This window comes from Bos grunniens, chromosome 21, assembly GCF_055505025.1.
Source record: "Bos grunniens cultivar Pamir isolate PY7600 chromosome 21, Bosgru_T2T1.0, whole genome shotgun sequence".
In the NCBI taxonomy this organism is placed as follows: domain Eukaryota; kingdom Metazoa; phylum Chordata; class Mammalia; order Artiodactyla; family Bovidae; genus Bos; species Bos grunniens.
Genome location: NC_141185.1, coordinates 36,743,311 through 36,804,258, shown reverse-complemented (window position 1 = coordinate 36,804,258; position 60,948 = coordinate 36,743,311). Strand labels below are relative to the sequence as shown.

Sequence of the window (60,948 nt, the reverse complement as noted above, 5' to 3'; positions counted from 1 at the left end):
GAAGACTGGCCCCGGTGCCCGAACCCTCACCCCCATCCCAGGCAAGCACCTGACATAGCAGAATTCTACCCTGGAGTTTCAGAACCTTCACTGTGGTACTTGAGGAGGCCTAGAGCTGATGGCTTTCCATCCTGCTTCCTCTTCCTCCTGTAGATGGTCTAGTGCCATGATTAAGAAGAGACTCTGGGGGCTTTCCTGGTGGCTCAGTAGGAAAGAAACCACCTGCCGATGCAGGAGACACAGGTTTGATCCCTGATCCAGGAAGATCCCGCATGCTGTGGAGCATCTAAGACCACGTGTCACAACTATTGAGTCTGTGCTCTGGAGCCTGGGAACTGCAACTACTTAAGACTACATGCCCTAGAGCCTGTGCTCTGAAACAAGAGATGCCACCGTGATGAGAAGCCCTCACACTGCATCTAGAAAGGAGTCCTCACTCGCCACAACTAGAGAAAAGCCCATGCTGCAGTGAAGACCGAGCACAACCAAAATTAATCAATTAAATAATTAAAAAAAGAAAAAACAGACTCTGGAGCCAGACTGACTATCGACCTGGCTCTACCTCACTTATGAAATGGGTAGTGGCTTCACTGTTGATACATGTGTCTGGCATCTAGTAAGTGGCTAAGTAAACATTAGCTATAATTGATAACTATTTCCAAGCCTTATCAGCTCTATACCTTCCTCCTATGCCAAGGTTCTCAAATATCCTGACTCTTATTTTTTTTTAATCAATCCCCACTTTGAAATTAGGAGTATAACCTTATTTTCAGAAGGCAAAACTGATCTAAAGGTGGAAGCAATAATGGGGGTGGGGGGAGCGGTTTCAGGCATCCCAGCAGGGTCTTGGGAAGACGTTTGGGGACAAGAACTCCTGGGAACCTAACTTTGCCCAGGTAGGTGCCTTTTACTATACAGAATCTGGAACAAAGATGGAGGACCGACTTAGTGGTGGCACCCACTCCTGGAGAGAGAAAGAAGAAACTCCAGTGGTTTTAACAATTCTAAGTCCCACATATCCCCTTTCGCCTCTCCCTTCCAGGACTTAGGTGACTTGGCCTGTTGGCTAGAAAAGCAATTGAATTGCATGCAAGGTTAATGGCTCTTGTCTCCAAGGGAATCCCTCACTGGATCGGCAAGGCAAACTCTTTATTCCCTATCCATGGGATCAGAGCCAACACAGCAGGAGTGGGCTGCAGGCGGACACTTTGCAGTGTTGGGACTCCTGGGTCCTATCCTGGCTGGCCCAAGGGAAAAAGCAATGATGAAGGTGAAACATGGTAAGGAGGCTGGACTAGGGTGGAAAGAGAGACAGGGAGCTAGAATCAGACCACTGCCCCAGGCCCCAGGACGCAGTCTAAGGGAAGGGCACCTGGCCTGGGTAGGGACTCTGATATAGCAGAGCTCTCTCCCAGACTACATTCACCTCCAGGCATCATTGCCTAGCAGTGTTAAATTTACAAAGAGCTCTGACAGCCATAATCTTACAGAGCCTCCAGGAGAGCCCTGTAAAGTGGTGACTGCTCTTACACCCATGACCAAAGACTTGAAAACAGCCTTAGAAAAGTTGCCCCTCTTACATCCATTTCAGTTCAGTTCAGTTGCTCAGTCATGTCTGACTCTTTGCAACCCCATGGACTGCAGCACGGCAGACCTCCCTGTCCATCACCAACTCCCGGAGCTTGCTCAAACTCATGTCCATCAAGTCAGTGACGCCATCTAACCATCTCATCCTCTGTTGTCCCCATCTCCTTCTGCCTTCAATCTTTCCCAGCATCAGAGTCTTTTCCAATGAGTCAGTTCTTCACATCAGGTGGCCAAAGTATTAGAGTTTCAGCTTCAGCATCAGTCCCTCCAATGAATAATTCAGGACTGATTTCCTTTAGAAGGCCTGGTTGGATCTCCTTGCAGACCAAGGGACTCTCAAGAGTCTTCTCCAACACCACAGTTCAAAAGCATCAATTCTTTGGTGCTCAGCTTTCTTTATAGTCCAACTCTCACATCCATACATGACTACTGGAAAAACCATAGCCTTGACTAGATGGACCATTGTTGGCAAAGTAATGTCTCTGCTTTTTAATATACTGTCTAGGTTGGTCACCTTTTCTTTCAAGGAGCAAGTGTCTTTTAATTTCATGGTGGCAGTCACCATCTGCAGTGATTTTGTAGCCCAAGAAAATAAAAAAAATATTTACAGATAGTCTGTTTCCCCATCTATTTCCCATGAAGTGATGGGACCAGTTGAGCTATTTCAAATCCTGGAAGATGATGCTGTGAAAGTGCTGCACTCAATATGCCAGCAAATTTGGAAAACTCAGCAGTGGCCACAGGACTGGAAAAGGTCAGTTTTCATTCCAATCCCAAAGAAAGGCAATGACAAAGAATGCTCAAACTACCGCACAGTTGCACTCATCTCACACGCTAGTAAAGTAATGCTCAAAATTCTCCAAGCCAGGCTTCAGTAATACGTGAACCGTGAACTTCCTGATGTTCAAGCTGGTTTTAGAAAAGGCAGAGGAACCAGAGATCAAATTGCCAACATCTGCTGGATCATGGAAAAAGCAAGAGAGTTCCAGAAAAACATCTATTTCTGCTTTATTGACTATGCCAAAGCATTTGACTGTGTGGATCACAATAAACTGTGGAAAATTCTTCAAGAGATGGGAATACCAGACCACCTGACCTGCCTCTTGAGAAACCTATATGCAGGCCAGGAAGCAACAGAACTGGACATGGAAAAACAGACTGGTTCCAAATAGGAAAAGGAGTATGTCAAGACTGTATATTGTCACCCTGCTTATTTAACTTATATGCAGAGTATATCATGAGAAACGCTGGGCACAAGCTGGAATCAAGATTGCTGGGAGAAATATCAATAACCTCAGATATGCAGATGACACCACCCTTATGGCAGAAAGTGAAGAGGAACTCAAAAGCCTCTTGATGAAGGTGAAAGTGGAGAGTGAAAAAGTTGGCTTAAAGCTCAACATTCAGAAAACGAAGATCAGGACATCTGGTCCCATCACTTCATGGAAAATAGATGGGGAAACAGTGTCAGACTTTATTTTTGGGGGCTCCAAAATCACTGCAGATGGTGATTGCAGCCATGAAATTAAAAGACGCTTACTCCTTGGAAGGCAAGTTATGACCAACCTAGATAGCATATTCAAAAGCAGAGATATTACTTTGCCAACAAAGGTCCGTCTAGTCAAGGCTATGGTTTTTCCAGTGGTCATGTATGGATGTGAGAGTTGGACTGTGAAGAAAGCTGAGCGCCAAAGAATTTATGTTTTTGAACTGTGGTGTTGGAGAAGACTCTTGAGAGTCCCTTGGACTGCAAGGAGATCCATCCAGTCCATTCTGAAGGAGATCAGCCCTGGGATTTCTTTGGAAGGAATGATGCTAAAGCTGAAACTCCAGTACTTTGGCCACCTCATGTGAAGAGTTGACTCATTGGAAAAGACTCTGATGCTGGGAGGGATTGGGGGCAGGAGGAGAAGGGGACGACAGAGGATGAGATGGCTGGATGGCATCATCGACTCGATGGACATGAGTTTAGGTGAACTCTGGGAGCTGGTAATGGACAGGGAGGCCTGGCGTGCTGAAGTTCATGGGGTTGCGGAGAGTTGGACATGACTGAGTGACTGAACTGAACTGAACTGAACTGATGGGACCAGATGCCATGATCTTAGTTTTCTGAATGTTGAGTTTTAAGGCAACTTTTTCACTCTCCTCTTTCAATTTCTTTTTTTTTCCTCGCCCCATCAGGCCGGCCTCCCGGCGAGGCCCCGCCCACCAGACCCTCCTCCCACGGGGCCCCGCCCCGTCAGTCCTCTTTCAATTTCATCAAAAGGTTCTTCTTAGCTTTCTGCCATAAGGGTGGTGTCATCTGAGGTTATTGATATTTCTCCTGGCACTCTTGATTCCAGCTTGTGCTTCATCCAGCCTGGTATTTCTCATGATGTACTCTGCATATAAGTTAAATAAGCTGGGTGACAATATACAGCCTTGACATACTCCTTTCCCAATTTGGAACCAGTCTGTTGTTACATGTCTGGTTCTAACTGTTGCTTCTTGACCTGCATACAGAGTTCTCGGAGGCAGGTAAGGTGGTCTGGTATTCCCACCTCTTTCAGAATTTTCCACAGTTTGTTGTGATCCACACAGTCAAAGGCTTTGGTGTAGTCAATGAAGCAGAAGTAGATGTTTTTCTGAAACTCTCTTGCTTTCTCTATGATCCGTCAGATGTTGGCAATTTGATCTTTGGTTCCTCTGCCTTTTCTAAATCCAGCTTGAACATCTGGAAGTTCTCGGTTCACATACTGTTGAAACCTGGCTTTGAGAATTTTGAGCATTACTTTGCTAGTGTGTGAGATGAGTGCAACTGTGCGGTAGTTTGAGCATTCTTTGTCATTGCCTTTCTTTGGGATTGGAATGAAAACTGACCTTTTCCAGTCCTGTGGCCACTGCTGAGTTTTCCAAATTTGCTGGCATATTGAGTGGAGCACTTTCACAGTATCATCTTTTAGGATGATGCATCAACTTAACAACAAACAAATAAATCCAGCTCTTCTGATCCAAAGTCTTTCAACCTATGTCTTCAATATATTGAGTCCTGTTCTCTTGCATTTGCCTCCCAAACACACCCCTTCTGCTATGGTTTTGAAATGCCTATGCATTCTTTGATACTACTCACTTCAAGAAATTGAACCACCCCTATAAGCTGCTCTTGGATTTCTAACCCTAAGAAACTGGGTAAGATAATGAATGTTTTCAAGTTACTGAGTTTTGGGGTGATTTTTTATGCAGCAATAGATAACCAGCACCTCTTCCCCATTGTAGGAATTGCCTTTCTTCCCCACACCAACTCACACCTTTACTGGAGAGCTCAAATCATTGGGAAGTTTCCTTTTCTCTTATACTCAGGTGAAGTTGGCTCAAACTGTAAAGAATCTGCCTGCAATGCAGGAGACGTGGGTTTGATCCCTGGGTGGGAAAATCCTCTGGAGAAGGCAATGGCTACCCACTCCAGTATTCTTGCCTGGAGAATCCCATGGACAGAGAAATGTGGCAGACTACAGTCCATGGGGTCACAAAGAGTTAGACAAGACTGAGGGACTAATGCTCACAGCACACAGATGAGATAGAACACCTGTGTTGAAATACCTGTGGTTGCTGCTTTCTAGCTGGTATTAAATATATTGGGCTGGTTACTTAATCTCTCTGTGCCTCAGTTTCCACATCTGTCAAACAATGATAAAAAGGAAGATTTTAAAGATTAAATCAGGGAATAGATGTGAGAGTGCCTGGCCCAGTACTGGGCACTTGGTGGGTGCCTGATAAATGTGACCTTCCTCTGGCTCTGGCTTTCTAGTTCCTGTCTCCCAATCCCCTGCCTGAACACACTGGGACTAGGACCAGGGATTTTAGGGGCCCCACATCCTCTTTCTGCCACTGGAGACAGAGGAGGAAGAGATCTGCCCTGAATAAGGGTTTTCTTCCTCCCACTATTGGGTAAGAAGTAACTTGTCCATGAGAGGCAGATGTACTGCTACAAAGGTCCCCTTGCAGATGAGGGACTGGAGCTGCACTGGCAAGGCTTAGGCTCCAGCCTGGTCACCCCTCCAACTCCTTGGAAGGTGAAAAGAATCTACTTTGCCACTCACTAATCCTCTACATATAAGGAAAAACGCTATTTCCAAGGCTTTGCCCATTTCTTTCCCTTTCTTCCTCCCCTCTCCCTTTATAAATTTTTAATTTTTATTTTAATCACAAATAATATGTGAAAAATAACATCAGCCAACATTTCCTGAGAACTTACCAGCCAAGGTTCTAAGACTGTTAGGTGTCTCACAACTGCTTTATGAGGCAGGTTCCTGTATTTACCCCATTTTACAGCTGAGAAAACCAAGGCACAGGGGCTAATGGCCCAAGGTCACACAGAGGCAAAAAGAAGCTAATGAAGCTCAGACTTCAAGGTCAGGACTTCATTACACAGTCTGTTCCAAACCTCCAGGCTTAAACTTTGTATTCTGAAGGCACAAATTGAGGCTTCAGAGAGTGTGTACTAGAAAACAGCACACACTACAAAAAAAATAAAAATAATTTTTAAATGTATTTATATCTATAAACATGCACACACTTAAAAAAAAAAAACTTGTGGTCCTATTGTGAGGTTTTTTTGACAGAAAGTCTTGACTCTCTTTCCACGTTTCTGTCGTGGAGTGTGCACCACAGATGCTCAACTTAGGCACCTTCCCAAGAGTTGAGCCCTCTACTCTCCTCCCAGCTGCGTCTGCCGGGTCCCCCTGTCCCCCTCCCCCGTTCCTCCCTGCCTCCCCCGGCGTGTCCTTCCTGGGCCTCGCTTCTCACCCCGTTTTCTCTCTCACAGCGCGTCTCTCCTCTGCTATCCTTGCTCCTTCTCCTTCGTCTCTCTTGCTAACTGTCTAATGCATTTCTGCCTCTCCCTGCCCCACCCCAGCACTTGGCCATCCAGCGCACAGGCCCCTCTCCCGCCCTCGGTTGCCCTCTGCCAACCTCGCTACCCTCATTCACAGTGCCCCGCCCCGCTTTAAATCTTTCCGCTCCCCTCCCCGTCCTCGTTCCCCGCTAAGCCCTGCCACTCCGCGGCCCGGCAGGAGCTCACAGCAGGCGGGCTGCGACGCGCGCTGACAGGGTAATGAATGGCTTCAGCGGTAATTAGCGACCCGGCGGCTAATCATGATGTACATTTACATTTTAAGTGCTGCAGAGGGAGCTGGAGAAGAGGAGGAGAGAGACGGGAGGGGACGCGGGCCTTTTCCGCAGCCTCCCTTCACTGACAGGGGAGCGAAGTGAACCGAGTCTTCTCCAGCTGGCGGCAGCGGAGGGGGATGGCGGTGCGAGGCTTTCCAGGGCCAACCCGGGCGAATGCAGAACTGCCTCATCCTCAACAGACGTGAACTCGGAGCTCCCAGGCCCCTTCCTCCAAACTGCAGACCACTGATTAATCCCCTCCAAGTGAACGTTCAGCCTAGGCTTACATACCCCCGTGGATGGAGAGCTCTCTTCTTCCGTAACCAACCGGTTCGGACTTAGATTTCAGCGGTTTGGGGACTTTTTCTTAGGAGAAGGCAATGGCACCCCACTCCAATACTCTCGCCTGGAAAATCCCATGGACGGAGGAGCCTGGTGGGCTGCAGTCCATGGGGTCGCTAAGAGTTGGACACGACTGAGCGACTTCCCTTTCACTTTTCCTTTCATGCATTGGAGAAGGCAACGGCAAGCCTGGAGGGACGGGGGAGCCTGGTGGGCTGCCGTCTACGGGGTCGCACAGAGTCGGACACGACTGAAGCGACTTAGCAGCAGCAGCAGCAACGAAACTGATGCCCGTTAAGGCCCACAACTGCCCCAGTTTTACAGAACCTGAGTACCCCTGAGCCTCGTCAAGGGCTGCAAACTCTTTTGCCTTCACCAGACTGCTGCCCTTCGACTCCTACGGCTGTTCCTCGGGGCGGGGGTGGGGCCGCGGGAGCTGGGACTGGCCAGAAACACAGGTTCCGAGCCGACAGCGTCCTCCAGAGCCTCTCTCCCCAGCGTGCGAGCAGGAGATCCGAGAAGAGGATGGTCATTCACGTACTGGGGCTCAAAAGTCCACCTGCTCTCCAGTCACTCCCAAAGGGCCGTATTGGAGTCAGTCCTGGGTCCCAAATAGCAGGGCCGAGCGCTAGGAGATACGAGATACTGAGAAGGCGAAAGCAGCCTGGAGGAGAGGAGAGGGACCCCAGCAGCCCCGTCTCGAGACTGAGCACCAGCTCGCCCGGGCACTGGGGTGACCCCAGCACTTCAACGGCTTCCTGTCCGCCGCAGCTATCAGGGCTCCACCCGGCCACGCCCCGTCGTAGTCATCCCTACCCGGATCAGGTCTGGCCCGCCTTCAGTTCTTTGTGTGCGCGAGGGGTGGAAGGATGAAGGACGAGGCCCTAGGGCAATTCTAGGAGGAATACAGCTCCTTCACAAACCCTCTCTCTCTCATCAGCAATCCTTTAAAGCCCAATCTCGTCTCTCCCTTCACTGTTCATCTCTCCTGGAAAGAGATCCCGGGCCACTCCCTCGGTCTTGCGGAGTTCCCGGGGAAGGGCACCCAGTAACACCATAAGGTCCCAGAGATCCGTTTCCCAGCTACCTCCCTTCTCCCTCAAAACCTGCTTTTACCCAGTCTCTTTTCTGAAAAAGGACCCCACTGTGTCCCAGGGGGCCCGATTGACTAACAGCAAATTCCACCTGAGAAGAAGGGGGATCCACGCGAGCTGAGGACAATGTCTGGCTTACTGTAGGGCATGCAGCTCTAATACTTGACTTTCAGGCATGGACGGAGGGAGCTTAACTCCTCTTGAGAGGCGGGTCTCATCGTTCTCGTCCCATTCATTCCAGGGGACAGCCTGGCCCAGAGCCTCAGTTCGCACACCCCAGCGGGTGTGCGGGGGTGTCTGGGAGCCTTCAGCTCCGGTCAGGCGCGGCGAGGCTGAGACCTCAGTTCTCAGGCTGCCCTGCGAGGACCATGCCGAGACATAGTCGTCGAGGGCAGGCGCGGAGCGGAGACGGAGCCAGCGCCTACTACACTCAGCTGACAGCGCGCAGGCTGTCATTCAGGCGAGAAGAGCGGCTCGGGAGCGAAGGGACGGGGTCGGGGTGGGGGTGTCATTCCTCTAGGAGTGGGAGAAAGAGGTCCCAGTCCCCAGAAGGCCGCTTTGAAATCTCTCATTGGGAGCGGGCAAGGGGTGGGTGGACTTCAGCTAAACCGCGAAAGGGCTCGGGGACCCGGCTTGAAGCGGCGTTTGCCCAGCAAACGCAGTTTTTATTTAGGTTGTAGGTTTATGAAGGTAGGCTCAGGTAGGGCTGATGGTGATTACAGGGAAACTTCAGCTGGCAGGTCACCCCTGGCACTGCCATGGCACCCCGCGGTGCGCGCACCTCCCAAACCCGGGTATCCGAGGACCGCAGTGGATGCAGGCGAAAGGCTGGGGAGGCTGGGGCGGCTGGGGCGCGAGCCGGCAGGGCTGGGTAAGGGGCGGGGCCCGGCGGCAGGGGCGGGGCTCCCAGGCTCTGAGGCGGGGCACAGCTAAAGGCGCGTAGCACAGGGCGCCGAGATAGCCGAGTAGAGCAGCGCCCAGTGGAGAGAAGAGGAAGGCTAGGATCGCACCGTCCCAATCCGCCAGCCAGCGTCCACGCCGCTCCCGCACCCTTACCCCTGCCGGCCCTTGCCGGACGCGACCCACCGACATGCAGCCCCGGGGCTGAGGCGGCCCGATGGCGAAGCCCACGTCCCCGCAACGACGGCTCATGGAGAACTTCCGTAAGGTGCGCTCCGAGGAGGCGCCGGTGGGGAGCGGGGATGAGGAGGGCGGCCCGGGCTCAGGCCCCTTCGCCGACCTGGCGCCGGGCGCCGTGCATATGCGGGTCAAGGAGGGCAGCAAGATCCGGAACCTGCTGGCCTTCGCCACTGCCAGCATGGCGCAGCCAGCCACGCGCGCCATCGTCTTCAGCGGCTGCGGTCGAGCCACCACCAAAACCGTCACGTGTGCCGAGATCCTTAAGCGCCGCCTGGCGGGTCTGCATCAGGTCACGCGGCTGCGCTACCAGAGCGTGCGCGAGCTGTGGCAGAGCCTCCCTCCGGAGCCCACGCCGGGGCAGAAGCCTGGCGAGCCAGCCGCCAGTCTCAGTGTACTTAAGAACGTGCCCAGCCTCGCCATCCTACTTTCCAAGGATGCCCTGGATCCGCGCCAACCCGGCTACCAGCCGCCGAACCCCCATCCCGGCCCCTCGTCCCAGCCAACTGCTCCGACGTCCAAGAGGAGTCTAGGGGAACCTGCTGCTGGAGAGAGCTCCGCGAAGAGGTCACAACCCGAGCCAGGTGCTGCTGAAGAGGAACAGACCGCCTGAGAACTACGGCCTCTGGGCCACCTGGACGGGCTGGATCCTACCCCCGAGCTTCGACCTTGAGACGCATCTCTAGCCTTTCATGCCTTGGTACTCTGGAACCTACAATGTGGCAGTATAGACCCCAAGGCGACAAGAGGGGAACCCCAGGGAAGCTTCGTCGTGGGGTTGCTCCTCCACCTGTGTTGCCTGACGACACCTTCAGCTTTTCTGAACCATACGGGGACCTTCTTCAGGGAGGGAATGGTGGGCAATGGGACTCTTGAGCCTTTAACCCCAAGGGTTAAAGGTTCCTGTAGGATTCTTGAAGTGGGGTAGGAAGGTGGAAGCTGAGGAAAGCTCTTGGAATCACCCCACCATTGTCAGCAGAGGGCAAAGGGTTGGAAGCCACTGCTTGAGGGCGGGCGATTTTGAGTGGCAAGTGGTAAGGGGCTATTCTGCCCCTCACCCCAGGACAGTTTCTAGTTTTCCTTTCCCTGCTTTTAAGGAGCATCCTGAGATCATGGTGGCAGGGACGTCTCCATAGGCTCTTTTAACATCCCACTTTCCCCATGCTGGCCCAGAGGGAGAGACCCAGGACAGAACTCTCCATGCCACCTCCCCTGAGCCCCACAGCTGGAGTCTTGCTTCCAATAACACAAACACAAAAATGGTTCTGTCCCTGGGTTTTTTCCTAACCACTTGCCTGTGTAGAGACTGCTCTGGTCTGCCCCCTTGTGTCTCAGTCCCCTCCAGCCTGGAATCCTTAGCTTTTGGAGTCTTAAGGGTCAGGCACAGAAACTGGACAGCTTTGAAATGGTGCCGGGAGCACCTTACCCAGTGGCTGGTTCCTCCCTCTTTCTCAGCCCTTCCTGGCTAGCTCCAGTAGCTTCAGGGCTTGTGGCCAGAAGGGGACCTTTGTCACCTTATGTGTTACCACTAAGGGAAAGGGAGCAGCATACTGCTTTTCTGGAAGGGGGAGGAAAGTGAGCATCAGTGAACTATCCTGGGGGTCACTGCCAAGGGTGGTAGACCCAACTGGGCTCCCTAAGTCTGCAGCCTCCTGCCAATAAACAGCCCTACCAGACGGCTGGCACAGAGCCCCCCAGACCCATGGATAGAATCTACCCTTCACTGCTCTCTCTCTCTCTCTCTCTCTCTCTCTCTCTCTGAGAAAGGACAGCACACCCTTGGGAGAGGGGGAGGAGAGACTGAGCACAAATCCACTGCTGGAAATTACTATTCAGCAGAGAAGCTGGGACTTGGGCTGTGAATCACTGCAGGCTCCCTGATAAGCTGCTGCCTCTGGCCCTGCACAGCTGTCTGTTGAGAGATAACAGCCTTATAAGCCTTTCTGCCCAACTCCAAGTCAGGTGGGAGGGTGGAAGGAGTGCTGTGTACTGGAAGCACTCTAGCAAATATGAGGGGGAGGGGCATATAGCTCCAAGATCATAGAAGCAGACCCTGTCCCCTTGCAACTTAACAGCATCCATGGAAAGGAAGAGATGGGGAAATATGTAAGTCACTTTGTAGGCAAAAAGCTGAAATAAATCCTTCTGCTGGTAACAAGAGGTAGGTTTCTGCAGTTGATAGAAGGGGCTCTTCAGGGAGTTCACCCTCACCCCCCAGCTCTGCTTGTGCTTTGGATAGGTGGGCCCTGTCAAAGAGACTGGCACGGGCTGCTCTCCCTAATGTCTTGTTCTTGATGAGTCCCTGGGGAGAGCCAAGGGATTGGGGTGTATGAGTCTGACTCTCTCAGGAGCAGCCCAGGAAGTGTGGAGAGAATGTAAACTGTCCTGACAACAAGGGTGCCCTGGGCTGGCACTGGGCGTCCGCATCTGAATTTAAATGATACAACGCAGAAGAGGTCCTGCATGGTAGAGTCTTAGGAGAGACTGCTCTTGGTTCTGGAAGAGGGTCAACTTTCCAAGATCACTAGCGTCTAAAGTCCTGATTGCTGGGTCACCAGGACAATGCAAGCAGAGACTTTCTCATTGAAGATGTCTTGGGTCAGGTGAGTCACCTTCCAGCCTAGAAACTCACCCTGTGGTGTGGAGAGGAGAGGGGCATGTTGTTTCCCCACCTTCAGAGTGTTACCCTGCTCACATGGTGGACTGCGTTTCTGCCTCCCATGCTAGAAAGTGGGTTATAAAACTGGCTGTCTTTTTTGCACCTTTACTCCATCCCAGCAGCTTCAGTTCCCAGGATTTTGATATGTGCTCACGAGTGGCAATGGAACCCAGCATCTATGAATGAGCTCCCCACCCCTGCTTTACTAGATCCTCTGGCCCTGCTGACCCAAGAGGTGACAGATACCCCTATCCACCCCCAACTCCAAGGCTGAGGTGGGAACCTGAGAAGTGCTGGAATAAAGCAGGGGGTGGCCACAGGAGCACCTCAGAGACAGCTCACTTCAAGAACTGACTCGTGGCAGAATGGGAGGGAGTGGGGAGTGCCCTGCCCCACTGTGAGACACCATCTTTCCAGTAGGACCTCTATCCAAGAGCTTTCTGGGCCCTCCTTTGGGGACACTTCCAGCTAGGGGTGGCAGTGAAGACTCACACCCCCAAAACTATCCGGTCACACAATCAGAATCCACTTGGGAGCATAAATATATATAATCTAAGGCCAGAGCATGTGGTTAGATGGGCAATGGGCCACCAGCTGGACCGTGAGGGACTTCATTGTTGTGCCAGGTGCCAATCTAAGCACAGGGTTGGGTGGGGAGTCGGGGGGAGAATCACAGTGTAATCAGACACAGTTTCTGCTGCAGGATATCCCAGTCTAGGGGAGAGGGAAAAGAAAGTCACGGCACAATGCAGTAATAGTAGGAGAAGGGAGTTCTGAGAAGAGGCACTTAATTCACTCAGAGGTACTGATGGAGCTGGCTCAGCAGTGACCAGACAGAGTTAGACAGCTGGACAGGACTAGACAAGGAATTCCAGGCAGAGAGGTGATGCTGCATCTGGTGTTGAGGCAGCTACAAGTGTCTGAACAAAGCTCGGCCAAAGCAGGTGGGACTGGAATACCAGGTGGGAGCTGGGAGCCAGGTCACAAGTAGCCTCCCTGAAGAAAGGGAGGGAGGCAATGGTCTTTTTTCTTTTCATTATATTCCATTGGTTTTTTTTGGTATTGGTCTTTTTTCTTTTCGTTATATTCCATTGTTATTTTTAAAAATATTTATTTACTTCTTATTATTCTTAATATTATTCTTAATATTTACTTATTAAATATTTGGCTTCTGAGGTGGCACTAGTGGTAAAGAACATGCCTGCCAATGCAGGGGGCATAAGAGACTCTGGTTTGGTCCCTGGGTTGGGACGATCCCCTGGAGGAGGGCACATCAACCCACTCCAGTATTCTTGCCTGGAGAATCCCATAGACAGAGGAACCTGATGGGATACAGTCCATGGGGTTGCAGAGTCAGACACGATTGAATCGACTTAGCACAGCACAAAGCATTTACTTATTTAGGCTGCACTGGGTCTTAGTTGCAGGACTTGAGCGAGATCTTTAGTTGTGATGTTTAGGATCTAGTTCCCTGACCAGGGCTGGAGCTTGGGGCCCCTGATTGGGAGTGGAAGTCTTAGCCACTGGACTACCAAGGAAGTCTCACCTTAGTCTGATTGATGTTTGAGAAGGATCCTTCTGGCACCAGTGTAGGTGGAAGGTGAATTGGAAGGGGCCTGACTGCATTTGCTATACTGCAGGGAGGTAGGAGACGGAGCTCTGGTAGTGGGACCAGAGATGGAGTCAGATTTGAGAGCTACCCAGGCTAGGTAGGATTTCATTGCCATTACAGCCAGCATAGAGGAGGGTTGTTCTTTGTGGCTTAACCCTAGCTTGGCCAGAACTTAGCCTGCCTTCCTGGCATCACAGGATGAACCAAACAATAGATGGATTTTGGTAGGGAAGAGGGGTGAGTTAGAGGGGTCCGCAGCTTCAAATTGGTAAAAGCTTTAAAGCTCTTGTCCACTGGCCATGAATCTCCTAGAACATGTTCACTGCACAGTTAAAGGAAGTCCTGGGTGAGACACACTCCCGCCTGGCCAGTGCATCTCCCAGACTGGCTCCCTTCATCTCCCAGCCCCTACTCGATTTGTTCTACAGTTTGGATCACTGCTATGCCCATATTGGCCACTAGGGACGCTCTAGTCCCCTCTTTCACTGAGATGTTGAAATACCTACAGGTTTCCCAGGGAAAAGGGTAATTGAAGAAAGGGAAGGACGAAATACAGTCACAGGAAGGTCTCCTTGGTGACATTGGGTTTCTTCCTGTCGGAGCTTACCTTAGTTTGTAGTTGTGCCCTCATTAGTGTGAACCTCTGGTTGTCAGTTACCCAGTAAACCAGAAGCCGTGATTAAATGGATCCTGCCTGCCTTGCTCCCTACCTAGCTCTTGGAATGCAGGAATCCCACAGAGAGCTGTTGATTGAGTGAATAAGGACTGGGTGAATGAGATTTCTGAACTGTTCTGACACCACATCAAAGCCCTTAACTGTCCATCCCCAGAAAGTGGCCAAAGTCCCCCATCCCCACCATATGGACCTTTGGGTTCTATCTTCTTTTTGAAAAAGCTAAGGGTCACCATGTTTAGGCCTAACTGGAGGATTCTGGTGTTGTTTTTGACTCCTGTTGATTATCATAGACATTGTGAGTTGAATTGTATCCCTCCAAAAGGTATTTTGAAGCCTTAACCCCTGGTACCTGTAAACATAACCTTATTTGGAAACAGGATCTTTGCAGGTGTAATTAATATGTAAGATGAGGTCATACTGAAATAGGAAGAGTCCTTAATCCAATATGTCCTTATAGGAAGAGGAGAAGATACAGACTGACACATAGAGAGAAGAACAGCATGTGAAGATGGAGGCAAAGACTGGAGTTATGCAGCTGCAAGCCAAGTAATGCCAAAGACTGCCAGTGAACAACAGAAGCTAAGAGAAAGGTATAGAATGTAGTCCTCCCTGGAGCCATCAGAGACAGCATGGTCCTGCAGACATCCTGATTTTGGATATCTAGCTTCCAGAACTGAGAAAATAAATTTCTGCTGTTTTAAATCATCCAGCCTGGGGTACTTTATGAAAGCAGCCATAAGAAACTAATACAATATTCTCACCACCTTCAGTGGGAATAGGGAAAAGGAATATGGGGTGTTTGCTAAGGTCTAGTCGTGCATGGTGAAAGGCTCTTTTCAGAGTTCTGCTAGCAAATGTGAACAGATCATATTGAACAGTGTCATATTGAATAGATGATAGGCTTTGCAAGAAATGAGGCTGATTCTGATTTAGAGCAAGTTATTCTTCTCTGAGCCTCAGCTCTCTCATCTGCAAAATGGGCCAGATTGCTGTGGGGATAATACCAGCCTTCCCAATCTTTACTCATTGGAATCACCTAGGGCACTTGTCAAAAATATAGATTGCTGTTATAAATTAATTGGTATAAACTGATTGATTTCTAAATAAAATAGACCTTGCATTACAACTGAAAAAAATGTGTAGATTACATGTTATATGTTAATTATCCCACAATTTTTTAAAAATACAGATTGCTGGGGTTGAACTTCAAAGCAACAGCGTCAGAATCTCCCAGAAAGGACCTGGAAATGGGTATTTCAATAAGATCCTTGAGTGATTTTGATGGTTAATCAAGGTTGACTAGTCGGTGAGATAATTTTTAGAAGGAGTGGCACACTCATTCTTAAGCAAGACCCAAAGTTAAATCCCCATCACAGGAAAAAACCTTTAAGACAGCAGCTAGTAGACTCAGAACACAAAGCATCCCAGCCCTGGGCCCTTTGTCCTGACAGGAAACTGAGGGTGTGAGGTCCAGTTCAGACAACTACAAAAACTCAGCTTTCTTTGTTTAAAAAAAATTATAAGGATGCAGAAAACATGGAGCCTGCATACATTGCTGATGGGAATGTTGATGCAGGCTACCTCGGAACAGCTTGGCAGTTCCTCAAAAAGTTAAACATAGACTTACCTTATGACCCATATATTGTTGCTAGATATAATAATGGAAATAATGGAACACATGTGTCCACATGAAAATATGCCCACAAATGTTCACAGAAGCCTTGTTCATAATAGGCAAAAAGTGGAAAAAACTCAAATGTCCATTAACTGATGAATGAGTAAACAAAATGTGGAATATCCATATAATGGAGTATAACTCTGCCACAAAAAGAAATGAAGAACTTATTACAACATGGATGAATCTTGTAAACTTTATATGAAGTGCAAGAAAGTTGCTCAGTTGTGCCTGGCTCTTTGCAACCCCATGGACTGTAGCCCTCCAGGCTTCTCTGTTCATGTGATTCTCCAGGCAAGAATACTGGAGTGGGTAGCTGTTCCCATCTCAGGGGATCTTCTCAGTCCAGAGATCGAATCCAGGTCTCCTGCATTGCAGGCAGATTCTCTACCATCTGAGCCACCAGCGAAGCCCTAGAATACTGGAGTGGGTACCCTATCCCTTCTCCAGTGCATCTTCCCAATCCAGGAATTGAACCAGGGTCTCCTGCATTGCAGTTGGATTCTTCACCAGCTGAGCTACGAGGGAAGCCCTGTGAAAGAAACCAGACCCCAAAGGACATTCATATTTATGTGAAATTTCTAGTGAAGCAAATCCATAAATACAGAAAGTAGATCTGTAGTTGCCTAGGGCTGGTGGGGTTCAGGGAATGAGGAGTGACTGCCATTGGGTATGGAGTTTCTCTTTGGGATGGTAAAAATGTTCTGGAACTAGATAATGATAATGCTTATACAACATAGCAAATAAAAGGACACTGAATTATAGACTTTAAAAGGATGAATTTTCTGGTTTGTGAATTATATTTCAATCAAAAATTATATCCTTTAATGATGTTATCATAAAAGTAATAACTTAGGAAATTACATAATAAGTATTAATTAATTATGAAAAAGTACTATTAGAGCTCTCCTATCTATATTCAATGGGCTTCCTAGGTGGCACTAGTGGTAAAGAACCCACCTGCCAATGCAGGAGACATAAGAGACATGGGTTAAATCCCTGGATTGGGAGGCTACCTCTGGAGGAGGGAATGGCAATCCACTCCAGTGTTCTTTTCCAGAGAATCCCTTGGACAGAGGAGCCTGACGGGCTGCAGTCCATGGGGTTGCAAAGAGTTGGACACTACTGAAGTGACTGAGCACGCATGCATGCACTTGTACTGGATCCCCGAGCAGGATCACCTTTGAAGGCTACCTCCTCCTGCCACCTTTTCTCCCTGATTCCCAGGTGATCCATGTGGTGTGTTTATCCACTCCACCTCCATGCCTTGTCCCTAGTCTCACAACCTGCCATGCCCTGGGAAAAGAACTTTCTACAATTTACAACAGAAAAATGCAACACTCACCATTTATTGAGTTCTATTTATTGAGGTATGTCCAGGCAGGACATAGTATTTTACACGCACTATGTTATATAATTTTCTCAATAACAAATTAGTAGGTTCCATCATTATTATCATTATATAGATGAATTAACTGTGGTTCAGGAAATTGGAATACCTTGCCTAAGGCCCTGCAGCAGAGCTGTAATTTAACAGTAGCAAGAATGTCATTCTCTCGGGTGCCCTCTCACATTCATCTCCTTTTCTGAAGCAGGCTAGTGTTGGGATTCCCATCACTAGAAGTGCCCAAGTGAGGACTTGGGAATGGAAGCAACATAGGATCAGTCAGACTAAGAGCCACAAGCTACTTCCAGCCTTGAAATGACAGGATTCATTTTTTTTCCTCAAAGCATGCTTAATTCCCACCAGAGAAGATAAGAACTTTTCTTGCATGTGAACTTCACTTTACTAGAAAGTCACATGATGGAACAATGTCTGTATCTGTACAAGCTCCTCAATAATTCCTCCCCTCTGCACACATCAGAGGAAATGCCTCATCACAACTCTTTCAGGAGGAAGACTCTGCTGCAGCAGGAAGCTGATAGGCTGATCAACTGATGATGATGACATCCCTGAGATATCAAAGTCCAGCTGCTGCTTCTCCATTGGGATAGCAAAGGATTTCGGGCTGAAGATGATAGAGTCAAAAGACCCTGACAGCCTTGGGCAGGAACCAAGATATCTGGTCTAAACCTATCCTGGAGGAAGTAGACAGAATGGGCTGCAGGGGCACAACTGGAGAAGAACTTGGGAATAAGCAGAGGCTTCCCGACTTAAGTGAGGTAATAGGCTGAATTCAAAGATGGCCCCCAGGGTTCATGTCCCCTAGTGTACATGCCTTGTATAAACAGGGCTGAATTTGTGAAAGTGATGGGATATATCATTCTCAAGATTAGTACTAATCCATTTACTTTGAGTTAATCAAAAGAGAGATTATGCTGGATGTGCCTGAAGCCTAATCAGATGAGGCCTCCTTTAAAGGAAGGTGAAGTGTCAGAGATACTTTCCTGTTGGTTTGAAGAAATAAACGGTGGTACTGTGAGGGGACCTACAGAGGATCCATGTGGTAAGGCCCTGAGGGTGGCCTCTAGGAGCTGAGGGTGATCCTTGGCTGACAGCAAGAAAAAAACGGGCACTTAGTCCTACAACTGCAAGGAACTGAATTCTGCCAACAACCTAAACAAGCCTGGAAAAGGACTCTGAGCTTCAAGTGAGACCGCAGACCTGGCTGACATCTTGATTTCAGTCTTGTAAGACCCTGAGAAGAAAAATCAGTTATGCTATGAAGGCATAACTGACCTACAGAAATGAGAAATAATAAATGGGTATTGTTTTAAAGTTAGTTTGTGGTAAATTATCATTCAGCAATAATAAAGCTAATACAGGGACTTCCTGGTGACACAGTGGATGGGAATCGGCCTGCCAGTGCAGGGGACAAAGGTTCGATCCCTGGTCTGGGAAGATTCCACATACCTTGGGTAACTAAAGCCCATTGAGCCCTGGTGCCACAACTTCTGAAGCCCATGTGCCCTAGAGCCTGTGCCCCACAAAAGAACCCACCACAATGAGAAACCTGTGCACCACAACGCAGAATAGGCCCTGCTCACCACAACTAGAGAAAGCCCACACACAGCAATGAAGATCCAGCATAACCAAAACAACAACTAATACAGGTCATAAGGACTTAGAACTGCCTTCAAGGTAGCAGGGGGTTCAGAATTTGCTGTGAAGCCAGCAAAGTCTACCTTTGTGGGTACTGGGGAAAGAAAATTTCTGCAGTCAGACAAACCTGGGCTCAAATCTAAGCACTATTCTTGATATTTATCAGTTATGTGATTCTTGGGGAAGTGTCCTTTGAATCTATTCCTTCATCCATAAAATAGGGGTAAATACTCACCTCACAACACTGTTATGAGGCTTAGATGGGATAATAAATAGTTTGTAGCTTGCAGTGGCACAAAATTAATTATGATCATAATTGTTTTTGAAAACAACGAAAACATACAATATTACAGTAGCCAATCTAAGGTACTGCAGGCAAACACAAGTACAGCACCTTACAATTTGGGATTGGGATTCAAGTGCCATGTAGCCAGCGCTTTTTCTTTTTCTTTTTAGCCGAGCAAGGCTTGAGGGATCTTAATTCCCTCACCAGGCGCTGAACCGAGACCACAGCAGTGAAAGCACTGAATCTTAACCACTGGACTGCCAGGGAACTCCCAACTCATTGCTTTCTTTCTCAAGTTTTTATCTTTTTTCTTTTTAATTGGAGTATAGTTGATTTACAATGTTAACTTCTGCTGCACAGCAAAGTGATTCAGTTACACATATACATATATCCACCTCTTTCTAGATTCTTTTTCCAGTCCTTTTTATTTTTAAAACATATTATTTATATTTTTGCCTGCACTGGGTCTTCATTGTCACCCACCAGCTTTCTCTAGTTGAGGCAAACGGGGGCTACTCTTCCTCGTGGTGCTTGAGCTTCTCATTGCAGTGGCTTCTCTTGTTGCAGAGCACTGGCTCTAGGCACTGGGGTCCCAGTAGTTGTGGCCCACAGGCTTAGCTGCTCCTCAGCATGTGGGATCTTCCCAAAGGAGGGATCGAACCCATGTCCTCTGAATTGGCAGGCAGATTCTTAACCACTGGACCATGAGGGAAGTCCCTTCTAGTGCTTTCTCAATCATGAGAGCCCTGCCGTCTCCTGGGCATCCAGTGCTTGGCAATTGAATGAATACTATTTGAAATCAAAGAGGTCATATTTCCCCAGGTGTCTTTTCAATATTTTGGTGGGAGAAAATGAGGACAGTGCTTTCTAAAAAGCTTTTTTATCATTTTCCCAGCCAGGTTCATATCCCTTAAAGCCATACTGCTAGGGAGGAAGCAGAAAAGGGTTATCTGCTGAAACCCTAGAGACAGGGCTTAGAGTCAGCAAGCAAAGCCTGAATCCCCATCTTTTCTTTCCTCAGTAGTTCCAGGGATAGAGAATGAGGGATAACAAGACAACAGACTTGTCTCATTAACACTGCATGGCAGCTAGGTAATTCAGGCCTGGGGAAAGTGATCCCGCGCTGCTGAGGAACTCAAGGTCAGAATGCAGTTAATGAGGCCAAATTAGATGTTAAAAGTCGGCACTGGGGAATTCCCTGATGGCCCAGTGGTTAAGAATCCGCCTTGCAGAGGATAAGGGTTCAATCCTTGGTTGGGGAGCTAAGATACCACATGCTGCAGAGCAAGTAAGTCCCCAGCGGCCACAACTACTGAGCCCACGAACCCTAGAGACGGGAGTGCCACTAGAACGTCCTCTCCCCGGCCAACAAAAGATCCTGCATGAGGAAACGGAAGACCCCACGTGTCACAGCTAAGACCAGAAGCACACCCCCCGGCAAAAAAAAAAAATCTTGCAACTTAATCAACCCCCCTCCTGTAGAGACTGGAGGAGGGTATGTCACCAGAAATATCCAGGTGAGTGCTGGAACTGGGAATTGGGTGAAAAGAGCCTCGATTGCCGGCAAGCAATCTAATTTCAGAGCCCATTTGTTAAGTGATTGGACTCTGAATGCTTGCGGGTCTCTGATATAAGAAAAGTTACCAATAAAGTCCTTTATACGAAGGCAGTCGTTCTGTCCCACTCTCTTATTTTAGGCTCAAACCTGGGAAAGAAAGAGCAAAGAAGGTATTTTTTAATTATAATTTGTAGTGTTATTTTCGCATGTTGAGGTGCAGGAGTCATCTCCCGAGCCGGATCTGAACCGCGCTACTGTCTACTGACGGCTCTTCCCCTGCCTTCTATTCCTCGCTCCACAACGGCCGCTGCTTTCCAAGGGACCAGAGAGCCGTGGGGAAGCGGCGCCGAAATAGTTTGTCCTCAGCGCGCCGCCGTAGCCCGCCGGTGGCCGCGTGACGCCTTCTTTCCGCCAAGGCGCGAGCGCCGCAGTGGGCGGACCCTTATGCTCCGCCCACCGTGCGTCGGTGCGTGAGTACGGCCCCCACGAGCTCCCGAGCGGTCGTGGGCTCACACCCGGCTTCTCTTCAGCCTTAACCTGTGCGCCGCCATCGCCGTCATGCTAGGCGCCGCTGTCCGCCGCTGCTCTGTAGCTGCAGCCGCAGTCGCCCGGGCCAGCCCTCGAGGCCTCCTGCACCCCACTCCGGCCCCCGGCCAAGCCGCCGGTAAGGCTCCCGCCTGCCGCTGTCCGCGCCCGCGTGTCCTTGCGGTGACCTGGGCCCCCGCCGCCATGCGATGGCAGGCTCTCCCAGAGGCCTAGCTCCTGCCTTGCGGGCCGGCGGCCGAACCTGGTGACCGCTTGCCGTTCTCGCCGCCGCCTCGAGTTGTGGAGGACTCGAGGTCGCGACCCCGGGGCCCCCCTCGGCGCGACTTCCTGGTGCGGGCACCGCGGACAGATCAAATGTGGACCTGCTGTGGGCGCCAAGGAGGGGGCGCAGCGCACCTCCCGTGCCCACCGGACCCCTTCGGTCCCCAGGCCGTGACCGTGCCCCGGCGCTGACCCTGCGGCCACCTGACTAGGAGTGGCCACCGCCGGCCTGCAGCGCTTCGGCGAAGGTGACATTGAGCTCAGGGTAGGGGCGGGGGTGATCCCTCCGGGGTCCCCGGCACCGCTGCCCCCAGCGTCTTCCGAGAACACGTTATACTTCCGTGTACGACAGTTATCAGACGTGTCTCGGTTAGCGTTTTGTCCGTCACTTAACCAGACCATTCTGGTATTTTTAGAGACTGCCGTGCCACTTTCTAATTCTTAAACTTTTACGATAGATCGACGTGTGTAGTTATTTCCTGAGACCTGGAAGAGGGACTGACTTGATAGATCTTTTAAGGCTCTTATTTCAGAAATTGGATATCACAGACCCAGAAATAGGGGGTTCTGCCTATATGGGGAAGCTTTATGTTTTTGCTTCCGGTTAGAAGCCTGATTGCGGAGTATAAGATGTTCTGCTGATTCCTGTCTCTTGTTCTGCCTTCCTGTTATGTCTGTTCCTGGAGACTTTGTGTCTAGCACTTTTAATTATTTTAACTGCACTTTGATTTCGGCCCATGATGGTAGTATATGCTACATTAAGAAATTTGGCCCCTAAGCATGCATATTTAAACGTACGAACTCAAACTCTTGCTAAGGTTAGACAAACTGATTTATCTCTAGCCGCCCTCTTAAGCATAATTGTCCCATAAACCTAAATATTTGCCACAAGGAGGCAGTCATGGTTACATTCATGTCAACTACTTTCTAGCTGTGTGACCTTGGACATGTTAGTTAAACCCTAAGACTCAGTTGCCTAAGTCTAAAATTGGGATACTATTTAATAGTTGTGAGGTTTAAATGAGATAATGTTAACTCTCAACACCTTTCCTGGCACAAATACTTGAAACATATTTGCTTTATTTTTATAGTGCCTTTCATTTTTGCATATTATAGGTGAGGTTTATTATCATTATGAGACTGAAGAAATTTCATGCAATTAAAAGTCAGAAAGGCTTAAGATTCTTGGATAGCCTCTGGAGGGGTTAACCTGGGGAGCTTCAAGTTTGCTGTAAATAAGTAGCAACCCAGACTTAATATTTTGTCCCACTTCAGCCTCCACCTGGTAACAGAATTGTTTTCCTATAACTACTGAATTAGATAATTAAATATTTTGAATAATTGCTAGATTCTCCAGCCAACCCTTAAGAGTTACACAGTCCTCACCCCATTCCTTACCCTGATAGGCTCTGAAAAGGTGGGAGGAGTTTCTGCTTTCTCTTTCTTGGTGGAGGGCTAAATTTAAGTAGCATTTTTAATTACCTTCCAGCCTTTTCTGCACCACTCCCACATTTATAGATTTCCAGCTTTTGGGCCCCTAAACCTTGTACTTCTGTATAGCTGTCTTTGAGCTTGTTTATGTACCCTTTACATTAGTCCGTTCTTTCCATTATGCCTTAGAATCACCACCACCAAAATGCCTGTTCTTTGAGCTTTGTCTGAGCTGTTTAGTTACTGAAGGGAATTATGAGCCACTTAATTTTTCTAAATATGTTTGCTTAAAAAAAAAAAAAACTTGCTTAACGGAATGCCAAAAAGCAGTGTTAGAAATAGATTTTTAGATTGTAGCCCTAGAAATGTCCCAGTTTTTTTAACAGATGCTTCTCTTTTTCTACTCTGGAACCTTTATATAAAAACACCAAGTAACTGTTTTTCAAAATAGTTTACCATACAAGCCTCAAAACTAGGTGGAAATGCTGTACATAGGGGGTGGTGTGAGGGATATAATTTACCTAAAAATCAGAATGTTAAGCATGTCCATAACTAGAAGAATAGATTCTGCTTTACTTATGACTGGAATAAGGAATATAATGTAAACCATTGGGAAAGTGAGTTTTCCTCAACCTGGGATCTGTGTGTGTTCCCAGTGCTTGCTTGGTTTTCTAAATAGCTGTCTCATGCAGTGTCTTTGTTTTTTAATACAATCAGTTTGTAATTTGGGACTCTCAGAAGGAAGGTGAACAAATCACTGAAGGTGATCCATTGATCTCCCTGACTAGGATTTGCATTTGTTGGTCATCTTTTTCACATTTAGAAAACAAAACCACAGTCATCTAGTTGAAATCCGTGTCCAGCAGTGAGCAAAAGAAATTCGTTATCATGAAACAATTTACTGGATGATTGGGAAGGTACACTTAATAGTTGCCTCTAGGGAGATAATTATATACTTCATTTTTCTTGAGTAAATACTTAGAAGTGGAATTACTGTGTTTGGTAGGTGTATATTTAACTTGATAAGGAACTGCTTAACAGTTTATACTTCAATTATATACTTGCACTTTTTTCAGTTAAGGATAACTTTAGTTTTTGAAAGATGGTTTACAAATTTTGGGTGATGGTGGGCTGAAAGGTTGTTTTTGATATTTTAAGCCTTTAAAAATCACTAGAAATTATACCAAGCTCTTAAAATTCATATAATAAGAGATGCAACTTGAAGAATGTTTTATTTTTAGGAATTATGATTTCTATAAATAGATCAATTAAGACACTTCTAGATAAGGATTAATTCAAAGCTACACTGAGTACATACCTACAAGGTTACTAAGCCCTAGGCAAAACGTTAACCTGGCTTTCATGTTTAATCATCATACTCTGCTACGGTAGGGAGAAGGCGATGGCACCCCACTCCAGTACTCTTGCCTGGAAAATCCCATGGACGGAGGAGCCTGGTAGGCTGCAGTCCATGGGGTTGCTGAGGGTCAGACACGACTGAGCGACTTCACTTTCACTTTTCACTTTCATGCATTGGAGAAGGAAATGGCAACCCACTCCAGTGTTCTTGCCTGGAGAATCCCAGGGACGGGGGAGACTGGTGGGCTGCCGTCTATGGGGTCGCAGAGTTGGACATGACTGAAGCGACTTAGCAGCTGCTACGGTAGTGGTATCTGCATTTTACAGATAAGGAATATAAAACCTGAGTTAATTAACAACAAGAGAGTTAAGAGCCTAGAAGTATCTGACCACTAGGCTCTGCTGCCTCCTAAAACCCAAAGGTAAAAATTCCTTCTCCCACATCCTGCCCCATTCAGAGGCTGCTGCTGCTGCTAAGTCGCTTCAGTCGTGTCTGACTCTATGCGACCCCAGAGACGGCAGCCCACTGGGCTCCCCTGTCCCTGGGATTCTCCAGGCAAGAACACTGGAGTGGGTTGCCATTTCTTCTCCAATGCATGAAAGTGAAAAGTGAAAGTGAAGTCACTCAGTCATGTCCGACTCCTAGCGACCCCATGGACTGCAGCCTACCAGGCTCCTCCATCCATGGGATTTTCCATTCAGAGGCTATTCAGAAGGAATTTAGATTTCTTAACTCCCAATTCACTGTCCAGTTACAAGCAGAAACTGAAAATGAAAGGCTTTTCATATGGTGCTGGAAAAGGGTATATTGATTGGGAGCAGAGTGCTAAGGGTGTCCTGTTTTCTTGATAGTGTTATATTTAAAAATCTCACTCCTTAGAAATCTAATAAAACTTTTTTTTCATTGAGTGTAAGTGAACTTTTTTTTTAATTGTTAGCTGCGCTGGGTCTTCATTGCTTCTAGCGGTCTTTTTCTAGTTGTGTGAGTGGGAGCTACTCTTCACTTGTGGTCCATGTGCTTCTCATTGTGACTTTTTAAATTAAGAAAATATATGTTAGAAATTTGCTTCATAACTAGAATGGAGGTAATTCCCTGGCAGTCCAGTGGTTAGGGCTCTGTGATTCCACTGAAGGGGGCACGGGTTCCTCCCTGATCTGGAAACTAAGATCCCACATGCCACATGGCACAGCCAAAAAAAACATAGAATGGATATCATTTTACTTACTTCTTGGCTGTGCAACTTAAGGGATCTTAGTTTCCCAGTTAGGGCTTGAACCCAGGCCCTGGGCAGTTGAAGCACAAAGTCATAAGCATTGGACCACCAGGGCATTCCCAAGAATGAACATTATTTTAAATTAGGAATTAATACTGTTTATCATAAAAATAAGTGTATAAAGAAAATTTTTCTTTCCAGAGATAACCACTGTTAACAGTTACACACCAGCATTACACATAAGTGAGAAGAGCATAAACATACATCTGTAGTACTTTTTGTTTTACTTTTCAGTGCTTAATTCTTTTTTTTTTTTCTGTGATGGGTCTTAGTTGCAGTATGCAGGATCTTTATTGCAGCACTCGGGTTCTTAGTTGTGGCATGTGGGATCTAGTTCCCTGACCACAGATCGAACCCAGGCTCCCTGCACTGGGAGCTCAGAGCCAGGGAAGTCCCTCTGTGCTTAGTTTTTTAAGATGTTTTTTTCAAATCAGTACATAAGATTTATTTCATTTGACCTGGTGAATAATTTTTTTTACCATGACATGCATAGCTGATTCAAAACCTAAGGCATTGAATGAATGTAATACCACTGAACTGTACATTTAGAAATGGTTAAGATAGTAGACTTTGTGTGTATTTTAAGACACACCCAAAAAAGGAAAAAACCAGTCAAGTCCTACTTCTGTACATTGAAGTTACTGTTCTTCCTCCCCTGTAGCTGTCCAGTCACTTCGCTGCTACTCCCATGGGTCACATGAGACAGACGAGGAGTTTGATGCTCGCTGGGTGACATACTTCAATAAGCCAGATATTGATGCTTGGGAGTTGCGTAAAGGTAATTGAACACAGGCATATGTGTCTATTTTAATACAGAATTATGAACTGCTGTGCAGTCTTCCACTACTTTGTTAAAAGTAACTACAGTTAACCCTTGAAAAACGTGGGGGTTAGGGACATTGACACCCACTTGCACATAGAAAATCCATATACAACTTTACAGTTGGCCCTTCTGACCCACAGTTCTGAGTCCAAGGTTCTCCGTATATGGATTCAGATCATGTAGTATTTATGAAAAAAATCTCTGTGTAAGTGGACACGTAGAGTTCAAACCCATGTTCAAGGGTCAGCTGTATTTTGAAAAAAACATGTATCATGTAGACTAGGTATTGTCATGCATCTTGCAATTAGGAAAGTTTATAGTTTCCAGAGTACGTGTTTCCTGTAAAGCAGGGTTTTGAAGGAGGCACAGTTGATGTTTTGGGCCAGACAGTTCTTTGTTGCAGGGGCTGTCCTTTGCATTGTAGGATGTTTAGCAGCATCCTTGGTTTCTACCCACTAGATGCTAACACCCCTACAAACCCCCAGTTGTGACAACCAAAAATGTCTCCTAAGGGATAAAATCATCACTGCTATAGAGATAGGCCAAGGTGAGCAAGATTTAGCAGTTGTGTAACTTTGAATAAATAGATAATTTATTTAAGTAGTCATTTGGTTTTCTTCCCTTCTTGGTAATAGTTTGGGATTTTTGTTATTTTTATTCTCGGTTGTGATTTATCTGTCTTGCCCTGAGTAAGTGTCCTATCAGAGTAAGCTAGAACTTGTTTATCCTAAATTTGTAAATGTGCGTTTAACATGAGTAAGTAGCATTAATAATAACCAAGCTAGTAGACTGATAGATAATTTTAAGTGTAGGCAGTTTATATCAGATGAAGAATTCATTCTATGACTATATTGTAGCATCGCAGTCACTGGTGTCCTTTAATATTTTAAAATTAATAAAAGCCAGAAACCTAAGTGCTTCATACTTCTCCACAGGCATGTAATGACTCCATTTTGCTGCAACTAGGGAAATTCTTATTGGATAATCTTGAGTAGAAGTAATGAAAAGAGCTGTTCTGCATTCCCATTAAGAGAATCTTAAATTTTATGATGTGTCATTTTGTGCAGAGCCAAAAGTAATCATGCCCAGTATTTTCTGGTTGAATGTTTATGACTCTGCACTAATGGTTCTCTATATCGCCTTAAAGTCCTCATTTGGGCTTCATTACTTTCTCCTAAAGTATTTCCCTGGTGGTTTTTAGATTATTTTTCAGTCAGATCTATTTTAAAGCAGTCAAAGTACATACACTGTACTAAGAGGTAAAGATATGAGTTGAAAATGACCGTCTTGTTTGAAAAGAAACCAGCTAATTTTGAAGATAGTGTTTGCATTTAAAATCACTCTCAAGCTTATTATTTTTTGGTTGTACTACGTGGTTTGTAGGATCTTTGTTCTCCAATCAAGGATCAAACCTAGGCCCCGGGCAGTGGAAATGCCAAGTTCTAACCATTGGACCACCAGGGAATTCCCAGTTATCTCATTTTAGAGATAATAGAAGGCAATGGCAACCCACTCCAGTATTCTTGCCTAGAGAATCCCGTGGACAGAGGAGCCTTGTGGGCTGCTATTCATGGGGTTGCACAGAGTCGGACACGACTGAAGCAACTTAGCATCCCTGCATGCATTGGGGAAGGAAATGGCAACCCACTCCAGTATTCTTGCCTGGAGAATCCCAGGGACAGAGGAGTCTGGTGGGCTGTCGTCTATGGGGTGGCACAGAGTGGGACACGACTAAAGCGAATGGCAACCCACTCCAGTGTTCTTGGCTGGAGAATCCCAGGGATGGGGGAGCCTGGTGAGCTGCCGTCTCTGGGATCGCACAGAGTCGGACACGACTGAAGCGACTTAGCAGCAGCAGCAGCAGCAGAGATAATAGAGGCCCAGGGACTTACTTGGTGGTCCAATGGTTAAGACTCCACGCTTCCATTGAAAGAAGCATAGGTTTTGATCCATGGAAGGGAAATTCTGCATGCCATATGGTAGAGCAAAAAAAAACTAGCAGATCAAACAGATAAGATCACATGTCTATGGTTCAATAAAAGAGTATGGGTAACTAAATTGTAGTTTAAGTGAGGATATTCCAGATTGATATGACCCCTCTTTTTAATTTGACAGGGATGAACACACTTGTTGGCTATGACCTGGTTCCAGAGCCCAAAATCATTGATGCTGCTTTGCGGGCATGCAGACGTTTAAATGATTTTGCTAGTGCAGTTCGCATCCTAGAAGTTGTTAAGGTCAGTGAAATAACAATGCTAAGGTTGTTCTGGAAGTAGGTGGACTATTGATTAGGTATTAGCGTATTCTGTATTTTTGAATTTGTTAAAATACCTGAAATTAGTTTTTACATAGTTAGAGGGAATGTACATTGTGGTTATATTCTCTTTGGAGAGTATTTGGGAGAATTTATTCAGGAATTTATTTTGTTAGAATTTCAGCAATCCCATTTGAGAATTTATCTTAAGGAAATAATTAAGAATTGCAGTTTATCTTTGTGCTGCTTGTGATATGAAATTAAGTGTTGCCAGTGGCTTCTTAAAATGGGACTTCCCAGAGGAGGTTATTATTAATGCTGTAGAAGTGTATTTAACATTTAAGATATTCATGTTAATTGAAGGAAATTATGAAATAATTTTTTGTGGTGTATCCCCTTTTTATTAAAAAGTATAGAGACAATGATCAAAATGTAAGGATATATACTTTCTTCTCTCTTATTTCATTATAGTTTTTAATTTTTCTATTAAAACTTAGACCAACTTTAAATAAGAATTTTATAATTTAAAAAACACACTTAAGGAGACCTAGAATTTGTTAGACAGAAGAATAATATAATAACTTGACACTGTCTTAGTCTATTTGACCTTCTAATATTTGTCTCTGAAGAATGTTGTGACAATAGAGGTCTAATTGTATATTATGGTAAGTATTCCTCAAAGCTCTCTTGCCTTAGAAATAAGTATTCTCTACGTGTAGCTCTCCATGAAAAGACTTGTATATTCTATAGGAAAGAAATGCAAGGTCTGTAAGAGGGAAAGTATGACAATACTTTATCTAAAATGGGTAAGATAATTAAGGGTTCTGTAGGCTGTCAAGCCATTCAGCACCAGTAGTTAATTCAGTTAGGGTCTCAAATTGAGGCAAATTAAGAAACTTTTTTTGTGTTAACGTAATTATTCCTGTTGCCTGCTGGGCACATTTAATTGCCATCACAAAATTCTGTCATCACCACCTTCTTTTCCAGTAACTCAAGGCTTTAAAATGTTTCTTTCCCCCTGGATTTAGTAGTCTTAGTCTCCAGGTGTCTTAACAGTCTACCTTGAATAGTGCCTATGTAAGTTGCTCTCTCTTTTGAACGAATATGTTAACTTAAAAGTAGGTGACTTATATTCTCTGCTGCTAGCCTCTGCATATGACTGAAAGCATTTTCAGCTTCATTTTGTTAATAGAGACAGCTTTTCGGAGCTAAATGTGAATATCCTCTTTGCCATCAGGACAAAGCAGGACCTCATAAGGAAATCTACCCCTATGTCATCCAGGAACTTAGACCAACTTTGAATGAACTGGGAATCTCCACTCCAGAGGAACTGGGCCTTGACAAAGTGTAAACCCCATGGGTAAGGTATACCTGAATAAGGCAAGAAAGGATCCAGGGAGGGGTGAGTGAGTGGCATTACAGTAGTCTCAGAGAAAGACGTTTTCATGGCTTTGATAGAGGCTGTGAGCTTAGAGAGTACCTGTGATGATTAATTTAAAGAATTAGAATTGTTGTTTCTGGTTGTTATAATTGTTCTTTTATTGGTGTAAAGGCAAGTTAAAGAACCTACTTTAAAATCTATATAATATAAAATATTTCAAAGGTAAAGAATAGCATAGGGAATAAATGTAACCATACCCAAATTTTGAGATACTATTTTTGCCATATTTGCTTTAGTTTCTCCCTCTCCCCCAAGAAATGAGAGGTTTCACATAGAGTTAAAGCCCTCTCTGTACCTTTTTCCTAATTCCAGCTCTTTAACCTCTCCTCAATTAAGGTAATCCACTACATACCAGGTATTCATCATGCATGCTTTTATACATCTTTATTTTTAATATCAGGGTTTTATTAATTTGATGCTTCTGTTATTGTGTGCCCAAGTTGAAATATAATAGGTAATATTCATTGATAATACAAACTTGATACCTTGTGGAAAATACAGACTAGGTAATAAAACCAGTCACAAGATTGCCGGGTAGTGAGCAGTACGCAGAAAATCCTTTGTAAAACAGAAAAAAATACATAAGTAATAACGCTTATATTTATTTTATTTAACAAACACGTATAGTCTGTGTAACTCTTATTATGTATGAGGTACTGTTTTATGTGCTTTATAAACTCGTTTAATCCTCATGAACAGTCCTGTGAAGTACTTATTATTATTACACTTATTCCCATTTTACTATTTTACTAATGAGGAAAATGAGGCACCTTGTCCAAAGTCATATAAGTAGTAGAGGAACCCACATTTAAACCAAGGCAGCATGGGGTCGCTAAGAGTCGGACACAACTGAGCGACTTCACTTTCACTTTTCACTTTCATGCATTGGAGAAGGAAATGGCAACCCACTCCAGTGTTCTTGCCTGGAGAATGCCAGGGATGGGGGAGCCTGTTGGGCTGCCGTCCGTGGGGTCACACAGAGTTGGACACGACTGATGCGACTTAGCAGCAGCAGCAGCAGTCTGGTTCCAGAGTCCATTGTTTTTACTATGCCACACATCCTTTGTAGGCATTGCAATACTAAAGCATTTACTAAGGCCATTGTCTTATTTCTCAGATGTAAATAATGAGGCTTAAATAGAAGATTTGCTTCCTAAGAGTAAGAAGTTTATTTTTAAAAGGTGGAACTAAGCTATCTTATAAAAGTTTCAGTAAAAGTGGACCCAAAATTATTTTAAAAGCTAGTATCAGATCCTCACAAGATAAAGAAACCGTGAGCATGGTTAGGGTACCATTAGTGAACACCTAATTCTACACTCTAAAAATCTTAAAGAATACCTACATTCAATCTTCCTACCACAGACTGAGCAGAAAATGCCTGAGGTTTTGAATTCAATTTTGAGATCTCTTTTTACAGCTTGCTTTGAAAGAAGAGTCTTAATTTTATCTTTGTCCATCTCTGTATCACCACTGTCTTTTCCTCCTCCCTGAAGCCAGATAGCACATCTTTGTGAAATGTGAAAAGGCTTTCATTTATCAAGTATTATTTGAAGGAGTCCAGAAGATCTTTGTTATATAGGATATTTTCTAGCTGCAGTAACATTGTATTTCTTTCACTTAAAAATTTTTAAGAGGGCAGCTCCCTAATACTTTTCTGATTAGAAAAGAATACTACCTCAATAATTACCAGGTGGATAACAACAGAAAAGCCAAAGAGCTAGTAGCTGGTGTGTTGATTTTAGGCAGGATTAAGAAAGGGCAGAAGAGACTACACAGAGGCAGCAATTTCCTTGGGCTGTTGCTCTAGAGGTTATTTTTAGTAAGATTTCTATCTTTTCTTTATTTCCCAGCTAATTTTTCATGTTTTCTCTTACAGATGGACTTCCCAAGGACTTATTGATAATGCTACTTGATTATAAAGTCACCTGGAAATACTGATGATAACATATTACCTTATTCGAACAAGTTTTCCTTTGTTGAGTACCAAACCGTGTAATGTAACTTGGACTTTAATAAAAGGGAAATGAGTTTGAACTGAAATTAGGTATTTCATGTGTTTGCATTGAAAGGCAGGGGGAAAAAAAATTATTATAGTGTCATTGATTTCACTGTTTGGTTGCCACATTATATGCTGAGAGAACTGCTTCAGTTTTCTGGAAACCATCCAACATGAGTCAGCTACATTAACATATTTGGATGCACTTGCTGGTAAATTAGCTAAAATTTTTTTAAAAAATAATTTCATATAGAATTTTCTTTTTAAAAAAGTATTTATTTGGGTGTGTAAGGTCTTCATTGCTGCGTGCGGGATTTCTCTAGTTGCAGCAAGCAGAGGCTTTTCTCTTGTTGTGGAGCACAGGCCTTAGCAGTTGCAGCATGCTGGCTCAGTGGTTGTGGTGCATGGGCTTAGCTGCTCCACGGCATGTAGGATGGTCCCAGACCAGGGATCGAACCTGTGTCCCCTGCCCTGGCAGGGAGATTCTTAACCACTGAACCACTGGGGAAGTCCAGTGTAGAATTTTCTAGTTGACAGGGCCAGCAAGTACTCTGGGCTTAGAGGGTTAGTTGTCTGTGGGTACAGGTCAAATTGTGTACCTTCCCAAAAATGGGTGAAATAAAGTTTTTAAAGTAGTCATTGAGATAATCTTTAGGATGTGCTCTGTAGAAGCCAGCCCCTTAGTGCTTCTCATCTTCCCTACCTTTTCTTCCCTAGCAGTACAGTATTAGCCTTGGACATCAAAGAATTTGCTGTGGTAGATTTGGAGGCTTTCTGCTTAAAGAACTGAGTAAATGGTTTTCCTTCTTGAGAGAATAAAATACACAATCCTGTCTTACTTTGTTGTTGTTGTTTAGTCACTCAGTTGTGTCTGACTTTCTTGTGCCACCATGGACTGTGGTTCGCCAGGCTCCTCTGTCCATGGGATTTCCTAGGCCAGAATACTGGAGTGGGTTGCCATTTCCTTCTCCAGGTATCTTCCTGACCCAGGGGTCAAACCTGAGTGTCCTGCATTGGCAGGCAGATTCTTTACCACTGAGCCACCAGGGAAGCTTTGTCTTACTTTAGATGCCATAATACTGGAAGCCAGCTGCTGGGTAAAGAGGTTCTAGGTTTGAGTGAGTTCTAGTACAGCCAGTTTGACTGCTTCATCAGGTGAACTGGATTAATATTAGGTTGAAATTTTGATGTCTTCTCTTTTTTTTTTTGATGTCTTCTCTCCTAAAGCCATGTAAGGAAGTGTTAGTAAAATCAGTTTTGGGGAACTTCCCTCGTGGTCTAGCGGTTAAGACTCTGTGCTTCCACTGCAGGGGGCACAGATTCAATCTCTGGTCTCCTCAGTCAAGGAACTAAGATCCTGCATGCTGTGCAGTGCAGCCGAAAAGAAGGAAAAAAGTAAAATCAGTTTTGATAAGGTTTAATACAAATGACCTTTTATGAAAGGCTGATTCCCTACAAGAAAGATCCTTCTTTCCCCCTTTTTTTAAGAAGTAGAGATGTGAAATAAATTAACTACTTATGGTTGTCTTCTTTTAGATGGTGCTAGAATAGGAGAGAGACAACTTGATGACAGGTAGGGCTTCTATCCTAACAGAATGGGATCTCTAGCTTTTTCTTTCCCTACTTTCTGTTTTGAGAATTTTCAAAGCAGTTAATGGTTTGCTACATTTGTTTTGTTCTAGTTTATGTACACTTTTCCCTCAGTCATTTAAAAGTGAGTTGCAGACATGACACTTTAACCCTGAATACTTAAGCAACATCTAAGAGAAATTTCTCTGAAGGAGCTCAGCCCTGGGATTTCTTTGGAAGGAACGATGCTAAAGCTGAAACTCCAGTACTTTGGCCACCTCATGCGACGAGTTGACTCATTTGAAAAGACTCTGATGCTGGGAGGGACTGGGGGCAGAAGGAGAAGGGGACGACAGAGGATGAGATGGCTGGATGGCATCACTGACTCGATGGACGTGAGTCTGAGTGAACTCCGGGAGTTGGTGATGGACAGGGAGGCCTGGCGTGCTGCGATTCATGGGGTTGCAAAGAGTTGGACACGACTGAGAGACTGAACTGAACTGAAAGATTTCTCCTAAGTAACCACAGTACCATTAATATGCTTCAAGAACTTTGGCATAAAATACATACAATTCATTTTTCTGAAGAGTCCAGGCCAGTTGGAGTAGAATAATGTCCTGCATCTGCATCTTACTGGTGGTTCATTAAAATCTAGTTAAACTTCCCTAGTGGTCCAGTGGTTAAGAATCCACCTTGTAATCAGTGCAGGGGACGTGGGTTCAATACCTGGTTGGGGAGTAAAGATCCAGCACGACATGGAGCAACTAAACTAAGCTGAGCCCCATGGACTCCTGGGCCACAGCGAAAGATCCCGCATGACAGCAAAAGATCCCACGTGCTGCTACTAAGACCCGATGCAGCCAATTAAATATTTTTATTTTTTAAATCCAGTTAAACATTTTTGACAAGAATACAGTAGTATCCCCCACCCCACCCTTTCTATGCAGTTTTGCTTTCTGCAGTTTGTTACTCACCAACCACAGCCTGAAAATATTAAATGGAACATTTCATAAATAACATAAGTTTTGAATTGAACTCTGCTCTGAGTAGTGTGATGAAATCTCTCACCTTCCCTCTCCATCCCATTAGTCACTTAGAAGCTGTCTTAGTTGTCAGATTGATGGTCATGGTATCATAGTACCTGTGTTCAAGAAATTTTACTTATAATAATATCACCAAAGTGCAAGAGTAGTAATACTGCCAATTTGCATATGTCAAAGAGAACCTATAAAGTGCTTCCTTTTAAGGAAAGAAAAAAACATCCTGTGCTGAGGTAGCTCAGAGCTAGACTAAGAACTCTTCAATCCGTGATACTGTGAAGAAAGAAAAAAATTGTGTGCTAGTTTTGCTGTTGAACCTCAAACTGCGAAAGTTTAAGCCACAGTGAGAAATTAGTGCTTAGTTAAAATGGAAAAGGCATTAAATTAGTACAATAAAATATTTTAAGGGAGACGGAGACCATGTTCACATAACTTATAGTATATTGTTATTGTTACTATGGCTAATTTATAAATTAAACTTTATCATAGGTATGTATAGGAAGAAACAGTTTTTACAGGGTTTGGTACTATCTGCAGTTTCAGGCATCCACTAGGGGTCCTGAAATGAATCCACCCATGGATAAGGGAGTACTATATAGATGATGTGGAATTCCAATTGTATCCCCTCAAGAAGGATATTATATTTGTATGTCCTAGCGGTTTTTTTTTTTAATTACATTTACCCATCAGCTGATGGAAGGTAACACAATGTAGCAATAGGGTGGGTTTGTATTCAGACTTAATGTTCAAATCTGATTCTACTGTATAGCAGTTATGGATAAGTTACGGATAAGCATAAGTTACTATGGATAAGTTACGGATAAGCACCTTCCTGTGCTTCTGTTTTATGATCTGAAAATGGGAGCAACTTTGCAGGCTTATAAGGGAAGTTTAGTAAGATTAGGTCTTATTACAGTCATTTTTATAATCATAGTACTTCGGTAAATGGTTTAAGCCTAGCCATCCCTTAGTTTTGCTAGCTACCACTGCAGTTTCTCCTGTTTCTCAGATGCCAGAGCGCTTGTCCTTAGCAGCAAGTGGAGTCCATCTTTGTGTTTTGAAAAGGCAAGTTCATTTGGCCCAATTGCACATCATTTTCCTACGTTTGGAAAGTTTGTTCAGAACAGAAGTGATGACGATTCTGTGCCAGCCTTGGCTCTCCACAGTGGTGCTCATGCTTTTATTTATGACTAGCTTTCTGCCCAGCATTTTAATTCTGAAAGTATCATGTTAGTGGAACTTCCCTGGTAGTCTGGTAGCTAAGCTTCTGAGCTCCCAATTCAGGGGGTCCAGGTTTGATCCCTGGTCAGGGAACTAGACCCCATATGCAACTAACAGTTTGCACACTGCAACTAAAGATCCAGCATGCCACAACGAATATTAAAGATCCTGTGTGCTGCAACTAAGAACCAGTGCAGCCAAATAAATCAATAAATGTTTTTAAGAAAACAAGCAGTGTCCCTGGTCATCCGCTAGTTTTAAGAATCCGTCTTGCAACCCAGGGGACACAAGTTCAATCTCAGGTCCAGAAGGACCCCACGTGCTGTGGGGCAGCTGGGCCTGTGTGCCACAGCTATTGAGCCCCACGCTCTGGAGCCCACAGGCTGCAGCTGCTGAGCCCTTGTGCTGCAACTACTGAAGACCATGTGCCCTAGAGCCTGTGCTCTACTGCAAGAGAAGCCACCACAATAAGCCCATGTGCTACAGCTAGAGGGTAGCCTCTGATCTCTGCAAATAGAGAAAACCTGCACACAGCAACGAAGACCCAGTGCAGCCAAAAAAAAAAAAAAGTATGTTAGAGCAAGTATTAAGCTCTGGAAGTAGATTCTAAAAATTTGGAGAATGTCATTTGTATCAGTGTGCTAGGGCTGCCAAATCATAATATCACAGGCTTAACAGAAGTTTGGGAGAAGGCAATGGCACACCACTCCAGTACTCTTGCCTGGAAAATCCCATGGATGGAGGAGCCTGGAAGGCTGCAATCCATGGGGTCACTGAGGGTCAGACACGACTGACCAACTTCACTTTCACTTTCATGCATTGGAGAAGGAAATGGCAACCCACTCCAGTGTTCTTGCCTGGAGAATCCCAGGGACGGGGGAGCCTGGTGGGCTGCCATCTATGGGGTTGCACAGAGTCGGACACAACTGAAGTGACTTAGCAGCAACAGAAGTTTGGGAGTTCCTGGTGGTCTAGTGGTTGAGATTCAGCACTTTCACTGCTGTGACCCAGGTTCAGTCCCTGGTTGGGAAACAGATCCCATAAGCTGCGTGGCTGAAAAACAAAAACAAAATATATTTTCTCACAGTTCTGGAGGCTGGAATTCCAAGATCAAGGTGCCATTAGTGTTGGTTTCTGATGAGTTCCATCTGCCTGGCTTGCAGATAGCTGCCTTCTCTCAGGGTCCTCAAAAGCCCTTTTTCTTTGTGTGTATACATTGGTGTCTGTCTTTTTTAACCATGCTGTGCAGCATGCAAGATCTTCGTTCTCCGACTAGGGATTGAACCCATACTCCCTTCAATGGAAACAGAGTCCTAACCACTAGACTGCTAGCGAATTCCCTGTTATATTCCCATTATATTTCTTATAATGACATCAGGACTACAGCTCAACCCATATGACCTCACTTAACCTTAATCACCCCCCTTTTAAGCTGTAGCTCCAAAATAAAGGCACCCTAGGGTTTAGGGCTTCAACATACAAATTTGGGTGGGTGGGGGCACAATTCAGTCCATAACATTAAAGACATACATCTGACCGATATAAAAAGAGGTCAGGCTTTTGAGGCAGATAAGGATTCAATTCTTACCTATAAACTTTGTGGCCTGTTCAAGTCAGTCAGTCCCTGCAGCCTCACTCCTTATACATATGTGAAGTAGGTATGGCGGTACCATATGAGGATGCTATGAGGATTGGCAAATACCTTCCCTAGAGGGAGATGACATGCATTAATGTGGGGATTAAGGTGAGGCTGGTGACCTGAAAACCCAGAAAGACCTGCAGATTCATAGGCTCCATCCGTCAGTTACCTGTGCTCCACCAATAGTAGGCCTTTTATCAAAGGTCTACTATTTAACCTTTATCGAAGGTTAAAGTCTGAAACCTGCTGAGATAAGAAAAAAGCCTCAGAAAGAAGTAGCAGGATAAAAAGATCACCCCTGATGAATACAGATGCAAAAAGCCGCAACGAAATAGTAGGAAACAATTCAACAATATATTGAAAAGATCATACAACATTATCAAGTGGGATTTATTTCAGGAATACAAAGATGGTTCAATATCCACAAATCAATGAACATGATACAGTAAATTCCCCACATATGAACATTGAAGTTGCACACTTTCAAAGATGTGAACATGCAGTCGCATGTCCAATCAGTAAATTACTTCATGTGTCTGGCATACTTTTTAAGGTACTGTACTGTAAGATTTAAAATGCTTTGTGTGTGTGTTCTTATGTATTATTTGTGTGAAAAGTATTATAAACCTAGGTAGCAGTCCACAACCTTTTGGACACCAGGGACCAGTTTTATGGAAGATAATTTTTTCATGAACTGGGAGTGGAGGGGTGGTTTGGGAATGATTCAGGTGCATTACATTTATTGTGTACTTTATTTCCGTTATTACATCAGCTCCACCTCAGATCATCAAGCATTAGATCCTGGAGATTGGAGACCCCTGTATTACAGTACAGTATTATATAGCTAATTGTGCGAGGTGGGGACCTAGGCTAACTTTGTTGAACTTAAGAACAGATTGGACTTACAAAAGCATTCTCAGAACAGAATTTGTTCACATATAGGGGACTTATTGTACATCACATTAACATAATAAAGGATGAAAACTGCATGATCATGTATAGATGCAGAAAAATCATAGGACAAAATTCAACATCCCCCCCGAAAATTTCAACATACACCTATGATTAAAAAACAAAAATAACTAAGTGGGTATAGAAGAAATGTACCTCAAATGTAATAAAGGCCATGTATGATAAGTTCACAGTTAATATCATATCCAATAATGAAAGCTAAAAGCTTTCTTCTAATATCAGAAACAAGACAATGAAGAAAGGTAAAAAAGTAGCAGGATACAAAATCAATATACAAAATCTTGTATCAGTTCAGTTCAGTTGCTCAGTCATGTCTGACTCTTTGTGACCCCATGGACTGGAGCACACAGTGCTTCCCTGTCCTTCACTATCTCCCCGAGTTTATTCAAACTCATGTCCATCAAGTCAGTGATGCCATCCAACCATCTCATCCTCTGTCATCCCCTTCTCCTGCCTTCAATCTTTCCCAGCATCAGGGTCTTTTCAAATGAGTCAGTTCTTCGCATCAGGTGGCCAAAATACTGGAGCTTCAGGTCCCGAATCAGTCCCTCCAAAGAATATTCAGGATTGATTTCCTTTAGGATTTACTGGTTTGATCTCCTTGAAGTCCAAGGGACTCTCAAGAGTCTTCTCCAATATCACAGTTCAAAAGCATTACTTCGGCACTCAGCCTTCTTTATGGTCTAACTCTCACATCCATACATAACTACTGGAAAAAACATAGCTTTGAGTAGACAGACCTTTGTAAGCAAAGTAATGTCTCTGCTTTTTAATGTGCCATCTAGGTTGGTCATAGCTTTTCTTCCAAGGAGCAAGTATCTTTTAATTTCATGGCTGCAGTCACCATCTGCAGTGATTCTGGAACCCAAGAAAATAAAGTCTGTCACTGTTTCCATTGTTTCCCCATCTGTTTGCCATGTAGTGATGGGACCGAATGCCATGATTTTCATTTTCTGAATGTTGAGTTTTAAGCCAGCTTTTTCACTCTCCTCTTTCACTTTCATCAAGAGGCTCTTTAGTTCCTCTTCGCTTTCTGCCATAAGGGTGATATCATCTGCACGAGAAAAAAACTTTTGTATACAAAATACAAAAAAAAAAAAAAAACAACCAACTATCAGAGAAATTAAGAAAACAATCTCATGTACAACTGCATCAAAGAGAATAAAATCCTAGAAATAAATTCAATCAAGGAGGTAAAAGACCTGTACACTGAAAACAAAGATGTTGATTAAAGAATTTGAATAAGACAAAAATAAATGGAAAGATATTCCATGTTCATGGATTGAAAGAATTAATATTGTAAAATGTCATAATACCCAAAGCAATCTACAGATTCAATTCTATCCCTATCAAAATTACAATGGCATTTTTCACAGAAAAGAACAAAGAGTTCTAAAATTTGTGTGGAACCACAAAAGACGCCAAACAGCTAAAGCAATCTTGAGAAAGAAGAACAAAGCTGGAGACGTCATGTGCCTTGATTTCAACTATATTACAAGGCTGCTGCTGCTACTGCTGCTAAGTCGCTTTAGTTGTGTCTGACTCTGTGCGACCCCATAGGTCCACCATCCCTGGGATTCTCCAGGCAAGAACACTGGAGTGGGTTGCCATTTCCTTTTCCATATTACAAGGCTATAATAATCAAAACAGAATGGTATTGGTAAACCAACCAGACACAGATCAATGGGACAGAATACAGAGCCCAGAAACAAACCCACACATGTATGGTCAACTAATTTACAACAAAGAAGGCAAGAATATGCAATGGAGAAAGGAAAATCTCTTCAGTAAACGGTTTTGAGAAAACTGAACAACCACACCCAGAAAAATAAAACGTGACTATCTTCCATTATACACAAAAATTAACTAAAAATTGATCAAAGAGTTAAATGTAAGACCTGAAACCATAAAACTCCTAGGAGAAATCATAGGTGGTAAGCGCCTTGACATTCACTTTGGTGATGATTTTTTTATTTAATACCAAAAACAAAGGCAACAAAAACCAATATAAACAAGTGGGATTACATCAAACTAAAAGCTTCTACATAGCAACAGAAACCAACAAAATTAAAAGGCAACCTACGAAAAGATCTTCACGACCCAGATAATCATGATGGTGTGATCATTCACCTAGAGCCAGATATCCTGGAATGTGAAATCAAGTGGGCCTTAGGAAGCATCACACAAACAAAGGTAGTGCAGGTGATGGAATTCCAGTTGAGCTATTTCAAATCCTGAAAGATGATGCTGTGAAAGTGCTACACTCAATATGCCAGCAAATTTGGAAAACTCAGCAGTGGCCACAGGACTGGAAAAGGTCAGTTTTCATTCCAATCCCAAAGGGCAATGCCAAAGAATGCTCAAACTACCGCACAATTGTACTCATCTCACACACTAGTAAAGTAATGCTCAAAATTCTCCAAGCCAGGCTTCAGAAATATGTGAACTGTGAACTTCTAGATGTTCAAGCTGGTTTTAGAAAAGGCAGAGGAACCAGAGATCAAATTGCCAACATCCGCTGGATCATCGAAAAAGCAAGAGAGTTCCAGAAAAACATCTATTTCTGCTTTATTGACTATGCCAAAGCCTTTGACTGTGTGCATCACAATAAACTGTGGAAAATTCTGAAAGAGATGGGAATACCAGACCACCTGACCTGCCTCTTGAGAAATCTATATGCAGGTCAGGAAGCAACAGTTAGAACTGGACATGGAACAACAGACTGGTTCCAAATAGGAAAAGGAGTACGTCAAGGCTATATATTATCACCCTGCTTATTTAACTTCTATGCAGAGTACATCATGAGAAATGCTGGACTGGAAGAAACACAAGCTGGAATCAAGATTGCTGGGAGAGAAATATCAATAACCTCAGATATGCAGATGACAGCACCCTTATGGCAGAAAGTGAAGAGGAACTCAAAAGCCTCTTGATGAAAGTGGAAGTGGAGAGTGAAAAAGTTGGCTTAAAGCTCAACATTCAGAAAACGAAGATCATGGCATCTGGTCCCATCACTTCATGAGAAATAGATGGGGAAACAGTGGAAACAGGGTCAGACTTTATTTTTCTGGGCTCCAAAATCACCGCAGATGGTGACTGCAGCCATGAAATTAAAAGACGCTTACTCCTTGGAAGGAAAGTTATGACCAACCTAGATAGCATATTCAAAAGCAGAGACATTACTTTGCCAACAAAGGTTCATCTAGTCAAGGCTATGGTTTTTCCTGTGGTCATGTATGGATGTGAGAGTTGAACTGTGAAGAAGGCTGAGTGCCAAAGAATTGATGCTTTTGAACTGTGGTGTTGGAGAAGACTCTTGAGAGTCCCATGGACTGCAAGGAGATCCAACCAGTCCATTCTGAAGGAGATCAGCCCTGGGATTTCTTTGGAGGGAATGATGCTGAAGCTGAAACTCCAGTACTTTGGCCACCTCATGCGAAGAGTTGATTCATTGGAAAAGACTCTGATGCTAGGAGGGATTGGGGGCAGGAGGAGAAGGGGACGACAGAGGATGAGATGGCTGGATGGCATCACTGACTCAATGGATGTGAGTCTGAGTGAACTCCGGGAGTTGGTGATGGACAGGGAGGCCTGGCATGCTGCGATTCACGGGGTCACAAAGAGTCGGACACGACTGAGCGACTGAACTGAACTGAACTGAAGATGCTAAAATAATAGATCTTAGAAGTCTTAATCATAACAAAAAAGAGACAAAATATAGCTAGACTAATTGTGGTTATCACAATGTATACAATGTATACACATTGTATACATTCACAATGTGTACAGATTCAGATCAGATCAGTCGCTCAGCTCAGTCGGTTGGACTCAGAGACGTCAAGAGCCATGACAGTCCTGTGCCCCGACACAAACTCAGCGCACTTTCGGTTTTCTTCCCAAGTCCTGTTTTGTCCTTGTTTATCGCTATAAGACAGGTACTGATGTTGGTTGCATTTTGAAACGTGGAAACTGAGGCTTAGGGTCAGGCCTCATCCAAGGTCTCGGGCATTGCGCAGTGCTGGCAATAACGAGGGTTTGGTGTTATATCTATCAGCCAAGGAACTGCCTCTAGTTGTGTAACCTCCACAAGGTCCTTGAACCTTTCCGACCTGTTTCATCTTCTGGAGAAGGGCGTTATTAACTCCCTTTCTCCTACCGCTCGCTTTCCGATTCAATCCAGCCTCTCTCTGGCCCGCCCTTGGGGTGCTCCGGCTGTGGCGAGAGGACCACTGCGGAGACACTGCGGTGAGAGCGCAGGCATCAGGGCTTTGAGTGTGCGGGCGCACACCCGCAGCTCCCCGGAAATAGTGATATTTACTTTCGACCAGAGACAGAACTTGGCTTGACATCACCAGTTTCAGGCCGACTGCGAGAGGCGACCTAGTGCCAGAACGGAGGAACTGAAACAACCCAACCTCCGGAAAGGCGGAACAGTTGAGCCAATCACACAGCAGGAGGGGCCAGAAAGCTCGGGTGGGCACGGCCCACGCCTGCGCGCCGCCATCTTGCTCCAGGAGGGACCGCCTCCCTCCCGTCTGGCGGCTGGTTAGCCAGAAGGCGGGGCTTCGCGACTCGGCGGGGCGTGGCCAGGCGATGGCGACCGCGGATCCCGACGGGCATGCTGCGCCCTCTATCCCGGGACCCCGGCCCAGCGGGACGGGAGCTGCGGGGCTGCCCTCCGGGCGAAGCGGCATTGGAGCCCCCCGGTTGGGAGAGCGGATCCCGGCGGCTGTGGAGAAGCGGGGCCCGTACATGGTGGCGCGTGCGCCTTCCATTCAGGCCAAGCTGAGTGAGTGCGGCCCGATGAGGGGTCTCTGCTTGGGCGGGCTGCCGCGTTCCCGGGCTGGCTCCGGAGCGCCGCTGGGGCGACCCCGGAGGGGCAACTGCAGCCCGCTCCCGCACCAGAAAATCTGTTCGGAGAGCGGGCTCCTGGCCTTTGGGAGACACGGCGGAGTAGGGATGAGCCCGCTGATCTGGGCCCTTTGACTTCCAGAGAAGCACCGGGACCTGGCCAAGGCGGTTCTGCGGAGAAAAAGCATGCTGGGGGCCGCGCCGAACCGCCCCGACTCTTCAGGGAAAAGGTCTCAGCAGGCGCCACCTCCTCTGTGCAAGCGTTTTCACAGTAGGCCCTAGTGCTCAGGCTGGGACACCGAGTACCCACGTTTAAAGCCGAGCCAGTCATTCCCCTGACGCCGGCCTGTCGGATTCACTGTTTAAAAATGGAAAGAGGAACGACCTTTTCTTTGCTTTCCAGGATGTGATGGTGTCGAGGAAAGAGCCTTGCTATGAGTTTTGTCAGTTCGTAGGGTCAATCACTGTCTAAATTAGGGAGGAGCGTAGTGGCTGGGGTCCCCAGGAGTGAGGATGGAGAGCAGTGTGGGAACAGCTAGGACTGTGATTTTTCCTTAATAGAACGGTAAGCACTGAGGGCTGGATCGGACCTTCACCAGGGCTTGAGCTAAAGCAGGTGAAGGAATTTGCCTAAGGACTTTGATTTTTCTGTCCTCAGGTTAAAAAGGTGGGGAGATCGGGCTTTTCCTGATTCTTAGAAGAGGAGGTGTGCTTATCCTCAGAAGCAGCAGGGAGAGCGGTGTGGGGAAGTGCATGGATACATGGCAGGCAGTGGTGGCTGTCCAGGTAGAAGATAGTCAGGAGTAGTGCAGTCAGTTTTTTTGTTTTCCCCATAAGGGTGAGGACGCTGGCTTTCCTTCTGAAATGCTGGCATTGCATCTATGCTTGGTCTCTCCCCCGTCTCCCCTCAGGTCAGTGAAGTTTAACAAGGGCTACACTGCTCTTAGTCAGAGTCCAGATGAAAACCTGGTGTCCCTCGACTCTGACAGGTAAGTGCTGTCCTTGGAAATACCCCTTGGGGAGTGCCTTGGATAAAAATTGCAGACAACTTGCTTTGCTTTTTCCCTGTCTCTTCCAAGACCTTTTGTGCATGTTCCAGGGCTGCTGCTTCAGAGCACTGTCTCTTCCGGGATGGCTTGCTTAGAGGACTCATAGGTGACCTTGCTGCTCTTGGATGTGAAGCACCAACCTTGTCTGGGGGAGTCATCCTGTCCTATTATGTCTGCATTATTAGTGACAGTGACTCTCCCTGCTGGAGCCAAGAAGGAGCCATTGATACTCATGGCAGATTATGGGTTTGAGTTCTGTGGTGTGTGGTCTTTGCTTCACAAGTCCTCCAGACCCCCTTACATGTTGTGCACCTTGCCGCTTGCAGCTGTGCTCCGCAGGCATCTCCCTGAACTGACTGTCTTCCTCTTGTCCTAGTGATGGAGAGCTGGAATCCAGATACTCCTCCGGGTATTCCTCTGCAGAGGCAAGTCCAGAGCACCTTTCTGTGGCGGGGCCAGGCTGCAGGCAGTGTCATAGCCACTGCAAAACGCTTGTCTGGTTCCTGCTATATGCATGGCACTGTACCAGACTTCCCATGTGTTCTCCAGTCTTCTACTCTACCCTGTTCCCCTAGCAGAAGTTTAGGTGTCTGAAGAGGACTGTTGAAAGTCCAGGAGACTATGTGTGTGCTGCATGCTAAGTCTCTTTGTGTCTGACTCTTTGCGACCCTATGGATTATAGCCCACCGGGCTCGTCTGTCCATGGGATTCTCCAGGCAAGAATACTGCAGTGGGTTGCCATGCCCTCCTCCAGTGGATCTTCCCGACCCAGGGAGTGAACTAGAGTCTCTTATGTCTCCTGCATTGGCAGGCAGGTTCTTTACCACTAGTGTCACCGAGGAAGCCCACAGGAGACTACAGAACTTTTTTTTTTGGCATATAGGATTTTCATTCCCCAACTAGGGATCAAACTCACACCCCCTGCATTGGAAGTGTAGAGTCTTAACCATTGGACTGACCACCAGGGAAATCCCCAGAGACTCTTAGGGCTGGAAATGACCTCACAAGTCTAAACCAGGCCACCACTTAGAAAAGGAATCCTCTTGATAAATCCCAGCTAAATGCTTATTTGAATGCTTCTTGTAATTGGGTACTACCTCCAAGAAACCTTGCTGCCTGTCTTCCCCTGCAACACACACAATTCAGGTAGCTCATAGAGACGTCTTCCTTGTTAATTGGAAAAGTCTCCTGCAGCTTGGACTTAGTGGTCTTAGTCCTGTCTCCAGTGACAGAGTAATTTTACTCTGCCTTCTTTTGATCATCTTTTACCTGAGATCAGCATTCCTGTCCCTCCCCTTTCCATCCTCAAGCTTGCTTACTTCCAGGCCAGACAAATTCTGTTCCTCCTTTGTTCCATCTGTGGGAACTGTGACTGAGATAGATACTCCTGGGCTGGCCTTTTGGACAAGTGACTGTCCCAGACTAAAACAGAGACCGAAGGTTCTGGCATCTGTGGCTTACTGCTTTTGACAGAGGTGAAGTGCTGGGGACCTGACTATATACCACTGGTATTTCTTCCTCACATTCCTGGAAACCCTTGGCCACCCCGAGTTTCTGCCAGAGAATACAGTTTGCAAATTGTATCCTCCTTGAATATCTAGGTGCCTAAGATTGTTAGAACAAAGGAAAGAAAAATAAGCCAAGAGCCAGAGAAGTCCTACACTCCCCAGTCTCATTTGGAACTGGTGGAACTGGTGAAGGCAGGCTGACAGGTTCTACTTTGCAAGGAATGAGCTCTGTTGGCATCAAAGAGAAACACTGGCAGTGCAGAAGCAGCTGTTCCCCACCCTATTCTGCTCTAACCCATTTTCCTCCACCCGTCTACCCCATTGTACTGGTACCAATTGTTCCATAATCTTCACCTTCATAGGAACCAATCTGGGTTCACAGTGGTAATGGTCAGGGCTTGACTTTCAGACATAATCTCGAATCTCATATCACCTGCCTTGGGATTCTTGAGTGAGGGCAGCTTCCTTGGGGGCATGTAACAGTGCAGCCTGGACAGTCCTGGCTCAGGTCCCTGGATGTCCCCCAGCCCCTGCTGGGTGAGACAGGTAGGAAAAGGTTAGCACTTCTTCCTATAGTCCAGGGATGTGCAGGCCTGGCCTGAGGGTGGAGCACGGACAGGAGGAAATGGACAGTAAGCTCCAGTGAGGAGATGTGGGTCTGCTTTGGGGGCAGCAGTTATTTCTGCCTTGTGGCCTGGCTTATAGTTCTCTCTTCTCATGTTCTTAGCAGGTGAACCAGGATGTGAGCCGGCAGCTGCTCCAGGACGGGTATCACTTGGATGAGATTCCAGATGATGAGGACTTGGACCTAATTCCTCCCAAGCCTATGACCTCAACATGCTCCTGCTGCTGGTGCTGTCTTGGGGCCTCTTCATCCTGTACTCTCCAGTAGACATAACCCTCTAGGACAGGTCTTGCTCACCATGCCTGCAGAGTCCTATTGACCCTGCGTTGGTCACAGAGTGCAGTGGGAACCTGCTGCTGTCAACCCCAGGATCACTGGAGACACTGACCCTCTGGGAAAGGCAGTGACTGCAGTTACCCCAAACCTGGTGCTTCTCAGGCCAGAGGCCCCCATCTGGGTCATAGGGTGACAGGTGGAATTCTGCAGTTCTCTGCTGTTGGAGTAGCATTTGGAGAAACTGCTTTAATAAGGGCAGGAACACAGGAATTCTGTTTCTTATGCTGAGTGACAAAATTGGTGAAGAGAAACTTGCAGACTTCTTGATTGGTATTTGTCATGATGCCCTGTGGAGGGAAAAAGGGAGCTTTTGTGCCCAGGCTGTGCTGGCTGGTGTTGCATGGAGGCAGAAAATAGCACTTTATGGCTTGCAGCTGGGAGTCTGTGGAAAAAGAATTTAACTATTTGGGGCCAGTTCAGTTCAGGAAATTCCATATTCTCTTCTCTTCCAAGCTCCAAGATGGGTTACATGTTTGCCAGTTGTTCCTGTATGACTGTGGCAGAGAGTACGACAAGTTGCTTGATGGCACAGCCTGATCAAGGCTTCCAGAATCCTTGGAAGCTGAGCATTCCCAACTGGTCCATGTGTCTGTGTGAGCTTAGTAACTTGTTTAGTCCAACCCTAGTTAGAGAAAACTAACTCTACTCCACCGGGTAGACAAAATTTCTTTCCTTGGTTGCCATTCTTCACCTTGGTCTTAGCTAATATCTTCACCAGTCTTTGATCTAAGGTTGAATGAAGGTTCTGGAGTTGGCCACAGAAGCCTGCACTTTTTGGTTACCAGCAGAGGGAGCTGCAGGAGCAGTTAAGTGCCTTCCCATTTGGATTTTTTGTTGTTTTGTGAGATCTTGGAGAAGGCAATGGCACCCCACTCCAGTACTCTTGCCTGGAAAATCCCATGGACAGAGGAGCCTGGTAGGCTACAGATCATGGGGTCTCGAAGAGTCGGACAGGACTGAGCGACTTCACTTTCACTTTTCCCTTTCATGCATTGGAGAAGGAAATGGCAACCCACTCCAGTGTTCTTGCCTGGAGAATCCCAGGGACGGGGGAGCCTGGTGGGCTGCCGTCTATGGAGTCGCACAGAGTCCGACACGACTGAAGCGACTTAGCAGCAGCAGCAGCAGTGCCCCAACCAGGGAGGGGTGGAACTCAGGCCCCTGAAGTGGAAGTTCAGAATCCTAACCACTGGACTACCAGGGAATTCCCTCATTTGTTTAACATTTTACACTTGAGAAGCAGCAATGGTGAGATGTATACTGCACAGCTGTGTGGGCCCTGACATAGGCTGACAGGATGAGGAGGAGGGACCTGTGGAAGCTCCCCAGCTATCCCTCCCACCCCAACCTAAGGAGATAATCTTGCCATTGCAGAGGGCCTCCCTCCACCCTAGTGAGAGCCATTCTGTTGCATCCAGATTCCTCTGACCACAGTGGATACTCAAGATTGGGCTTTACAGTCAGCCCCCAGTTTGAACATAGCAAGGACAGGCATAATCTCCCGTGACCCCTACTAGATTGCATCTCTTGCTGTACCAGGCCTCTGAAATTTTTCAGTGGTTCCTTTTTTTTTTTTTTTGCCTTACCTAGAACCAGATGGAGCTGAATGGGAGTGGACAGGGGTAGGGTAGTGAGGATTGAGGTGTGGTCCTGACTTGGGAACTTGCCCGGCCTCTTGCTTCATTTCACTGGGACAGAGTATTTGACAGCTGCTGGGGGTGAGGATGGCAGTGGGCCCCCAATACCAAGACCTTCCAATGGCTGTTGTTATAAAGCCACACTGGTGTATTTGGCTACACCTCTCCCTGGAATGTTTCAGGGCTGGTTGACCCTGAGGGGGAGGCATTACCTTTGTAGAAAAAGTTGCAGAAACGTCATAGAGCAAGGCAGGGTAGAAATGGTCAATTGCTTGGGGCTAAGAAGCCATGGGCTAGAAAGTCACCAATAAAAGCACCAAGGTGTCTAGAACCAAACTGCCTTAATAAAAGAGTGCTGGGGTGGTGTGCAGGTGATGGCGCTCGGGAGACGGCTTACCTCACGGATAGGAGCGGTACTGCGTGGCGTTTACAGAACTCTTGGCTTAGGCTTCTACAGCTTTGTAAGTTTGTAGAAATAAATACAGTCATTCTGTTGAGCTGTCTCTGTGTTGCAACAGGATTTTTAAGAAAAGCCTAGACCATGGCCGTTGCCCCTTCTGAATTCTGAAATGAAGAAGTAGCCTAACAGTTCTAACTGCGACCATTCTGCCAAGGGCCACCCGTCCTTTCTCCTGTTCCCAGGGGGTGCCATTTTCAGTCCTCATTGGAGATCACGGATGGAATCGTTTAGTCGCTAAGTCATGTCTGTTTTGTGACCCCATGGACTGTAGCCCACCAGGCTGCTCTGTCCATGGAATTTCCCAGGCAAGAACACTGGAGTGATTTGCCATTTCCTTCTCCAGGGGATCTTCCCGACCCAGGGATCGAACCCATTTCTCCTGCAGTGGCAGGTGCATTCTTTATCACTGAGCTACCTTATCACTTTATGAGTTCCCTTTGGCAGACCCTTCTCAGGTTTTTTTGTTTTCGGTTTATGGGAGGTATTGTTTGCTTGATTTTTTTCAGCTGAAGAAAATTTATTGGAGGCAAAAAACCCCCAAAACAGATTGGCTAAAATTTTTTGTAGGTAGTTTCCTGGAATTCCATTGTACAGGTCTAATGTGGGCAATGGCCCAGAAAGATCCTTTTGTGTGAGACTAATCCCTTACCAACAGGAAGGAGCCACTAGCCTGGGTGTCTGCTTAGTCTGGGATGACAGGAGCTAAGACTGCCAGTCAGAAACCGCAGTGACAAAACACAGAGCTATACAACCCCCTGCAGAGGGTGTCCCACCTCTAGAGGGTAAGCACAGGGAGAGTAGATGCCCGTGTAGGTTCTTCCTGCCATCGTAGGAAAAAAGGAACTAGGTTTCTCTTCACAACACAAGTTGGATTGTCCTGTCCTTCAGTCCCCACTTCTACAGTGACTGACTGTGCTCTAAAGAAGTGGTTGACAACCTTTCTCTGTGAAGGACCAGTGAGTACTTTTGGCTTTGCAGGCCATACAGTCTGGTGCACCGACTCAGCTTTGCCACTGTAGCCTGAAAGCAGCTGAATGGTATGCAAAGAAAGGGCGTGGCCAGATCCAGCCTGCTGATCTTAGTGGATGATCCCTGCTCTATGCTATGCTTAGTCACTCACTCATGTCTGACTTTGCGACCCCATGGACTGCAGCCAGATTCCTCTATCCATGGGGATTCTCCAGGCAGTACTGGAGTGGGTTGTCATGCCCTCCTCCAAGAGATATTCCCAACCCAGGGATTGAACATTGCAGGCGGAGTTTTTACTGTCTGAGCCACTAGGGAAGCCCAAGAATACTGGAGTGGGTAGCCTATCCCTTCTTCAGGGGATCTTCCCAATCCAGGAATCGAACTGGGGTCCCCTGCATTATAGGTAGATTCTTTACCAGCTGAGCTACCAGGGAAGCCCAGCCCCTGCCCTCAGTTCAGTTCAGTCGCTCAGTCGTGTCTGACTCTGCAACCCCATGGACTGCAGCACACCAGGGTTCCCTGTCCATCACCAACTCCCAGAGCCTGATCCCCGCCCTAAAGCCAACTAAAACATTGGAGAAGAATCCTGCACTGACAGTTCCTTTCTTTAGACACACCTTCCACTGTCTGCAGGGCTAGAGGGCCTGAGGTCTGCCTGCAAGCTGCCGCTGAGGCTACAGCGGGCTGCCTGTCCCATAGACGCCTCTGCCTACCTCAGGAAGCTGAAACTGGAATACAGCAAAAACTAGACAACATCCAGGGAGGGCTCCTTCAGCCCACTTCAGGGACTGGAATGGCAAAGGCTGAGTGCTCTTTAGCCCACAGACCTCAAACAAGTGATCTTTAATTGCTTTAACAGAGCGGCATCAGGCCACAGGGGCTACGCTTTTCCCTCTGCACTGTGGAACCCTATGTTCTTACAGATTAATTACCTATCTTGCTGTGACTGCTGCTGAGCTAATCCTAGATCTCACCAGTCTGCCTAATGCCATAGGCTGGGACAGGGCTGCTGCTCTCCTTGAGCTCTGAGGAGAGCCTGGCTCCAGTGTGGCGAGATCCAAGGGGAGTATCAGCTCTCAGTCCTCACATGGGCCCCTCCTACCAGGAAGAAGACAGTTCAGCCTCGGCCTGCTCGGGAGTCACCACCTTTAAGGTCTTCTCCCCCAGTCTTTCAGGGTGTACCCACAGAGCCCAGAGCAGGGAAGGGATCTGGGCTGGGTCTGCAGCGGTGAGGCTGGCCAGGATGTAGGATTACTAGCAGAGGAGAGCCAGGAAGGCTGTGGCCTCTACAGCAGGCAGCAGGCACGGAACATCAGCAGGTCCTTAGGCACAGTGAGCTTCAGTGAGACACTCTCGTTGGCCCCAATGAAGAGCACCCCACCACGTTTCAGGGGGATTGCTGCCTGGGCTGTGGGGCTGCTGGCTGTCACTGTCCCCTGCACCACCAGGAGGATGCTGGCAGAGTCCAGGGCCAAGACCTTGTATTCAGTGACAGAGCCAGGTACCTGGGCAGGAAGAAACGACACGACGGAGCAGGGTCTGAGCTGCTGTGAGCTGCCAGGGCTCCCAGGACCACCCCAAGGGTAGTGAGAGGGAGAGCTCTGCTGCCTCCTGCCCCGCTGCTCAGGCTTTCACCAGCACGAAGGCCAGTCTGGTCCCTGTACAGAGAGGCACAGGCAGGCCCTGCGGCAGTTGCCCACCACCTGAGCTTGGCAGAAAGGAAGCCCAGCCCCAGGTATACCCCACACGGTGGCCTTGCCAGGGTTCTACATGCCACACAAGAAACCCCACAGCCCTCACTCACCTCCACCTTCATAACGGTGAAGTCTGGCACAGGGGGATCATAGATAGAGAGGTAGGGGTCTTCCGGGCTCCGTGCTGGAGGGAAGAGCCTGTCCTGGCTGGGGCTGGGGGTGTAGCTGAGCATTTCACACAGAGTTGGCACATCGATGAACTTGGGTGTCAGGCCAGCACGCACTGTGTTGTCTGAACATGCCATGCACTCCACGCAGTCTGGGGACAGACAGTGGGCATGTGCTAAGGGTGCCTTGGAGTTTGGCTCTCCAGGGCTGGGCTTTCTAACCTGAGTGCCATGAGCTCCCAGCAGCATTAGATGAAACTGTATGAACAGCATCTTCTGTGAGAATGGGCTAAGATAACAGATACCCAAAACAGGTGATGTCACCCACCACTCTCAAGGGGAGTCATGTTAACCCCTGGGGGAGCTCCAACCCTCTGGAGACATTGTATTCTCCCCTTTTACTAAAGAACCTTGTCTACAAGTGGATAAGCAGCCAACTATCAAAGTGTGACACCCCTTTGCGGCAATGTGTTTTTTAACAAAATCTCTGCATAGATGCGATAGACGTGTGAAGGCACTATGATGCGGGGGAGAGAACAATGGCCTTGATCCAATATAGGCTTGGATTCAAATTGCGGTTGGCACACATATTGACAGGGCTTAACATGAGGGTGTCCTGAGCTCACAGGGATGGTGTGAGGATCCAACCAGTGTCCAGCACTGAGCTGGCATTCATCATCCCGACTGGTCACTTCCCTGCTGATCCCAGGAGCCCTGGGAGCTCAGAGCTGGATGGGACTTTAAAGGCAGTCTCCTCAACTACCACCTCCTGTTCTGTCCAGATGGAGAAACAAGGCCTGAGGGGGTGGGCCGTGGGGCTCACTGCTGAAATGCGGCTCACCTCCTTTCAGGTAGGCATGGGGCACGTTAGCCTCCAGAAACATGGCCTCCCCCGGCTTCAGGGTAAGCAGATTCAGGAAGTAGATGGCAAAGCATCCGATATCACCCGGGTACTGCTGGTGCAGCTGCTGCAGGAGCTCCCCACAGATGTCCTCCATGTTGTTTCCAGCAGCCACTGAGGGGCACAGAGCACCCCAAGGCTACTCAGCAACCCTTGAGGGTATTCACGTCTCCCCACCCCACCCCCACCCCCAGAGAGAGTCCTAGAGAAGACCCTGGTCCAGGAATCCAGGAACGGGTGGGCATGTTCTAGTCACATCCCCCACCCTGTGGGGCCAGCCTTCCTTGCTACTCCAGCCTACACAGATGCCATTTCCCCATTTTGACTATTGATATGCCCACCACTCTACCGGGCACTAAAAGGGCTAGAGTGTAGTCCTTTATACAGCGCTTCTCAGCCTCAGCATTACTGACATTTGAGGCAAGGTAACTGTTGTGGGGGCCGTCCTATGTACTATAGGATGTCTAGTAGCATCCCTGGCCCCCACCTACAAAACACCACTAGCACCCCAAGCCCGGGTTTGACAACCAAAGATACCTCCACACTTCCAGTGTCCCCTGCTTGAGACTGCTCTAGGAGCTTAAAATCTAGTTAGGAGAGAACCCAAGGGTTCTCCGTGGGGTGACCAACTGTCCCACTTAGCCCAGGCCTTTCCGTTTAACACTACAATCTCTCAGTCCCAGGCAAAGAGTGATGGTTGATCACCCCAGAGAGCATGAGGCAGGATGCAAGGGTCGAAATGTGTCCCAGGCTGACCAGGGGAGAAGGAGCTCAGCCTGGGCTAGAGTGGTGAGGGAATGCTTGGGAACTGCGGGGAGGAGGGGAGGGCGGTGAGCTGGGTTTCCTTTACTGTGTGTGTGGTGGGGGTGTCTCTAAAAGCAGAGTGGAGAAGGAGCTGGAGCTCATCATGTGTGCCATATAAGCTCCTAGCAGAGTCTTCTGCCTTGCTCTTTACTGCTTGTATTAACTCTCAAACCCAAAGTTGACACAACCACACCCATCAAAGTCATTTCCTGAACTCTCCTTATTAGCACAAGGTTGGGCCCAGAGCAGGTATTTAAGAAAAGATCTACTGATTGAGAACTCAGGAATTCAGGTTTTTGGATCCTTTTATCTCCTTCCTGTTCTCCAGCTCCAAAGTATAAAACCCTTTGGACAGCAGCTCTAGGGCTAAGAAATCTCAGAATGCCCAGGTGAGAGACAGCCTAGTACTTTTCCAGGCCAGCCTGTCTCCACTCATCTAAAGGAGATAACCAGGTAGGAAGCAGCAGGGCCCTGTTCCATAAAGACTGGGAAAGAAATGCTAAGTTGCTAACAGGCCATCTAAGTCAGACCATTTTGGTGTTCTACTTGAGCAAAGGGGTTGAGAACCCTATTCCTACAGCCTAGTAATTGTGCCAGGGGCCCAGGAAGGGGCACCGCGTTCAGGCCTAAGACACCTACCTTGCTGCGAGATCCGCTTCACCAACAGGTTCAGCTGCTCCACCACCACCTTCTTCTCGCTCTTCATCAGGTGGGAGAAACAACTCCGCAGAGCAGAAGTCACAGCCTCGGAGTCCTGGCTCAGGCTCTGCTTCAGCTGCGCTGCTGCATTGTCTCCAATTAGAAACTGGAATTCCGGCACCTCTGCAGGAAGGTCAGGCCAGGACCCGCATCAGGAATGGTTAAGATGGAACCCGCAAACGGTGGAAAGCTGGAGGAGGCCTCCCCGTCTCATTCCTAACCAAGGAGCCAGGCAAAGCTATGTAAGTTTCGCAGTGAAAATTTACTGCTCATGACCAGCCTTCAGCAACCACACCTGAGCCTGGTCTCATGAGCCTCTCCCAGGAACATCAGGAATTCATGAGGCCATGGGACTTCCCTGGTGGTCCAGTGGTTAAGAATCTGCCTTGCAATGCAGGGGATGCAGGTTCAATACCTGGTTAGGGAACCAAGATCCCACATACGGCAGAGCAACTAAGCCTGAGCACTGCAACTACTGAGCCTGAGCAACCTGGAGCCTGTATGCCACAAACTAGAGCATCCGTGCAACATAATGAAAGGTTCCGCTTGATGCAGTGACGATCCCGCCTGCCACAATAAAGACCTGATGTAACCAAATACATATATAAATCATTTTTTAAAAATTCATGAGGCCAACCAGCCCTTCAGTTCCTGGGACACTCAGCCTCTGTTCTCAGCCTCCAGCTCTGCCCTGGGTTGCCCTTGCATCCTAGGTCCAGTATGCAGGCTCTTAGCATTTTGCCCAACCTTACTTGTTAGAAAGGTCACAATTTCTTCAACTGGCCGGAAGCCACATAAGCCCTGGAAGGGGGTGAGGGCAATTGCCATCTCTGGCTTATGGTTGGCATCGGGGTAGTGCTGTGGAGCCTGGAGGTGCAGCTTCTCTGCCAGCTCCTGTGGGATGGGCAAGGGAGAGGAGGATGTTTAGGTGCAGCCGTCACCCAGCAAGACACCAGTTCCTACCAGCCCTTGTTCTTGACCCTCCCCAGTCAGCTTCCTGCCTCTGGCACTGAGCTCAGTCAAGGCATAATTCAGAAACTCAGGGTTCAGCCAACCCAAGGCAGGCACATGGATCAACTCTGGGGTAGAGCTGGGGCAGACTTTAAGAGGACTATGAACCAGAAGACCCAAATACCAAGCCAAGCTCTGACACTAACAAGCTGTGTAACTTTGGGTAAGTCTCTCTCTTCTCTAGGTCTTCTTTGCTCATGACGTTTGGACAAATGCTTAAGCTAAGACTCACACACAGGCTTGTGTAGAAAGACCACAGGGATGGAATTAAGGCCATGACTAGGCTGTGCCTTGGAAGGTGAACTCTGAGACAGTCAGGTGGAAATAGGGCAGATAGGAATTGGCTGGGTTGGGGTTTGCTGAGGGGAGCCAGGAACAAGCCTGGAGAAGCTGCCGTGGCACAGGCTGGTCAGCTGTCCGCTTAGAACTTCGTTGCCACATGTGTCACTGGCAATAGGCCTTGCAGAGCTAAACTGGGAGTTGTCAGGCTCAGATTTAATTCTGGGCTGGAGCCTGGCATGGGCAGGGTAAAAGCAGAAGTAAAAGCTGTACAAGAGTCTGCACTCTTAAGCTCTTCTCTAACCTGACCTCCGTGCCCTACTCTGATGCTGTACCTTGTTCGGGTGTGCCTGGATGGACAGGGCCGTTTCAACTGAAAGCACTTTGAAGAGGAAGGGCAGTTTGCCGTTAAAGGTGTCCTTGACCTTCGAACCCAGGCTGTCCTGATTATCAGCAATCCACTGGCCTAGGGTCTTCTGCGAGATGCGGTTGTCAAGGATCTTGGCATCTCCCCGGGGGTGCGTCCCCATCCACAGCTGTAAAAACAGGAAACTTAAGAGGGACAAAGGCAGAACCTGGCACCACCCATTGGCCTGCCCTGCTCCGTTATCCTGTGCTCCCCATAAGGCAGCCAAGTCCTGAGACAGGCCTCTTGGGACTGGGTATAAATGTTCATACCATCACAGACATACCCAGTGCAGCAGACCACAGAATACCAGGAGTCAGGAGACTCAAGCTCTAGTTGAGGCTCTGCCTCCAACCAGCTGCGGAAGCTTGGGCTAGTTTCAATTTCTTGTCTCTGGGTCTCAGTTTTCTCATCTGTCCAGTGAGGAGAACGAAACCTACACTGTCAAGATCACTGAAAAGCTCTCTCAAATGGCTCTGTGAGGGGTTAACATTCATTTATTCCAATCTCAGAAGTAGAAGCTAATGCTTTCCTGTGTTTTGGCTTTTCCTTTACTAAATGGGCAGGATAACTATGTATTTTAGGTTATTAAAAAAGTCAGTTAGTCAAAGTAAAAATTATAATTGTCAAGGAGGGCTGAATTAAAATTCAGTAAGTGCTAAAAATAGAAAATAAAATAAGAAGCAGCAAGGTCATACTGTATAGCACGTGTGTGTGTGCTAAATCGCTTCAGTCCTGTCAGACTCTTTGTGACCCTATGGACTATAGCCCACCAGGCTCCTCTGTCCATGTGATTCTCCAGGCAAGAACACTGGAGTGGGTTGCCATGCCCTCCTCCAGGGGATCTTACCAACCCAGGGATTGAACCCACATCTCTTATGTCTCCTGCACTGGCAGGAAGGCTGTTTACCACTGGCACCATCTGGGAAGCCCCTCTGTATAGCACAGGAAACTATATTTAATATTCTGTGACAAATCATAATGGAAAAGAATATGGGTCAGGAAGATCCCCTAGAGAAGGAAATGGCAACCCACTCCAGTATTCTTGCCTGGAGAATCCCACAGACAGAGGAGCCTAGCAGGCTACAGTTCATAGGGTTGCAGAGTCAGACACGACTGAAGTGACTTCACACACACACACACATTCACACACAACTGAGTCACTCTGTTGTACAGAAGAAATTAACACAACATTGTAAATCAACTATACTTCAAGAAAATAAAATTCAGTAAGTGCTGAGAGTTCCTTGGGGAAGGAAGGAGGGTACTGGAAATTCCTGTCTATTATGACAAAACCTCACTTCTTTTTGTGCTGCCATCTGGGTTCATCAACCTGCACAGATCTGAAGCCCTAAGAAGGCCTCTTCTCCCTTTGCTGTCTCCCCTTCCCCTCAGATTCACAAGACTTGCCTCAGCCCCTTTGATAGAGGAGTCCCTTCCTCCCACCTGCTGGTCGAGTAGGCTGAAATACAGCCGGGGTCTCACCTCTGCATATGGTCTGTCCTCTGAGATCTGGGCCAGTGGGTCACTGCTGGCCAGCAGCCGGGCCACTTCACTGTTGGAACCCATCTTTCCCCAGGCATATTGCTGCACTACACAGGAAAGTGGGAATACTGGGGGGGTACAGACAGAGCGTTAGTTTCCACTCCACTCCTGAGGCCTGACCCTCCTGTCCCGGGGGAACCAGACCTGAGCTGAGGGTTTTATCTGAGGGACAGAGTCAAATAAGAGGTTTGTATGTTGTGAGTTGAGACCCTTCTCTTCTGCATGCCTCGATGTTCCCGTCTGTAAGACGGGTAGTAAGGATCTCCTGCTGACCTGAGGCAGATAACTGCGTGACGGTGACGCGGAGGTCGTGGGAGGAACCTATTCCACCGCACCCAGTCTAGAAGTAACCCATGCGGAACCGTCTCCCCTCAAAACCCCCTTTCAAGGGCTGGAATAAGGGCTCGATCCCCATCGCGGGTGCCCCCTCCTCTTTCCAGCGCTCATTCATCTTTCCGCAGAGCCCCAAGGGGCTGGGGCGGAGTTCGACCTGCCGTATTAGGTCAGGAAGGGTCGGGCGCAATCCATCCCCACTCTCGCTGGCACCCCAGTCAACTGCCCACCTCGCTGAGCGGCCATCCTTAAGGCCTCCGACCGGTCTTCTCGCACGTATATCTTTCCCGGCAGCACCCTCGGCCTCCCTGCGCCCAGAGCTTCATGGGAAATGTAGTTCTTCCCTCTCCTTCTCGGACGTCTGAATGCCAGGTGTGGCCACTGCTGGCAGGCTGAATCCCTCTCCCACACTCCCGCTCTCGGAAGGAACCCCCACCAGTACAGAGCCTTCCAGCCGGCATTCTGAGGGCTCAGCATTTTTTTTGCTCGTTCCTTCACCGGACACATATTTACTGTTGTTCTTTTTCAGTCTCTTACGTTCTGTCAGACTGTTTGCGACCGCGTGAACTGCAGGACTCCAGGCCTCCTTGTTCATCACAACTCCCTGAGCTTACTCAAACTCATGTCCATTGAGTCAGTGATGCCATCCAACCATCTCATCTTCTGTCGCCCTCCTCTTCTGCCCTCAATCTTTCCCAGCATCACGGTCTTTCAAGTGAGTCAGCTCTTGGCATCAGTTGGCCAAAGTATTGGAATTTCACCTTCAGCATCAGTCCTTTCAATGAATATTTGGGGTTGATTTCCTTTAGGATTAACTGATTTGATCTCCTTGCTGTCCCACGGACTCTCAAGAGTTTTCCCCAAAACCAGAGTTCAAAAGCATCAATTCTTCAGTGCTCAGCCTTCTTTATGGTCCAACTCTCACATGTTATACATGACTACCAGAAAAAGCAGAGCTTTGACCATAGGGACCTTTGTCAGCAAAGTGATGCTCTGCTTTTTAAAATGCTGTCTAGGTTTGTCATTGCTTTTCTTCCAAGGAGCAAGTGTCTTTTAACTTCATGGCTGCAGTCACCATCTGCAGTGATTTTGGAGCCCAAGAAAATAAAATCTGCCACTGTTTCCATTTTTCCCCCATCAATTTGCCATGAAGTGATGGACACTTCGGAGAAGACAATGGCACCCCACTCCAGTACTCTTGCCTGGAAAATCCCATGGATGGAGGAGCCTGGTGGGCTGCAGTCCATGGGGTCGCTAAGAGTCAGACTCGACTGAACGACTTCACCTTCAGTTTTCACTTTCATGCGTTGGAGAAGGAAATGGCAACCCACTCCAGTGTTCTTGCCTGGAGTATCCCAGGGACGGGGGAGCCTGGTGGGCTGCCGTCTATGGGGTCGCACAGAGTCGGACATGACTGAAGCGACTTAGCAGAAGTAGCTGATGGACACTTGGAGCGGCTTCGCAGAAATCATGGTGGAGACAAAGGCAGGAACAAAGTAGTGGCCAGCACCCTAGGTTCCTAGCCTGCGGGGCAGGAGGCTGTGAAGTACTGGGTGCCCTGCTCGGGGCTTTCGGGCTTGCCAGGCCTAGATAATAGCATATTTATTGAGAACCTGATAAATGCCACAGACTGTTCTGAGGGCTAGAGACACATGGAAGAGCAAGATAAGAACTATTTTGTCTTTGTAGAGCTTACATTCTGGTGAAGGGAAGACAGCAAACAAGTATGATAAACAAGTAAATCACATAGCAAGTTGAAAAGTCAGTGCTACAAAAAGTAAGGGGTGTGGGTGGAGGCGGAAGGCAGCCAGTAGAATTTAAAAGTTTGCCTAGATAAGCCTCACTGAGGTGAGAATTGACTGTGGACTTGGAAGTGAGGAGGAGAGAATGCTCTGAGCAGAAGATACAGTTATAGCAAAGGCCCTAAGGTGGGAACGTGGAAATGTGCCTGCCATTTTCAGAGTAAATAGCAAAGAGGCCAGACTGGCTGGAGCAGAGTGAGCAGGAAAGGTGGAAGTGTGGTGGTGAGAGAGGAAAGACAGTGGGCAGTTCTTTGTAGACTATTATGAGGATGTCAGGTTTTCATTAGCAGATTTGAGCAAAGCACTGCTATGATCTAAGCAGGAACTCACTGATGCTTGGTGATGATGGTAAATGTCACATGCAAGGCCCTTAATCTGTCTGAGCTTCAGTTTCTTCGTGTGTAAAGTGGGAATAATAATGCTGGACTGAAAGCCTTGTTGGAGGGTTGGATGGGATGATGTGATTCCAGAAGGCAGTCAGTGCTTAGTGCTGTTCTGATTCTCTCCACCCTAAGGACTCCACTGCAGGACTTAGAACCCTAGCTCCTCCTCCAGGTTGAGTTGCTCACAAGCCACATACACAGAAGTCAAGGGAAGTCACCAGGAGCCCTACATGGCAAAGGCTGGGCTGGATCTTGGCTATGGAATAATCTTGCTGTATCCTGTAGACAAAGGCTCTAACATGCAGGCCTCCTCAGTCAACAGCCCAGGAAGAGGGCATCCCAGGAACATAGCAGCTAAAGCACCAGGGGACCTGGAGTGAGGGCCTGTAATCCTGACTCTGCTTTCTCTTCCACCTGCCACCCAACCCGACTGATTCCCATGGCCTCTACCATACATGTCCAGGGGAAAGAGAGGCCACTGTTTTCTCTGCAATGTTCTGCCTAGCTATTGATAACGACCTCCCTAAGAGTCCCCTTGGAGAAGGCAATGGCACCCCACTCCAGTACTCTTGCCTGGAAAATCCCATGGACAGAGGAGCCTGGTAGGCTGCGGTCCATGGGGTTGCTAAGAGTCGGACATGACTGAGCGACTTCACTTTCACGCATTGGAGAAAGAAATGGCAACCCACTCCAGTGTTCTTGCCTGGAGAATCCCAGGGATGGGGGAGCCTGGTGGGCTGCCGTCTATGGGGTCGCATAGAGTTGGACACAACTGAAGTGACTTAGCAGCAGCAGCAGCAAGAGTCCCCTGGCTCAGATAAATCTGCCTGCATTTCAAAGAAAGCG

At 46.9% G+C, this 60,948-nt stretch overlaps 4 protein-coding genes and 1 long non-coding RNA gene across 12 annotated transcripts; 4 read left to right on the top strand and 1 right to left on the bottom strand.

The window, feature by feature from the left end:
* Nucleotides 1–8,788: 8,788 nt before the first annotated feature.
* On the top strand, nucleotides 8,789–15,392 carry RPP25 (ribonuclease P/MRP subunit p25). The gene is made up of 2 exons (XM_086363824.1): nucleotides 8,789–11,911; nucleotides 14,713–15,392. Exon 1 carries the CDS (start codon nucleotides 9,289–9,291, stop codon nucleotides 9,919–9,921), a length of 633 nt encoding a protein of 210 aa, XP_086219950.1. The 5' UTR covers nucleotides 8,789–9,288; the 3' UTR covers nucleotides 9,922–11,911; nucleotides 14,713–15,392.
* Nucleotides 15,393–21,289: 5,897 nt separating this feature from the next.
* Nucleotides 21,290–32,246, top strand: COX5A (cytochrome c oxidase subunit 5A). 2 transcript variants are annotated; one of them, XM_086363822.1, is made up of 5 exons: nucleotides 21,290–21,481; nucleotides 26,350–26,466; nucleotides 28,627–28,748; nucleotides 30,003–30,125; nucleotides 32,083–32,246. In XM_086363822.1, exons 1-4 carry the CDS (start codon nucleotides 21,376–21,378, stop codon nucleotides 30,114–30,116), a joined length of 459 nt encoding a protein of 152 aa, XP_086219948.1. In that variant the 5' UTR covers nucleotides 21,290–21,375; the 3' UTR covers nucleotides 30,117–30,125; nucleotides 32,083–32,246. The 2 variants fall into 2 exon arrangements, with proteins under 2 accessions (XP_086219948.1, XP_086219949.1); XM_086363823.1 differs by having other exon boundaries at nucleotides 30,003–30,130.
* A 10,971-nt stretch (nucleotides 32,247–43,217) lies between these two features.
* Nucleotides 43,218–49,146, top strand: FAM219B (family with sequence similarity 219 member B). Of its 4 annotated transcripts, none has more exons than XR_015149804.1 (6): nucleotides 43,218–43,432; nucleotides 43,637–43,724; nucleotides 44,406–44,483; nucleotides 44,594–44,803; nucleotides 44,920–44,968; nucleotides 46,782–49,146. XR_015149804.1 is itself a non-coding variant. In XM_086363821.1 (5 exons), exons 1-5 carry the CDS (start codon nucleotides 43,237–43,239, stop codon nucleotides 46,941–46,943), a joined length of 573 nt encoding a protein of 190 aa, XP_086219947.1. In that variant the 5' UTR covers nucleotides 43,218–43,236; the 3' UTR covers nucleotides 46,944–49,146. The 4 variants fall into 4 exon arrangements, 2 of the variants coding, with proteins under 2 accessions (XP_086219947.1, XP_086219946.1); XR_015149803.1 differs by having other exon boundaries at nucleotides 46,779–49,146; XM_086363821.1 differs by lacking the exon at nucleotides 44,594–44,803.
* A 1,756-nt stretch (nucleotides 49,147–50,902) lies between these two features.
* On the bottom strand, nucleotides 50,903–58,189 carry MPI (mannose phosphate isomerase). Of its 4 annotated transcripts, XM_086363816.1 has the most exons (8): nucleotides 58,148–58,189; nucleotides 57,525–57,652; nucleotides 55,969–56,169; nucleotides 55,096–55,237; nucleotides 54,284–54,466; nucleotides 52,781–52,954; nucleotides 51,883–52,091; nucleotides 50,903–51,583 (listed from the first exon to the last, which is right to left on the bottom strand). In XM_086363816.1, exons 1-8 carry the CDS (start codon nucleotides 58,161–58,163, stop codon nucleotides 51,365–51,367), a joined length of 1,272 nt encoding a protein of 423 aa, XP_086219942.1. In that variant the 5' UTR covers nucleotides 58,164–58,189; the 3' UTR covers nucleotides 50,903–51,364. The 4 variants fall into 4 exon arrangements, with proteins under 4 accessions (XP_086219942.1, XP_086219943.1, XP_086219944.1 ...); XM_086363817.1 differs by lacking the exon at nucleotides 51,883–52,091; XM_086363818.1 differs by lacking the exon at nucleotides 57,525–57,652.
* Nucleotides 54,463–54,940, top strand: LOC147349398 (uncharacterized). Its single transcript, XR_015149805.1, has 2 exons — nucleotides 54,463–54,585; nucleotides 54,741–54,940. It is a non-coding gene; the product is annotated as an uncharacterized LOC147349398 (long non-coding RNA).
* Nucleotides 58,190–60,948: the final 2,759 nt, after the last annotated feature.

Coding starts and splice junctions, on each gene's coding strand:
- RPP25 (XM_086363824.1), top strand. CDS start 9,289: ATGGCGAAGCCCACGTCCCCGCAACGACGGCTCATGGAGAACTTCCGT.
- FAM219B (XM_086363820.1), top strand. CDS start 43,237: ATGGCGACCGCGGATCCCGACGGGCATGCTGCGCCCTCTATCCCGGGA. Junction 43,433..43,636: donor TTCCATTCAGGCCAAGCTGA/GTGAGTGCGGCC, acceptor TTTGACTTCCAG/AGAAGCACCGGGACCTGGCC. Junction 44,484..44,919: donor GTGTCCCTCGACTCTGACAG/GTAAGTGCTGTC, acceptor CTCTTGTCCTAG/TGATGGAGAGCTGGAATCCA.
- MPI (XM_086363816.1), bottom strand. Junction 56,170..57,524: donor AGGACAGACCATATGCAGAG/GTGAGACCCCGG, acceptor CTGTTTTTACAG/CTGTGGATGGGGACGCACCC. Junction 55,238..55,968: donor TCCAGGCACACCCGAACAAG/GTACAGCATCAG, acceptor CCCATCCCACAG/GAGCTGGCAGAGAAGCTGCA.
- COX5A (XM_086363822.1), top strand. CDS start 21,376: ATGCTAGGCGCCGCTGTCCGCCGCTGCTCTGTAGCTGCAGCCGCAGTC. Junction 21,482..26,349: donor GGCCCCCGGCCAAGCCGCCG/GTAAGGCTCCCG, acceptor CCTCCCCTGTAG/CTGTCCAGTCACTTCGCTGC. Junction 28,749..30,002: donor GCATCCTAGAAGTTGTTAAG/GTCAGTGAAATA, acceptor CTTTGCCATCAG/GACAAAGCAGGACCTCATAA.